The sequence below is a fragment of the Sphaerodactylus townsendi genome, linkage group LG04 (assembly GCF_021028975.2).
Source record: "Sphaerodactylus townsendi isolate TG3544 linkage group LG04, MPM_Stown_v2.3, whole genome shotgun sequence".
Lineage (NCBI taxonomy): Eukaryota > Metazoa > Chordata > Lepidosauria > Squamata > Sphaerodactylidae > Sphaerodactylus > Sphaerodactylus townsendi.
In genome coordinates this window covers 123,494,408-123,558,101 of record NC_059428.1, presented here as the reverse complement: position 1 = coordinate 123,558,101, position 63,694 = coordinate 123,494,408, and the positions used below count along the sequence as shown (strand labels likewise).

Here is a 63,694-nt window from a genome sequence, read left to right as displayed (position 1 = left end):
CAGCCTCATGTGTTGCATTACCACTCCTAGGTGTGCCACTGGAAGTGACATCACCATGTCACATGATGCTCCAGGATTTCCTTGGAACTTTATGGTAAAAACCATAGATATTGCAGAAACTTCAAAAGCATTGCATGAAGGGCCAGTACCAGGCTTTTTTGCGCCCTAAGCAAAGCTAACTACTTGTGCCCCCCACTGCTAACTTATTTGCAAAAACAGATGTCTTGTCAAAAAAATGAAAAACTCAAAACTTGAAATTACTATTTTTTAAAATTGCAATAATAAGTAATACAGCACTCTTTGATTTTCTTTCTCAAATACAAAATAGTTTCAGGGCACAAATCACTAATCATTTTGAATAATCCTGTGAAATGTGATGTTAAAATTTAAGTTGAATGTTTCAATTCCAGGCATATCAAAATCTCATTTTGCGTGCCATTTCCTTTGCAGATTTTGGCACCAGTTCCTTTAGGTCAAGTGCTGATGCTTGGGCATGTTCAACTGATATAGTTGCCAAACCAACTATATCAGTCTCTTTTGCAGCACTGTTGAGCATATGTATGTTTTTATAACTCTGAACTTTGAGAAGTCGTATTCATCATTTGCCATTGACACTGGAAATGTGAACAGTAGAGCAGCTGAAACATTAGTCACATTACCCAGGAGTTTTTGCAGTATGAAGTCCTCTTTGTGGTAGCATAAACTTTGGAAGTCTTCGAGCTGCTTTTATGCGTTCACAGCACAGATCTTCAGCATGAGTATCTTTGTTTTCATTGTCCATTAATGATTTTTCCAAATTTCTACAAGTCTTAAGTACATCTCTCTTTTTTTGTTTTGACACCATATATATCATACAGGAATCCAAACAGGAAATTATATTGTTGTAGCTGTTTGGATGTTCAGATTGAATGGCCATTTCTTAAGACAGGATAATAGAAATCTACTTTGAATTTCTGCTTTGGATCTTGCAATACCACTTCTTGGGCCTCATATTCAAACTGCTGTTTCTTTCTTCTTTTTCTAACATGTTCTGCCTCAAAGCTTGGTAGTATTTCTGGCTCCTTTGCCATCTCAGTAGCATCTTTCAAAACTTGTTGAAACTCCTGATCATGCCTGCAGAACACAAGGTAATTCTTGGTCATTTGCAATTGACTTGTAGTTAAATGTAATTCAGCCTCCTTATTTTGTAGTAGCTTGGTTGTAAGATTAATTTCCTAAAGGAAGTTGTACCATGTAACAAGGGATACCACAAACTTGAACTTACAAATTACATCAGCAAGGGCCTTCAGTTCAATTTGAGAAGTACTTCCAGAGAATCCTATCAGCCTTTTGTCATCAAAGATCTCTATTCCAGCATCATGTATACTACTATCAAAATTTAAATCATGTTTTACTGTATGTTTTAATCTTGTTGTAAACCGCCCTGAGCCCTCAAGGGGAGGGCGGTATATAAAACTAATAATAAATAAATAATAAATAAATAAATAAATAAATAAATAAATAATGATATCTTAGCGGTTTCACAGCATAGATCTCCCTCTCCTGTCTTGTTTGATGCAATGGCTTAGCAACCTAATACACGGCAAGTTAGAATTTGCCAATGCTAAGAATATGCTTTGCAGGGCACGAAAAAGACACCAGGACTTTCTTTTGTATACCATTTTTTTTGCCCTTCATTTTACTCCCATCATTATAACCTTGACCCTGCATATTCTCAAGTGGGAATCTCATTTGCTCAAGCTGTCCAAGAAGAGATTCTATCAAGAAGAGACCTGTATTTTCCTTTAGTCTCCTTGGGAACTCTTCTTTCGTCAGAACCTCCAGCTCAGACATATCATTGGATGGTTTGATTACATCGACATAACATCCAATCATTGTCCTTTGTTCAGTGTGACTAACATCAGATGCATAGTCCAGAAAAACTGAGTAGCATTTGGCAGAGTTGCACGTGCTAAAATGTTCCGCTTTCTAGCACCTGCTAGAAGTTGTATACGCTCGTTTTGGATATCTTTTCCTAAGTGGTGAGCCATTGTTTCTTCATCTTTAATTCTGTGCAAATGTTCATTCATGGTAGGATCAAAAATGGGCAAAATACTCTGCAAACTTTAAAGAATCTCCTGTGTTAGCACTGTACAACTTTTTACTTGTACCGGGGAATGCCAAGTTCTGCATGCCAGGTCTCTAACCAAAGCCAGCAAGACTTTGTTCCAAGATTTGTTGCCAATATTGTTCTTCTTGCCAGATTTTCTGATGGTAAATATCATCAATTGTTTTGCTTTTAGACAACAGCAGAATTTCCTTGCTTTCCTCCCCTTTCCAGAAGCCCTGAACGTGTCTTTCTGCCCATTTCTTTCCAGACACAGCAGAGCAGCAGTAAAGACTTCAATATTTTCCACTCTGGCTGTCCTGTTGGTGTTACAAGAGTAGAGTTTGCTGTACAAAATGATTTCTTTTCTGAGCTCTGGCAACTGTTTCCCATCTTTTTTTCTTTTGTTTTCCTGCACCCTTGCTTTCTTCCTTAAGAAGTTTCTTTTTGCAGCATTGGAAGCTATTTTCCCGCCTTTTTTTGACCGGCACAACAGAGTGACTTCTTCTCCCGCCTTTTTTTGACTGGCACAACAGAGTGACTTCTTCTCTTTCCCTGCTCCCCTCCATGGTTGTGAGAGAATGGGAGAGAGAGAGAAAATGTTGAACTTGACAAGGAGATCCTTTTCTGTACAGTTGCTTCTTTTGTTTGCTTGCCTCTTTTGGTCAACTTATTGGAGAGCTTTAAAAAAAAGTTAATTTCAGTGAGGCATGTTCCTCCCAATTCTTCTGGAATAAAGTTGAATTGAGTCTTTCAGGATAAATTTGGGTCTATTTTGAGATCCAGCAATGGCAGGCTACATTATCTCAAAGAAGGATGATATAATTCATAAGGTGTGTGTAAGGAATTCCAAAGAGCAGAAATAAAAGGCTTTTGATTATAAGTCTGTTTATGTATGACGTATTACAGTGAGGGTCCCTGTTCTCTCCAGATCCCATCCCCAAATCTCCAGGATTTCCCAAGCCAGATCTCGCAAACCTACCCTCCAAAAGCCTTTTCAACCTGGGGCACCTCCTCAACCCCCTGCTCCTCCAGCGCCCCTACCCTATCCAGTACAACAACCAGGTTACATGCGGCAGCAACCCCAACACGCACCTAGAGCGATTGAAAGAGGGTTCTACAGACCCCCCATCCCAGCTCGTTTTGATGGTACCGCGTCCAAACTTCCTTACTTTATTCTGCAACTCGATGCTCATATGCAAGAATTTCATGATCTATATCAGCTTCTCCCCAGGTACGTGGAAGAGGTGAGCCTGAAACTCCATTGTTATGCATGCAACAAAATCTGTCAATTTGCCTGATGCCACTGCTCCACTTTTCTCCTTCCCACACCCATGGTATTCAGTTTCTGAATGTACTTTATTGTACTCAGTTGTGGGAACGGGGGTAACAGGACGCTGAAGCTTTATAGCACTGCCTGGCCAGCTGCCCTCACTAAGCCTCTGAGTGAACAGGTATCTGACGTTTCATCAGCCATCTTGAAAACATAAGGGCTTGTTTCCCACCATTCCGTTAAATGAATTTTGAAGCCTTCATCCAGCCTAAGGCAGGATTCTGCACACTTACTTATTCCACCTTGGAAAGCAATATTAATAGAACTGAATACTAGTTAATAACCATCAATACATTACAAGATCTTTGATCATGTGCCTGATCGCTCTTTTGCAGTTGGAAATATGAAATTCCATTAATTTTCTATGTACTTACATGGGATCCTAGTAGCAACGGGAGGGGGATTTGGAGGGTAGGTTTGCGAGATCTGGCTTGGGAAATCCTGGAGATTTGGGGATGGGATCTGGAGAGAACAGGGACCCTCACTGTAATACGTCATACAGCTACTCTCCAAAGCAGCCACTTTCTTCAGGTGAAGTGATGTCTGTAGTCCGGAGGCGACCTGTAATTCCGGGGGTCCCCAAGTCCCACCTGGAAAGCTGGCATTCCTAGATCCCACGAATCCTTAGCCAGCACACAGAGGACATCAAAGTTGTGCATTTGGCACAAATCTGAAACGGATCCCTCCCTCCCTAGCAAGCAGCCTGCCTGGGGGTGGCCCTCACCTGCCGGATCCTAAGGAGAGAGAAGTCCTGTCTCCCAGTAAGCTGTGTAATAACTCTGCATAGGATCGCTCTCTCCTCCTTGCTAGCTGTGCTTAATTCCCGAATTTAGTGTTGCTATTTAAAGGGGGGGGGGGAGAGAAAGAGAATGAGCAGAGTATGGATTTGGTCTTTCATCGCCAGAGCCTCTCTAGGCCAGCTGTCAGCCCAAGCGCAGGGGGCCCCCGTGCATTTGCAGGGGGCGCGCGTAAAGGCGCGCCGGGAGCAACGTGAGCCGGCGCTTTCGGCTGGCCAGGGGCGGGCCGCTCGGCTGCCCCCGCCCCACCTTGGGTGGGGCCGGGGCGGAGGCGGTGAAATAGGCCGGCCAGCGCCTGGAAGGGCGTCCCGGGCCAGGTAGAGCTGAGCTGGAGCTTCCTGCGCGGCAGTGGCAGGGCTGTGAGCCTATCTCCGTAGGGCGCGCATGGCCACCCGGGTGCTGAGCGTGGGCGCCCGCCTGGCGCCCGAGGAGCCCGTCTTCGCGCAGCTCAAGCCCGTGTTGGGCGCCCGAGAGGCCGCACTCTTCCCCGGCGCGCCGCCCCAGGAGCTTAAGCCGCAGCCGCCGGGGAGTGGCGCCGAGGAGATGGTGCAGGTGAGCCCTCGGGGAGGTGCGGAGCGCCGCAGGGTGGGTCTTGGGGCTCGCTTGGGTGGGACCGGGCCAGAAGATCCGGGCAAGGGGGCTTCTTGCTCCGTCCCTCTCGGTGTGCTCCAGAATCCCCGGGGGAGCGGGGCTCGCCTAGGGCGCAGGGCGCACGGTTGCGCGTATCCTCCAGGTTCCTCCTGCGCAGGTCTGGGGCTCCCTTCCTCACGTGCACTTGGACCCGCGGGTTTTGGAAGGAGCCCGGGCCTTGCGCCCGCCCTTTGGCACTCTGGGACTTTCCAGTTGCGCCAGGCCATTCCTCCCCGGACCCGCGGCAAAGCCCCACGCCGGAGTGCTTTCGCTTCCCAGCTCCCCCTTGTAGCCGGTCCAGATCCACGGGACCGGTCGGATCGCTCAGAAGTCTCCGGATCTGGGCGGGGGGGGGGGGGGGAGAGGGACCAGCGACCAGTCCCCGTTCCTTTCCCCAGATCAGTGCGTCCCAATACCAGCTTGCGCTTGGAGGGGGTGGGTGGGGGGAGAGCTTTCCAGCAGCAAGTGGGTGAAAGGGTGGGGCAGGGGTGGGGGAGGGAGAAGCGTCCTGCTGCTCCCTGGGTGCGTTGTAAGCCCCAGCTGCTGCCTTGGCCACTTGCTCAGCGGCAGAATTAGAGCCTGTGCCTGGCCTTTTCGCCCACGCACCGTCATTTTAGATGGGTTGAAGGGGGTGTGGGGGGGGGGGAGGAGGAGGAGAACGAACGGGGCTTTTTCTGCCCGTCCCAGAAAAAGGGATCCACATGCAAACAGCTGGAAGGACTAAAATCGGAAAAGCGCAAACAGCACGGAGGTTTTTGCTTATTTGCGGGGGGGAGGAGACAGCGCCAACGTTTTGCATTTGCAACTCGGTTCCAGATCTGGGGTTGTTGTGTGGTTGGCTTACATAGCTAACAGCTTTTTCAAGCTATATATAACTTTAGGCGGCACGATATTGTCTGTGCATGGACTTAAGTGGGTGATTCTCACCCCCCCCCCTCCCCGCAGTGGATCGGAGCAAAACAAGCTGACCCCCCCCCCCCGTCAGAACTGTTGTAATTGGTTTGCACCAAGCGTCTGGTTTGGAAAGCCACAAATCTTGCAGAGCAAAAGGGGGGGGGATCACCTAGCCAGGAGATTCAGTGTTACTCTTCCCCCCCTCCAGGTTTCAGTGATACTCTTCCCCAACCCCTCCCCTCCCACAAGTATAAATGTTTCTGTCATCAAAGCAGAAACATTGGGGTTGTAAACAAGAGCTGGCAAAGTCGCCTGGCATGTTGGGGCAGATCGGTGCCAAGAGGGCTACTTTGTCCCCCTCCTTTCCCTTTCTGGTTGGCGATTGTGGCTTCAAAGCAGCTCTGAAAATAAACTATTTACCGAAGGTTTCGGCTTGACAGCAGATCCCTTTTGGCTTGACAGGGCTGGCTGGCATGAATGGGCTCCTTACAGGGCAGAAAGGGGGAATGTCCCGCTCGCTGCCCGCTGGAGAGTGCATGAGAAATGCTTTGCTGATGACTGTGCATGTAATGGATTGGGCTGCATCCACCCACTGATTCCTCCCCTTTCCTCCCCCCACCCCCACCAGCATAGGTAACTAAAGATCTCTCCTAGGACAGGAATATATACAAAGGAACGTGTTTATGGGCGCTATAGGATTAGGGAAGGAAAGCCCTTCAAAAGTGGGGTGGTGTCTTGCAAATCCGCTCCAGGCAGACACAGAACAGTTCCTGTGTAGCTTTCAGGTGCATCCCATTGAAGGTCTGCTTTACTGAGTTGTTTGGAGAAGGCAGTTCGCCAAGGAGCAGCTCCCCATGCTGTTCTTAACATTTGTTTATTTCTTGTCTGCTCTTCTTGGTCAGTAATGGTTGTTTTTGAACTCTCTGGGACTCATTCATGGATTGAGAATTGCCACTTTCTTGGACGCTCCAGACCATCCAGCAAAGATAACTGTGTTTAATTAAGTTAATTTGGTGGTCAGCTGGTAAACCAGTGTCTGGTTTAGCAGACTACAGAAGGATAGAACAGTTGGTTGCTTCTCTATATAGAAAAACATGCATGGCTGGTGTCTTAGTCCCTGATACCTAGCTTTTGGTGTTAATGTTGTTTGGTTTTGTATGGAGGAACCATTAATCGTCATAAATGTGAACCGGTTCTCATCCCTTGGGAATAAGGCCTATTGATTTTTGGATTGGACATGAGCTTTAATAGTGCGCTGGAACTGGGTTTGGAAATAGTGAGATTCATAATTAATCTGTTTGGGAGGATTCGGGATTCCCTGCTCTGCTTTCTAGCTCTCATGCTAGAAGGAAGAGAACATCCCAAGGGGAAAGGTAAAGTGCTGCCTCATTAGACGCACACGCAGAATGTTGCGGAAGATGTGCGTGTGAACGCAATCAGTTACGCATGCCTTCCATTGCAGGTGCTGGAGAATTCCCCCCAGGTGGAATCTCTTCCCTCTTGAAATTTCTCAAGCTCTTGACAACTATATTGTTTGATGTACTAATTTTTAATTAAGCAAGGAGCGCAAGGTTTGTGGGCGTGGAAGATCTTGTTTTACTCTTGTGTTGCTAAACTTTTAATTGCAGCAATAATGACTTGATTTGGTAGATTGGATCTAAGCGCTTTTATGCATAGCTGTGTTATCACAGTTGGTAGGCACAGATAATTAAATATTTTAGTTTGGCCTTAGGATGCATATGCCAAAACTTTGTGCCTTGTTTATACTGATTTTGTAATAGAGGACTTTTTTATATATATAATTTAAATCTGTTACTCTAAATAAGGTTGTAGAAAAGACAACAGGTATTATTTCCAATGAAGATTTTTGATATTCCTACTGATTTCAAGGAGTGTTAAGCTGAAACGTAATTCTCGCTCACTGAAATCAGTACCGTAGAAAGAAAAAATTGTATCAGTGTTCCATGTGATTTTTAGTAGGTTTTTTTTTAACAAAATACTTTTTAAAAAAGTAAACATATTTAAGGTCAGGGCTGAGTCCCAAGATCTGTTTTCAATTGCAAGAAAAAATGGACTGATTCAGAGAGCATTTCTCCTGCCATAGAATAAATAGTTCCCAAACATCAAAGATTAGGAAGACAGGCTTCCAGAAATATCTCTCTTGCTCTCATTTTAGAAGGGGATCATTCATTGGAATACTGGGTTTACACTGTGCATAATGTTGGCGTTTAGAGCAGGTTTTTAAATCCTTGACTGATTTTTTTAACTGTGTTCTTCTCCAGACCCGATGTGAAATGGAGAAATACCTGACGCCCCATCTCCCACCGATGCATACCATCCCAGAGCATAAAAAGTACCGACGAGACAGTGCCTCCGTGGTCGACCAGTTCTTCACTGACAGTGACGGTTTGCCTTACAGCATCAACATGAACGTCTTCCTTCCAGACATCACACACCTGAGGACGGGCCTGTACAAATCGCAGAGGCCGCCCGTCGCCCATATCAAGACTGAGCCCGTCAACGCCTTCAGCCACCAGAGTGAAAGCGTTCCTTCTGCCCCCAACCCTACTCAGGCGCTGCCAGAGTTCACAAGCATCTTCAGCCCCCACCAGACGCACGACGTGAACAATATCTTCATCAAACAGGAGATGCCCACTCCGGATCTTCATCTTTCTGTCTCCGCACCTCAGCAGGGCCAACTCTACCAGCTCCTTAGTTCTCCGGATTTAGATATGCCCAACCCTACTACTCAAGCGGCGGTGATGGACTCCCTCAACAACGTTTCTATGTCATCCACCATGGCAGGCCTTAACACTATGTCGTCTGGGATGCCCCAGACGACAATGAAGCCCTTCCAAGGGATTCCTCAGTGCACATACACGATGCCAAATCAATTCCTTCAGCAGCAAGCCCCATACTTCCCACCTTCTCCCCCAAGCTCAGAGCCTGGCAGTCCAGACAGACAGGCCGAAATGCTGCAGAATCTGAACCCCCCTCCATCCTACGCTGCTACTATTGCCTCGAAGTTGGTGATTCACAACCCCAGTTTGCCTGCAAACCTCCCGATGAGTACGTCTGCCATGCCGCCTGTTAGATACAACAGGAGGAGTAATCCCGACTTGGAGAAGAGACGCATTCACTACTGTGATTATCCTGGTGAGTAAGTCATAAAAATACTCCATACTGTTGCTCGGCCACAAATACTGTGTCCCTCCTTCAGACAGATTAAATATCAGCTATTGTTAGTGATTTTTGGCAAAACTTTAAAAAAAAAATTGGAGTCCCATTTGAATTTGGCATTTCTCCAAAGAAAGCCAGGGTGAGTAATAATCACTCACAAGCAGTTAAACAGAATAATACAGTGTCCAGTACAATCCTGAATAGGCTTATCTGAAGTCAGTCATTTTGTTCAATGTAGCGTACTCCCTGGGAAGTGTTTTTAGGATTGCAACCTCAATTATCAACATCAGGTTAGATCTGACTGTTTGGCAGATTCCACATGGGCTAAAAACAGTGTGGAAACAGTGTGAAAATGGCGTAAAATGGTTTAAAACGGTGTTAAAGGGTTTGCACCGTTTTCACACTGCTGTTTTTGGCCCTTTTGGATCCACCTTCCACTGGGTAGAAACCACCATAGAAAAAGCCCCATTTCTAGCCAATACATATCAAATATTGATATAAAGGAAGCATATGGAGAAATATGGTCCAGTAGATATGTGGGTTGGGATTTGTATGTAAGGTCTTTAGGAACCAGCACCTTGAACTGAATTTATTTGACAACTGAGCAGCAACCAAGGAAGTGCTTGTAGCAAGATGTTGTATGTTTGCTGTGGCAGGCTCATGACATCAAATGGGCTGCACTATTTATAGTTGGAGCTTCTAAATTGTCTTCAAGGGGCAGTCCTGTGTATAGCATATTACAGTAGTCTAGCAAGTAACATTCCAAGCATGTCTCCCTTAGAAGACTGCTCTGCTGCAGAATACTTTTTTAAAAACAAAAAATTGGTGAAGATAGTATTAACACAGTGCCCAAAGGCTCTGAGTCAGTATGGATAAATGCTCTTGGTAGAGGAACTCTGGCCTGGCTTAGGAGAAGCAGTGACTCGCGTATAAAACTGTTCCACTGTAGATTTTGGTTGGGACATTCCTGAGTTGGAGGAATCTCCAACCATATAAAATTCACTTAGTCTATCTAGTGTATCACAGTTCTACCATATGATCTGCTGTTTATGTAAACAAGACTTTCATGCAGTTTGGCCCGAAGCTTAACACCCAATAGACAAACTGTATGGTGGTCGGTAGCATCTGTACAGAGAAGCATTATGTCTGCTTCACTGTACTATGCACCAGATTTATCTATCTGAACATGGTTCTGATCTTCCATAAGCGAAATAAGGCTTTTGACAACCCTGCCCTTTCCTGCTAATGACAGTTAAAGTGGCTTTGCGCATCACAAGTCTTAATTTGGACCCTTGAAGCAGGAGTTGTCTATTCTTTCTGAGGGAAAGACGCCTTTCGCTTGATGAGGGGCGTTAGCAGGATGCAGACTTACAGCGCGAGGAGAAGCTTAGGAGCCACAGCCATCTTTATGATGTCATGCCTTAGTGTGAAATTTAGGAGGAGGGCTTAACTAGATGCCTTCTAGTATGGCTTCTGGTCCCAACATTTATTTCTGTATACCTTGCCTTTCTCCACAGTGGGAATCCAAAGCACTTTGTAGCATGGTTCTCCTCTTCTCCACTTTATCCTCACAATAACCTGTGGAGCAGGTTAGGGTGAAGGGTATGAACAGCCCAAGGTCACACCATAAGCTTTTGTAGCAGAGGTGGGATTTGAACCTGGATCTCTGAGATCCTAGTCAGACATTAACCACCATACTATATTCTGCACATTAAGCCTGTATTGAATTTCCTGAAACCCCATAATTGCCACATGGAAGCTGATATATTTACAGTGCTATACCAAACAGAATTATTATTTTGATTTATGTCCTACCTTTACAACAGTCTAACCCTTCACTGAAACCAATGGGCTTACAAGAGTATAAATCTGCTTAAGATCACGCTGTTAGGGAGCTAGTGAGTAAAATCATTTCTTAAGCACTCGAATAATTCCTTGAGGAAATATTTCTCTCCTGACATGTAACACTGTGCTACTTGGCCTATAAATTGCTGCTGCGAATCTTGTTGGGACGCTCAGCGTAACACAGGTGTGCTTCAGTTTGTGGAAAAATCGCCCAAACGTGAAATGCTGAAACAGAAGGAGGGAATGCATACAATTGTGGAGCAATAATAACAATGTTTCCTAATTTTAACATTTGTTTTTTAGCTCTTGAATGGATGTTCTATATGTGTATGGAAGTGCTATATATGGACATATGCTATATATCAGTACTAGGAGCGGCTCCTTTGCTGTTAACTGAGAATGGAATTCTAATTTGACGTACCAGAGTTTTGAGTAACTTTCTTAAAATAAAGCAATGTCCTCCCTTACAGTTTTCAGCAAACATTTTAGTGGATTGTGTACAATCATACGTGAATGCTCTCAGCTGATATGCCTGTTCTCTATTTATGTCTTAGGTTGCACTAAAGTATATACGAAGTCTTCCCACTTAAAAGCACACCTGCGGACTCACACTGGTATGTGTTTACCATGTTTTAATTTTGCAAGTTGCACATCCTATAAATATAAGCTGGCCTTCTTTTCTTTTGCTGCTTTGCTTGGAAAGGTTTCTCTTTCCAAGTTTTCACTCAAGCTGAGAGGTATAAATCAGCCAAACTGAGCAGTTAATAAAATGAAAACCGACACTTTTGAACTTCTTAAAATAAAGAGGTTTAATTTGAGGAGTAAATAAATACCCTCTTTGAAGCAGTTGGCTCCCTCCCACTTAAAAAAAAACACACTTTATAACAGAATTGTGCTGTTTGATGAAGGGTAAATCTCCTTGGTTGGTTGGTTGTTTTCATGTAAATAAAATGAAGCGTGCATAGGAATTTGGCTTAGCTAAATTTAAGACTTGGCCATCTTTTCCCTGTTTTCTTATTTTAAAAAAACACAAGTTTTTCAGCAGTTAAGTTTTTTCCAGAATAGTTCCCACATTGCTGTTCCTTCGGTATTGAACATTAGCCTGACATTAGATAGAGGTGTAGCCCTTTCAGCAAAGTCATATTATTTTATGATGAATTATACTTTTAAAAAGTTACGTGATTGCATGAGGGTGCGATCGTCTGCATGCCTCTGTAAATGTTCTTGTGAAATTAATAGCCCTCTTAAGTACGTGTAGAGGGTGAGTCAAGTCTTCCATGACATCCACTGTTGCTTTCGCTTATGCCTGGGGAGTAGTTTGCAAAGGAGTAGCCATTTTGGTCTGTTGCAGCAAAACAAAGCAACGCCCCTGCCACCCGCACCTTAAAGACTAACAACGTTTATTTCAGTACCAGCTTTCATGGGCCACAGCCATATCTAATAATTTGGGCTGTGACCCGCAAAGGCTCATATTTAAATCAATGTTGTTGGTCCTTCAGGTGCCAAAGGTGAATGGACTCTCTTCTGTTTGAAGCTTTAGAGTAGCTTGGATGGCTAACTGCAACTTTTGTGGAGCACTGTTGGTCATATCTCAGTGGTGAAAAATGACTTCAGATGCTTGGTTAAATAGTTCACTTTGGACATGTACATTGATTGTTCATCCTTGAACTCAAGAATGTTTTAAAAGCCTCGCTGCTGCAGAAGAGTGACTGCAGAGCTTCAAAATCTTTCTGTTAGAACAAGGACTTAGGATACATTGAGTAAATTCCTAAATGCGCTGCATATACGTGCAGTCATTCCACCGTCTGACCTCTTCTGATACTTTCTGAAGACACCGCTGCTTGCTTTTGGGGGGTAATTTTTATACATATTGGAATTATGCTGGGAGGCCAAAATAGCTTTTTAAAAATATGGATTTAATTGAGGAAAGATCTGAGATGCATTTCATCTGTGGAACAAGGAGTGGTATTCAGCACTTGCTCATTGTTGGAAGGACTGAATATCTCCAGGCGAAAATGTAACTATGGAAATGCTGCTTTGATAAATGAAGCCATTATCTATAAAAGGGACGATAAAAAACATTTCTGGAAAGCAATTGTTGTGCTCTTACTGTGTGCGTTTGAAAGCACAAAACATCTGCCCAGACAGCAGCTTGCCTGCTGCATCTCTGAATGATTCTCTGCTCTTTTGTTTTGTTTTGTTTATGTATTCTGTGCGGTACCTGGGTAATTCTGCTTCATCTCTGCATTAGCGACATTTGACTCATTTAGTGGTTCCTGACAGAGAGGTAACCTAGCCTTATAAGAAGATGCCCATTACATGCCTGAGTTACTACTCAGGGATTGCTTCTTTCCAATCAGGGGGGGAAAGCCCAGAGTAGTTACTCATGTAGAAACAATGAGGCAGACTCATCCGAAGGCAACAACAGGATTACTCTTAGCCACTGGAAAAGCAACATGATTTTTGGCATCAAAGGAAAAGGTGCTTCCAGTTGCAATTCAGACCAAAAATTGTGCCTTGGCTTTCTGAATTTAAGAAACCCTATGCACAGAAGAATGTCTGTTTCCTAGTCTAGTTATCATAATGTTGTAAGACATAAACTACTCGGTAGACCAGTAAGACGGTCTCTGACATTTTGTACGTCAATTGTATAGGTCCTGGGTACTCAAGTTAAGACTTGAGGAATCAATATTTTATCTTATTGTTTCTCTTTCACATGTCATTAACATTTAAATATCCTATGCAGACACGTAAACCGGTCTGAAGGGACAGTGCACCTACTTTTAGTATGTTGTCTCTCATGCGTCTTCCCTAGTAAGGTGATTTAAAAACAGTGCAGTGGGCATATCGAAAGTTAGTCTGGTTCACAGAAACAAAGTTCCACTTGAGATAAAATGTAGTCATCTTAAGTATATTCAGTTCTCCATGTCAAATGTTTTACCTCATAGCGGCTGTCACTTGTCTTGAGGAACTGTTGACATTTATGTAGGATATGCTGTGCTGTGGCAAGTCCCTGTTTACGAGGGCTTGGAGTTTTATACTGAACCTGAGGCAACTTTGTGTTTCAATCTTTTTATTTTATTTATTTGATTTAATAGTTTTGTTCGGAATTACAACAAGCGCTGGTGTATCAGTTCTTGGCTCCAAAGGGTGGTGGTGTGTAAATAATCGATCTGTCAATCCCCTTCTAATGATATGCTCATTCTAACCGTCGGCTGTCATTAGGGTTTTTTAAATCTAACCTTTTTATCTTGCAATTTTCTGCTGTATTAAATTGTTCTACCTGCAGTTTTTTAAAAAATATAATGCTGTTCTAAATTGAGCGTGTTCCGCTTCTGTTGGTTTTTATTTTCTTGGGTTCCCTCCCCCCTCCATTTCCTTGTACTTTATAATGATTGCCCTTAGCCACTTCACAGATATTTATATGGAAGGGTGGTAGAAATATCTGAGATATGTAATGTACGTTTGGGTGTTTTTCTGTTCAGTTCTGTGTCCTGCTTACGGAACAGTAGGATGCAAGTCAAGCACATATAGGCTTTCAATTCAGTATAAGCATGAGCGACAAACTTTAGAAGGCTACGGGAGGGTCTGCTGAAAAGCAGATTGAATTGTGAGGCTTTGTTTAACACAGTCTGCATGATGTTCTTTCATTCGGTGTACCTGTTTGACTTGTGAAACTTACCAAAAAAATCTATATAGGAAAACTAGCTTGGAAGCGTTAATAAATGCAGGTCGGGGAAATGCAAGTTGTTAAAAGTTTTGTGTGATACTCTCTCCAGTCCCCCCCAGGGGTTTAGTAGGCCTGTCGATCTGGCTCGACCTGTTCTGTAGTATCTGTGCAGGACCACTGGTTGTTTTCTCTCCTGCCTAACAATCCATCTTAAACCAGCTGAAATAATTTCTCTTATCCACCCTTCTCAGCGATCTGTCACTTTCAAATAAAAAAGAGCCTGCAGCATCAATCTGTCTGCTTTTTTCGAAGTCAAAACAGACCCTTCGACTTCTCCTCCCTTTGTATTTAGAAACCTGTGTGCCTTTCATGGTATTTATTTAGCAGCCTGTCTCCACCTGAATGGCTTTCAGTGAGTTTTAATGACATTCTTTTCCAAGCAAACTTTTTAAAGGCACCAGCGGTGGTGAGAGATGGAATGTAGGCATCGGCTTGTTTCTACATTTGGACACAGGGATGGGAATTTATCCACTGCAAGGAATAAAGATGTAGGCAAGGGACCAAAAACACTTTACAGCTTGCGTTGGAGGGGATGGTGAGAAGGGTTTGGGCAGAAGGTACCCTTAAGGTGCAAATAGCTCTTGGTACTCATACATTTTTATCCTGCCCTTGCTTCAAGGAGGGTCCGGTGTGATTTCTTCTGCCGTTTTCTCCTCACAACAAGGCTTTGAGATGGGTTAGACCAGGGGTATCCAACTTTGGCGCTTCAGATGTTCATGGACTGCAATTCCCATCAGCCCCTGCTGGGAATTGTAGTCCATGAACATCTGAAGCACCAGAGTTGGACACCCTTGGGTTAGTCTGAGAGAGCAAACCTGCCCCATGAGTTTTGTGCTGGAATGGAAACAAGAATGTAGGTCTCCTAGAATCTAGTCTGATACACAAACCCTGCTGGTTCTCTGCTGCTAAGGTGCCAGCTCTTCAGTTTGGTTTCCATAGTCGTGCCATTTACAACAGGTTGATCTGTGGTTTGATTCCCTCATGCCGTGATAAGCTTCTCTTGTGGATTTTCTGCAGATCAAGACAGAGGAGCCAGACTGGATTTTTTGCCCCCTTGGTCAGTTGGCCACCTTGAGTTGAGGAGGGTGACTAAAGGAGGAGGAGAGTGAGTCTGGTCAATGCCATAAATACTTTCTACATGGCCAGATACTTCTCACGATGAAGTTTCCATATAGGACAGAGTTTTCGTTTTATAACTGGCATTACGCAATCTCCCCAATAGTGACTGAAATTCCTATTCTGGGACACTGTGCCATTAACCCCCAGCAACTGGCACGATTGGACGAATGCCTGACTTGAACTGGCTTGTCAGAAACCAATAAAAGGAAGTTAATTGTGTTCTTTTATAAATAGTTAACTTTTCTGTCATGGGGTGTATGCTTAGAAGTTTGAATACAACTGGAACGTTCCAAATAAAGTCAAGGCTGCTCCCATAGTTGTTTTACAGGGTTTAGGCCAGTGTTTAATTTTTGAAAAGAAAATGTCTGTCACGCTGACCCAAATCCTGTCATACCAAGCCAAAGCTTGCCGACTAAACTGTCACCCAGTGCACCCCTCCCTGTTTGCAGTGGTTCCAGAGAAGCAACAGATTTTTAAATTGATTCTCTTGTGGGAAAAGAGTATGCCAACAGTCTATTTTGCACAGAGGATCGCTATTTTGTGCAGGCCCAAAAGCCTTTCCCCATTCCAGTGGCGCTGAGGAAAATGGCAAGGACGTCTGCACATATCCAGAGCTTTTTCTTTTTATGTTTTGTGAAGAACAGTTGGTTTTTATACCCACTTTCCCCTCTACCGTTAAGGTGTCTCAAAGTGACTTACAAGCGTGCCGCCCAAACACGCCCTGTTTCCTATATCAGAATCCACCACTCTTCACCACTATACCACAATGTCTGCAGCGGTCGGGTTTCATCCTAAGGAAATGAACAAAAACCATGCAACCAGACACAAAATGTACAATCCCAGCAAAAACAGATATGCAGTTCCTGAATAACATTTGCATGCTTCAAAAATTAAAGTCCTTCAAAAGCGGGACTGATGTGCAAAATAAAGCCTGTAGTTTAGGCTTTCTGACAAGAACCCCATATACCAGCCAGGGATACCCATTTCTCGTCCCCCTTGTCATAGACACTATCTTCAGATGCCATTACTGCGCCCCACAGAGTATTTGTTAGTGTTTCAAGAAGGAAAGAAATTCTACAATTGTGGGGGGAGCTTTCCTGTGAAAGTGGTTTGAAGTTGTGACTGTGTGGTGTGTGAAGAAAATGCACAGGTGTATTGTAGTGGTACATGCTATGTGTGCAAATTACAATCGTGAGTGGGTTTGCTTTCAGTTAGGTCTTGGCTCTATGGCCTGGTCTCATAGCTTTCCAAAATAACATTTGGTGCAGAGAATCCAAGTACAAGTTTAGGTTTTATAGTTTCCTTTTAATGGGGAGTTAAATTCTCAACTGCCTCCCACGTACCATTGTCTGTTCTCTTGTAGGAATCTCTGGACCAGTCTGTGGGTTTTCTGAGCAGTCACACCTCTTTGCCGTTGATAGGCCTGCAGTCAATTCTAGAAAGTATTTCACCTATCTATCGATATACTTAAATTTGCTGTTGGGAAGTGGAAGCCCTTTCCAAAAGAGGTGGTATCCCCTTGACAAGATGCTCACATTCTTGGCTTCTAATTGGTTTTATTCAGGATGGGGAGCAATCTGGAATTCATTCATTGCCTTTCCCTGCCCCAGTTAATGTTTTTAGATGCTTTTATACCCAACCCCAAGAGCCAGTGTTGGCTGGGAAGATTTGGACAACCCATAAAATCATTTCTACTTTATTAATGCATATTTATTCTGCCATTCCCTGGTCTCCATTGCCCCAGGCTAGCCTGATCTTGTCAGGTCTCAGGAGCTAAGCAGAGTCAGGTCTGGTTTGTATTTGGATGAGCAACCTCCTTGGAATGTCAAGATGTAACATGGAGGCAGGCAATAGCAAACCACTTCTTGAAGGTCTCTTGCCTTAATTCCTACAAGGTCGCCATAAATCAGCTGTGACTTGTCAGCACGCAGAAAATCCCTACTTTATCAATGCATTTTTACTAATTCTGCCTTTCCTGTAGAGAACTTGAGGATGGGCAGTATACCTGGTTTTCCCATGTTCTCATTTTACGTTCTCACTGTGAGGTAGGTTAGGAGGAGGGTTCCTGACCGGCCAAGGTCTCACAGACAACATCCCCACTTTCTGTCCTGTAAGGAGACTCAAAGGGGCTGACAATCTCCTTTCTCTTCTCCCCCCCTGCCCAACAAACACCCTGTGTGGTAGGTGGGATTGAGAGAGCTCAGAAGAACTGTGACTAGCCCAAGGTCACCCAGCTGACATGTGTTGGAGTGCACAAGCTAATCTAGTTCACCAGATAAGCCTCCACAGCTCAAGTGGCAGAGAGGGGAATCAAACCTGGTTCTCCAGATTAGAATGCACCTGCTCATAACCACTATACCACACTGGCATAATCCAGCAGATGAACACTACAGCACACAGATAGGTCTGTGTTAAAAAGTAAATTTCTAAATACTATCGAATATCAGCATGTTGGTATTCAAGTCTCTCCTTTTCTTCTTTGATTGTCTTTACCCATCCTTGGTTCAGTATTTCAGCCAAGCCCCAGCCCTTAAAATCTCACTTCGTTTAACTTTCCAGTCTAACTTTTGCTTCCCTACACTCTTCTTCCTGCGTTTCTGCACCACAGCTGGTGTCATTCTGTCTGTCGTCCTCTGTCTGTTGTTTTATATGGTCCAGTGTAAAAGCCAGGAGAGAGCTATTATGTCCTCCCAGTAAAGGGTTTCCCCCGCCATTTCACCACTTCCACATTCTAAAGATTGATTTTGACCAAAGATGCTCAAGTCAGGTGTACAACAGTCTTCATAGGTTCTTGCTTTACCAGGTTCATGGGGATCTGGTCTGAGGTTATGAAAGCAAGTCTTGTCGATAAGTAATACAACTGTTTTGTCTCAGAAGCAGCACCATCTTTCTCTAAGTGTGAAAACAGTTCACTGAAGAAGCTAATCTCATTTTACGATTCTTTAGCCAAGTTCACAGGGATTGGAACAGCCTCTGACCTCTAGGACAGGACAGTTCGCATACTTTAAGGGTGTCATAGCGTGCATGTAGACTTCCCATTCACAAAGCTGAGGTGAGGAATAGCCAATTTTAAATCTAGGGTAACCTAAATAATCTTTCAGAAGAATAATTATGGGAAATGTTCATCAGCCCTGATCTAGCTAGCCCAATCTCATTACATCTCAGAAGCTAATCAAGGTCAGCCCTGGTTAGGACTTGGATGGGAGAACACCAGGGGAGCCTAGGATTGTTAACACAGAGGCAGGCAATGGAAATCACCTCTGAACATCTCTCACCTTGGAAACCCTATAGGGTCACCATAAGTCAGCTGCAACTTCATTGCAAGAAAAAATGTTTGAACAGTATTAACTGTGAACACAGAGGGGTGTGTATGGTGGAGAAATAATATTCCTTCACTACCACATGAACAGGGGCCTCTGTCTGCCAGACTATGTAGAGACTTGTTTGCTGTGAGGTTTGCTCTTCATTCGCAGATCTGCGCTCGGGCATCTCAGATAAAAATAGAACGTCTTGTCCCCTGTGTTACGTAAATGGGAAAATTTAGGCCTTTCTGCTGGTTGGATCGTTGGCTATATTATTGTTGTTCAGGTGGGTTTCCATTAAGTTGTTATACCTCAAGGGTCTTTCCTTCAGATTAAAACATTCTTTCCTTGATGTGTGAGAATGGGAAGTTCACACATACATGATCACACAGAATTATAGGAATCAAAAATTGATCAAACACTAAAATGGTCTCGCTGGCAGATAACTCAGTAGACCTGAACGCAAAATGTTGAAAAGCTTCTAGGCAGCAGCACCACGTGTTTTGGCAGGAAAATGGGGAACACAACCCTTGTGCAGCAGTGTGGTGTCCTGGTTAGGAGCAGTGGCTCCTCATCGGGTGAACTAGGTTTGTTTCCCCACTCCCTCACATGAAACCTACTGAATGACCTTGGACTAGTCATTCTCTCTGAATTCTCCCAGCCCTGCCTACCTCACAAGGTGTCTGTTGGGAGAAGAAGGCAGAGAAGTTTGTAAGCTGCTTTGAGATTCGTTATGGTTGAGAAAAGTGGAGTATAAATCCAAACTCTTCTTCTTCAGTTTGAATGAGACTTGCCCCCCCCCCAAGTTTTCCCTGTGAATGACCACACGTGGTGGTAAATTAGATTAAAGATGACCAATTTGGCAGATGTGGTCCATAATTTTAAAAAAATGTGGACTCATCAGCTTTAATCAGTGTGAGTGGCACAGTTCCACTCTTAAGGAAAATGCAACACAAGAGTTTTCCCTCTGTAATGAGTTATCTATTGTTTATTTTATGTGCAACCTCATAAAAATGATGTGCTCAGGAGAGTTTGCATGTCGCATTTCTGAAACTCAGAAGCTGTTACCATTTGCTGCATCCTCCTTAATATGGATTTAAGTTCCTCACAAAGGGGGTTGGAGGATCAGTTGATACTATCAACATGCCCCACAGGTTCCTGATCTGCTGTCTGGGGAACAAAGCAGACCCCAAGAATTCAGCATTAGACCTGTGCCTGTGTGTTCTTCCATCCCATTTGTATTCAGTTACTTGTCTTAGAAACCGGTTTTGTTGTTTTTGGAGTGGGAGGGCTACGGAAGGCTTATCCAGAGCTGTTCATGTATATCATTTTCTCGTATTTGCCAACATTAATTCAGTGTTGCCAGCTTCAGCCAGGGCCCCCTTAACCCAACAACATTTTGTTTTTAATTAAATGCCTAATATGTCTCCTGAAAAGCTGTCACTTGCTCTCGGAGAGGGATTAAGTAAGCTTCAGTTTCAGGATATTTGATGCCTGATAAGGAAGGCTCTTCGGAGCTGTAAACACAGCTCCTTCCAGAGGCCTTACAAAACAACAAACGTAGCCTTTGATTCACGGGAATTGCCAGCAATTAACACTTTCCATTATTTGCTTAGAGGATTCTTCGCCGTGTCTAGTTTTGAAGGTTGGGTGGTTGTTGTTTTTTTGGACAATTGGGATCTTGTCTTGCTGGCAGAGTTATATTCTGCATCAAAGTGTCCGGGACTGTTTACTTGATAATGGGCACCCTCCCCTTGAAGAGAGACTGGAAGTGTTCAGCTAGCTGAAGCATATACTAGTTCTTTTCTTATTCAAAATTGAAGGCACCCATCTCTCTTACATCTGGAAGAATCCCCCGCTACGCCTCTGATATGGGTGTGCCTTCTTACGGGCAACCGTATGAACTCATACAGAGATGCAACAGAATGTCTCCTCCCAGGAGCAGCTGTTTGTACCTTTCTGCTGTGCTAGCCTCCACATTAGCCACCAGATACCCCTCAGAAGGACCAGAGCAGCAAAACTTTGGCCAGATTCAGTAGCTGCCCTTCTCTGTGGTTGAGTGCTTTCGAATCACAGGAGTCTGTCTTGTATTTATTTCTCACAGTGTGTAGTTTGGTAAATGCTTGTTTAGATAATACTGGAGCCTTTAGAATTTCCGGGGCAGTTTTCCTATTCCTTTGGTGATTTTCAGAGTTGTTAAGCATACTGTATTTTGGGGACCTGTTTGTACAGTAATTTCACACTGCTCCCTCTTTCCTCACTGGACAAATATGTATTTTATTTTCTGCATTCAGTATTTAGTGTTCCAGGACCAGTGGTTGCATTTCATAGCTGTTTTGCACATTTCTGCAGGGTCAAATGCTTCATTTGTTGTTGAGCCTCCCAAAGCCTCTTCTAATGTCTCACCCCTTTCTGCTTGCCTCCTGCTGACATCTCAGAGAGAGTAGGGGTCTGCTTGTGGGCCCGGCTGCACAGCTTAGAGAAGCACTGTATTAAATATATTTGTCGTTCTCCAATCAAAAGTCTTCAAAAATCAGTTGTTTTTGTGGAAAGGGATCTTGATTTTTTTTTCTGGCCTTGAGCAAAGCAGGTCTTTAGTTTTTACTGTGTTTATAAATGAGACTCTCCAAGCTTAACTACACAAACAAGGTTTTGTTTAGGGTGGGGGGCGAGCTCTGAGCCTCGAAGTGCTATCTTCGAAGCTTAAATTGTAAGCAACCGAGCAACACAGCTGAGAAGTTGTATAACCTATGCCATACGCAAGGAAACCCTCTCCCGCTATCCAGGACATATAAATATACACGCCAGATGGTGTGGATTTATTGCAGATCCTCTTTTTTAAAAAATTTGAAAGTCCCTTTTGTTTGCATGTCTGGAGGAGAGGTTTGCCTCTGCTCTTAATGTGATGCTGGGAAGAGTTGGCACGCCATTTGGTAATCTGGGGCTTTTACTGCTTGATGGAATAGGGGGAGCAGTGTAGAATCCTCAAGGAATATTTGATTGGGGAAGCATATTCTGCGATAAACAGGAAGAAGGCATAGAAGTTGGGTCACCAAAGTGGCTAAGAGCTGAAAAACAAGAGTTGTATAAAAATGCACTGTGTGCTTTTTTAAAAGTGTGTTAAAAACCTGAACAAGGTAGTTGGAAAGGCAAGGAGGGATAAGCCGAGTTCTCCAGCAAGGTTGTACTTTTCAGCATGGCTTGAATCCACCAGCATTTCAGTGATTTGGCCACAGAACATATGCCCTCAACTCCGTCAGTCCTCCCTGACCCTCTTGCAAGCAAAAATCTCCGCATGTTGCTCCTGGGGAAGGGATTGCCAACCTCGCAATGGGCCCTGGAGATCCTCCAGAATTGCAACTGATCTGACTTGTTCCCCTGAGATCAGTTCCTGCTTAGTTCCCTCCCCAAACTCCACCCTTTCCCGACTCCTCTCCTGAATCTCCAGAAATTTCCCATGGTGAGTTGGCAACTCTAAAGAGGACCCTAGAACAACATGGGGAGGAGCTTTAAGGGCTGTAGCAGAAGGAGGAAAGGTTAGGAAGTCCCTCTCTGGACTGAAATCTGCCCATCCACATGCTTCAGTGGATCCACACCCATAATTACTGGGATTTCCTTAATAGGTCAGCCGGATGATTTCATTTGTTCAGAAGATTTATCTTCTGTCCTTCTGCCCAGTCAGAGCCACCGAGGCAGCCAGCACTTAAAGCAAGGCTTCTGAAAGAAATATTTAAAAATTAAAACCAAAGCTAAAATACATATGCAAAGATACTTAAAACATAGGCAGGGAGGAGAGATTGTAGAAGGAATATCAGATGGAACTACAGAAGACAGCGATGTGAGGGGACTTGTCCATCTTAGGACTTGTGTGGAGGACTGTTCTGGCCCATGCTATTTGTCTGTTTGTCATGACTTGAGGAATAAATGGTTTTTTTGCTTCTCTTGAGCCACCATTTTCAAGCTGGGTTTCGGGGCTTGTCAACAAGAAGATGGTTAATGAGCAAGCAACCGTTTCTAATACAGACAGTCATTTTCTGTAGTGTACAGATGTCCTAGTTATGTTGTAGAGAAGTGTCCAACTCTGGTGCTTCAGATGTTCATGTATTGGCCATGACAGCAGGGGCTGATGGGAATTGTAGTCCATGAACATCTGAAGTGCCCGAATTGGACACCCCTGTTCTAGAGCATCTTCTCATTGGATCAGTTATAGGAAGGATACATAGGCCTAGTCAGTAGCCCTCTTCTCCCATCTGAGTAATTTGGAATAAACTTCAGGGCATGTGTAAGTCAGTGCACAAAATGATCCCTGAAATAATTTCAAAAACAGTTCCTCACATCTTGGAGCTCCCAATGTTTGCGAGCCATTCTAGATGCTTGGCCACAGTAAGGAAACGGTGCACACTGTCTGTTGCAGGAAGCTATTATTTTGGATGGTTTCATAAGCATGGCCTGGGCACAGCGCACACCATAATAATGTCTGTTTGAGCAAAAGTATGGGTTGTTTTCGTTTCTGTTTTTTTTTGCTGTATAGCACACCCAAAAATAGATCCAGCTCCGTGGGTTTACAGTCCTTAATTTAGACTGAAGTAAAACGAAAAGCTAAAAAGAAAGGGGGGCCTGAAAGCAATTAGACGCAGAGCAGCTGAAATAAGTCTTAAGACATTTTAAAAAGAGAGAGATAATCAAGTGAATATTGTGTGGTAAAGATAAGGAGCAGTAAGAGAGAAAACGTTTGAAGTAGGGGAAGAGAAGCAGGTTTTGAGAGGCAGTAAAGACGGTAAAGCCTGAAGAGAATAGTGTTCTTACAACTTTAAAAATGGAGGACGATGATGACCATTTGTCCACAGAATAAATGTCCTTTTCACCTGAATACCCTAAAACTTACCGTTTGACTGGTCTGTTTGCACAAGTGCTTGTGTACACACACAATTTTATTGTTTAATGGACCCGAATATTGCCTTCTCATTCAACTCAGAAAACATAACCCCACCCTGTGAATTAAAACGTTCTCCTTTTTTAAGACGGGGGTGGGGTCTAACAGAATAACAACGCTGAATAACTGAGGTGTATGCAAGTTTGCTGGACAGGTGAAGGCCAGGGTTGCCAATATCCAGGTGCAGGCGCAGAGGTCTGCTGCAACTACAGTTGATCTCCAGGCTACAGACATGGCAGTGTCATAGGGCAAACTCTATGGTATACCATAGAACCTGGGCGAAATCCTTCCCCAGAGTCCCCCCTCTTAAGGCACTGCCCCCCCCCAATCTCCAGGAATTTCTCTGGATGAAATTGGGAACCCTAAGAGAGCCAGATAATTTGCTGCTGTTGCAAATCTATGGGTGGGGCAGGGTGTTTGGGATTCTCATATTTTATTCTTCCCATCCAAGGTACAAGGTAGAGGAACCAGAGATTTTTTAAGACTCGGCGTGGATACAGAAATCTAGTTGCTGTGCGGTCCAAGTGTACTTCCAAGGGCTGAACTTCATACCTCACTATGTAAAACCTATTTTTGAAAGCAGAGGGGAAACAACAGTTCTGAATATTTATATATAGTCCTTGTCCTGAGCACCCATAGTGCACCACACATGTTTTTCCTGTCATCCTGACAGCATCCCTGTCAGGTTCTCTGCCCATATTAGAGATGTCAGAATGGTGCTGAAGCCGCAGTTACAGTGATTTGTCCAAGGCCACCCAGTGACCTCTTGGCTGAGGTGAGATTTCAGTTAGGTGCTTCACAGCTCCACCTCGGTGGCTAGCAGTATTGATTAAATATTTGGTCTTCGTTCTGCAAAATCTGCCTTTTCTCTTTCGGATACGTCCATTTGTAGCTCCCTCCTCAGAAATTGCTTAGATACTGTTAAGTGGACCCATTCCTTGTTACCTTTGCCATTCCACCTCCTTGCAGAATCAGACAGAAAACTCCTCAGAAAAGAGAGCCAGATACCAGCTTATATTATTCTTCGAAACACTGTGGCACTGATAGCAACATTTATGGAACCTACAATTACATGGTAGTTTCTGTAAAATCCTGAAAACTAGACTTCATTTCTGAAAAAAAAAATCAAACTTCTAGTCCTCATGTTTTTGAAAAATAAATATGTTATAAGGTTTTCATGAATGGGGGAAGGAATCTGAAGAGGCGGGGTGCTATGTGGTTTCCGGACTGTATGGCCGTGTTCTAGCAGCATTCTCTCCTGACGTTTCACCTGCAACTGTGGCTGGCATCTTCAGAGGATCTGATAGTAGGAAAGCAACTTGCTTTCCTACTATCAGATCCTCTGAAGATGCCAGCCACAGTTGCAGGTGAAACGTCAGGAGAGAATGCTGCTAGAGCACGGCCATACAGCCCGGAAACCACACAGCACGCCAGTGATTCCGGCCGTGAAAGCCTTCAACAATAAATGTGAAGAGGGTTTCTTGAAGGGAGAAAATCCCTTTCCCTATTTCCGTGTATATAGTTCATCTTCTTTCAAAGTCCCCTCCCTGTGTCATATGTTTGAGTTGCAGCTCCTTTTGTTTGACAAAAAATGCAAAGAAAACGATGCGCTCTGTTTACTCACTTCTACCTGTTCCCCCCCCCCCAAAATAAACTCTAGGGTTCAAAAGCAGACAGATGGTTTCGAACGCCAACTCCAAAGCCGAGGATTTTCCTTGCCTTTTCTTTTTTTCCTGAGGGTAGGATTCTATCACCCATGACAACGTTCATTGTTGATAAAACAACATCCAAAGCAGAAATTATGATATCGTTTACAGGGCAAAGTATGTAACGTATTTTTAGTCTATCTCAGCATGATTCAAGAGCTGAAACCGAGGACAGGCGGTACCATGGCACCAAGGAGATATTTATGGACTAATGTTGATATGGTATAATGTTGGAATACCTGGATATGGGGCGCCCTACTCAGTAGCATTTGTCTTAACACAGGTTCCTTTGATGTCTCCTTATCTGTATCATCTGTATCTGCTCGATAAATAGGTTTCCCCCCCAGCCCCGTTCCCCAAGTTTCCTTTTCTTATCTTGCACAGCGCTGTCTTGTTCTAAAGCAATTCCAAGTTAAATGTTGGTGTTCAACTAACAATTTTGCATAAACGTATTCCACGTGCTGTCCAAACTCTCTTCTTTTCTTTTCCTTGCTTTGAAAAAATAAATCTGCTAGCGAGAAGCAACACAGATGAGCCGTTTTCAAAGAATTCAAAATTACATTTTGTGATCTCTTGAAGCCTAACAAAATATTTGAAACCTGTGAGACTGGAAGAAGATGATGCAGAAATCCAATTAGAGTTATGAATCCCCCCTCCACCCTCCTGTTGAAACATAACTTAAAAGGAAAACGATTCTGTTTTCCCAGAAGTGCTGTGTATAATATTTCTGGCTTTGGAAGAAAGAGCCAGAGTGTTCTTCCTTGGCCAAAGTTTGGTACCAGCTTCCTCCATGCTGTTTTAGCTGAACAGTGTTGACATTTTAACAAATCCTGTGGAAGCTGTTCTAAAGTGGAGGAGGTGTGCTGGTTTCTTTTTTCCTTTTTTTTTTTTTAGAAAAACCTTTTACAGTGAAATATCTGTTTTAATACAGAAACCATGTTCCAGAAGCAAGAGTTTCAGCCCCAGTCGTATTTGACCGATGGCATTCTTGGGTTTCACGGTCTCTCCATGTTCATTCTAAATTTCTGGAGGAGAATCAACTATTTTTCCAAGACTTTGCCGCTTCTGTATTTTGTACAATCCTTAAGTAACACAGGAGTCACTTAGCTGTGAAGCCCATGCGAGAAGCGAAGAAAGAGCTCAGTGTCCCCTTGCTTTTTAAGCAAATAAATCTTGTTAACCTCGGATTCCTGTGCTTCTTAAAACTCAGCATAGCAAAGAAATAGAGTAAGTTTTAAAATAACTTGAAACAGTTCCCACTTTGGAACTTGGGCCAATTTTTTCTCCTTTCATCTAAATGACAGAAAAGTATGTAGAAATGTATGAGAGATATGACCAAAGTATGGTCTTTTAGAGCAGTTCTAAACAGAGTTGACAGCCTTCTAAGCCCACTGGAAGGGTATAATTCTGCTTAGATCTTGTTCAGTCTTTACTTTTCCTCTGGTCATTTGACTCTACAGTCATCCTCAGTAGTCCTTTCCTTTCCAAGAAGACCTTCTAAGTTGACTTGTTAAGCTGTTCTTTTCCCCTGAGCACTACTGCTTTTCAGTACTGAACGGAAAAGTAATAATAAAGGAATATGTCAAGGCGAAGAAACCACAGTTACAGATCTGAATATTCAGCTGCAATTCAGGAAAGGTGTGTGTGCACACACACACACACACACACACACACACACACACACTTTTGTTCTCTCAAATTCGTCCCAAGGCATTTGTGTGTCTTAAGAAGCATTACCTATTTGGATGTCTAAGGAAGCATTACCTATTTTGGAAGTGCTTCAGTTTTATGATTTGTATATGTGCGGTAGCATAATTGTAGGAAACAACTTTCTGGCGGTGGTCTATATAGTTTAGCATCCTGATTTACACAGTGGCCAACCAGTTATCTAGGTCAGGGTATAGAGTGCAAGGCCTTCCTTGGTTTACCCTCTGGTTCTGCCTCTGAAAGTGAACATTTTTTTAGTTGCCATTGCTAGTGGTCCCTGACCAACCCAAACTCCATTAATCTAATTCCTTTTAATGCTCTATGTTCATAACCATCACTACATCCTCCGGCAGCAGAGTCCACCTTTTAATCACTTGTTGATTAAAATTATCTGTGATTTCAGCAATTCTCTGTGAATTTGATCTATGTAGATGAGATGGCTTCTTTTAGGGGTTTCTTTTTCTTTGCCTTCAGAACCCTCTTAAAAACCTACTTCTTCCTGAAGTGAAATCTTACACAGTCTCACAAAAGTCCCATTAAAACAACTTTCTGAAAAAACATGTACAAAATTAGCTTGTATATGTGTACACATCTATCACCAGTTGACTTTGTTTCCTTCTTTCTTTGTCTTTCAGTACACTGGAACTAACTATAAGCTTTGCAGAGCAAGGAATTTGTTTGACTTCTGTTACTCAGCAAAGCACCATGTATACTACTCTTCCTCTGTTCTTTTGAATGCAGGCTTTTATCTTGCCCAGCCATAGAAATGGTAATACAGTGTGGTTACCCTGACTGGCCTGATCTTGTCAGATTTTGGAAGCTAAGCAGGATCAACTGTAGCTAGTATTTGGAAGGGAGACATCCGAGGAATACTAGGGGTGTGATGTGGAGGCAGGCAATGGCAAACCGCCTCTGAATGTCTCCTGCCTTGAAAACATCCTCTTGAGGTCACCATGTCAGTTATGACTTTTGATGGCAGAACCCCCCCCCCCCGGTGATGGCAGAACCCCCCCCCCGATGGCAGTTTGGGGTTTTGATGGCAGAACCCCCCCCCCCTCGAGTGGCAGTTTGGGATACTCGTAGCTCATTGTGGGTTAAGAGTAACTACAGGACTGGAAAGAGAAGACACACTAAGGGAAGGGTGTGTCAGGCAAAAAGAAGAGGTTTGATTTATACCCTGCTTCTCTCCACCATAATAAGTCTCAGAGGGGCTTACAAACTCCTTCCCTTCCTCTCCTCACAACAGGCACCTCCTGTAGAAGTAGCAGGTCTCCTGAGAGAGTTCTCTGAGAAAAAAACTTGACTAATGGCCCCAAGATCACCCCAAAGCAGTGGGCTTCCATTGCATATGAGTAGGGAAATAAACCTGGTTCACCAGCTAGGAGTCCACCTGCTCTTAACCACTACACCATACTAGCTCATTAGCAAGTGGCTAATATGGATAAAGAATTGAGATTGTGGTAAAAGAACATTCCCTTAGAAAATATTTCCCCTTCCACTACTGCAGCCTGATGGCAAAGTGGTCATTGTTCATATAGTATATTTATATCACAATACCTTCCAAAGAAGGGCAGGGTACTTTGTTCTTTACCCACCTGCATTTTATCCTCGCAAGAACTCTGTGAGGTAGGTTAGGCTGAGAGAAAGTGACTGATCCAGGCCTACTCAAAACTCTTCATGGAACTTGGATCTCCCAAATTGTAGTCCAGTGCTACAACAGACTGGCGGTAAACCAGTTTCAAGATAATAGCAACTTTAGATTATAAATGTGAGCCCTTTACAATTGAATTCTTTATGAGAACCCTTTGTACTTGAAAAACTATTATGTTGAGGAGAAATTAGGTAGGACCCCTTTTTCTTGACAGATGGTGTCCATGAATAAGGGAATTAAGTGGTACAGGTTGCCCTATGTCTGCAGTTGGAGTCTAGGTCTTACATGGTGGTCATCTATTAAAAAAGCTTTTGACAGCGGCAGTGAAAAAGTTGTATTTTCATGACAGAAATGCTGAATTCCTTGATAACAGATGGAAACTCTGCCATCTCAGATATAACATTCTCAAGTCTAATTGCACAAGCTTCTTGTGAGTAATGACAGCAAATATTTCTCCCCATCCCAGCCTTTCTATGAATACTCTTCTCCTTATTTCAACAAACATAGTTATGAATTTTATAGGTGTTCTTAAAAATATCCCACTTAGGGCTCCAAATTAAATGACCGTATATTTAGCAATCGATGACAACATGTTCCAAACCAACTGTTAAAAGCTGTGCAATTAAAAACTATATTGGGCGTGTACATAAATCTGCGGTGAAAAAATTCAGAGGTGTTAAGTATCATATGTGCCAATTGAAGTTGTTGGGATTTTCAGGTACTTGTCACCTGTGAATATTTGGCTAGTTGTACCACTGGATGTAGGGCACCAATTTGAAAGCTTGGGGGCCTTATTTTTCCTGATACCTTGAAATGGCTAGTAAATTACACATCAACCGTACCTCCCAAAACCCTTTAATCTGTTATTGTATCATAAACATACTTCAGGCTTTTGGCACAGAATTTCTCTTCCTGAGATACCAAAGCCAAGTTGCCAGATCTTTTGTGTGTATCTCTCTGTGTTTGTGTAGGGAAAAGCTTTTAAAAGATCAAAACCAAATAAGGAAGGGCTGTCCAATTCACATAGGACGTGATTTCTGTGTAGCTCATATAGAACTTCTTCTTGGCTCCTGGGTATGTAGATATTTTCCTTCCAACCTGCCTGTAAGCCACAAGACTGAGATTTACTTGCAACCAATTTTAGCTGGATCAGGACCTTTGTGTTTGCTTCCTCTGTTCTGGCAAGTTGTGCCTCCTGCAGATATCTCCTGTTTTTCTGAATAGCCCTCCTCCCTCCTTGTTTGGTTTGTGTCCCTAGAACTTCTCACCCCAATCCTGGAAGAATGTCCCTAGAGTTTGAGTTTTCAAATGCTTGCTTTAAAAAATAATAATAAAGTAGCAGTTTTTGATGGTCATTGCAACATTGCTGTGAAGAAGGGTGAAGGCTGAGTTTTTCATATAAAAGCGGCTGAAATACGAGCAGTTTCTACAACATCCAGCACCATGTTAAGAGGAAAGCACATCCTGTGTTTGTATTGTCAGGCAAATTTAGGGATGAGGTGACTCTTGCAGGAAGGGAGCGGAACACAGGGGGTAAAAAATCAAATGAGATGCCTATTCTTTTATGGAGTGAGTAGGATAATTCTTAAAACCAGATTTTACTCACTCAGAATATTGTAAATTGTTATTTAAAAAAATGAACAGTCTAATACACCATAAGGTAGTTCTTCTGTATACTGGCTGCATGCACAACATATTTTCCAAAGACATGTTTAAGTGTGACTTAACTTTGTCTACACTTAATATACTATAAAATGTACAAAGATTATGAACAAATTCACTGTTACAGGATAAACTTGATAAGTAAATGTGCTGTTAGTTTTGTGACCGTTCTCTGTCCAAATAATACAGTTTTGTTTACTATTGAAATTGTGGGTCCCCCCACCCCATTTTCAACTTCCATGTTTTCCTACCTTTCAGGAGGGGTGTGCTGAAGTAGGCAGGGCTGCATCAGTTTACAGTGCTCTCTCGGTGGTTCTGGTCATCTTCACAGCTGTGCTTATAGAAAACTACTTTCGGATTTCCTAATAAGACACACAGTGCCATTTTACATGCCACCATACATAATTGTATATCATTTTACAGCTGGAAAATATGCGTGAACTTGCTAAGAAAGTATTGCATTCCCCCCCTCCAAATTCTAGTTTTCCAAGAAATAAAAAACAAAACCCTTCCCCTCCCATGTCTTCCAAAATTTTCAGAAATGTTCACACTTCTACTCTCTCTGATGCTCCCCTTCCAACTATGCTTTGAATGTGGAAGCAAGAACCCAAAAAAGGTTTTGGGGAGCCGTAGGAGAGTTTTGGTAAGCAGGGGATAGTTCCCTGTAAATGCACTGATTGTGTTACCTTGATAAACGTATATTTGGCAGTATTCTGCCAGGCCTGTGATTGAGGACAGCAGTGGTATTCCACCTTATTCCCACCCCTTCCTATTTTCTTTTCTCTTCCCTTCCCTTCGCCATCCTTCCTTCCTTTCTTTGAGTCCAGCGTGAATGGAGTTCGTGGAAATGTTTTTTGTTGTTCCTCTCCTTAAATGATTGTGGTGCTGGATTGTTGATTTTATGACTTTTATGTGATTTTATTGTACTTGTTACGTTTTTATGTTGTACGATACCCTAAGCCCACATGGGGAAGGGCTTCTCCTAAGTTGAGTTGTTGTTGTTGTTGTTGTTGATGATGATGATGATGATGATGATGATGATGATGATGATGATAATAATAATAATAATAATAGGGTCACTTCTCTAGATTTACCACAATAGTTAGGGACAGGCAGGGCCTTAATTTGTTTAGTCTTTTTGTCTACTGTCTGTGTACTGTGTCTGCTGTCTGTAGAAAATATAATTTGTATGAATCTACACATATATCCATATTACCTAGGGGCTACCTGTCAACCACTTTGTATTCTATCAGGTTCCCCATACTGGAGTCTAAAAAACCAGTGGATTCTGGGTTCTCTCAGGTCCCATCCAGAAGAACAGTGTTTTCAAATAAAAATTTGCCAGCCCTAGAGGCATACCAGATGTATATATCTCTGGATACCATTTTCTAAATGCCAGATGCTTGGAACAATCTAGGAATGACTGTTCCTTTCACGCCTGGCTCGTAACTCCCCCAGTAACATGGCATCTGGAAAGCCAGTGTGGGAAACAGGATTCTGGACTAGGCGGATGTTTGGTCTGATGTAGCTGGTTAGCTTGTTGTGTTACGATCCTCTGCCTGGGTAAATGAAGTCCTAAATATACCTAATTGAAGTGGAAAAAAAACACACTGGAAAAATCTCTCCCCTTTAGAAGGCAGCTACAGCAGAATGATGTTCGGTTGTGCTGTATGACTAGGCTTGTCAACTCTGGTTTCGGAATCTTTTTTGGCGGGGAGAAATGTGTGTGCTCCCAATTAATTGGGTTGGGATCTTACTTAGTGTACTTGGATGGCAAGAGTGACTGATGACTCTATTTCTATGCCCTTTTGAATGTTTCTAGGAGAGAAGCCATACAAATGCTCCTGGGATGGATGCGACTGGAGATTTGCTCGCTCTGACGAGTTGACCCGCCACTACAGGAAGCACACCGGAGCCAAGCCATTCCAGTGTGCATTATTCTGTCGCGGCAATCGGCTCAGCCCCCCGGCCCTGCACCACTTGGCCCTGCACATGAAGAGACATCAGAACTAGGCCGGGACTTCTCTGTCACGAAGGCTGTTGAGTGGTATCTATGCAACGTCCTAGTGACTCGACTTTGAGCGTATATTTTCTAAAGTTAGAAATTTAGAGTTAAGTATTTGCGTATGGACTCTTCTGCATTTTAAAACAGGAAAGAAAAAAAACACCAGAAACTGGAAATGTATATTTTGTATATTTATGAGGAAACAGGGAAGACACTGTGTTGCCATTCTTGGAAAGTGTCCTGCCATTTTAAGGCTGTGCAGACTGGCTTTTCACAAGGTTTTCATCTCAGGGCCACCTACCATGATCCATATTTTGCAGACATGGCCCAGTTAGTGCCACATATGTACACACAAACAAAAAACGCTGTTGGAATTGGTTGAAAAGCTGCAGTTCACATGAATGTCCAAGGCAGGATTCTGTCGTTTTATAGTTTCAGTCTTATTCAGGGTCAGATCCCAGTAAGTTTCTCCAGATGTTTCAGGAACTTCTACATATTCCCATCAAGCCTTCACCAGCATGGCCAATTGGCCATGCTGACAGAGGCTGATGGGAATTGTAGTTCCTGAACATCTGGAGAGCCGCAGGTTCCCTACCCCTGAGCTAGCTATTCAGGCTTTCGGATAACATATTCTGACAAGTTGTTTCCTCTTGTCCGTGGACACGAAAATGACTGTAGGCATAGCTGCACCACAGACTTAAAACTGATTCAGTGTTCGAATCACTTTTCCCAGAAACCATGGGCACTCTGGGAGAGACGGATGTTCTCTGCCCCACCAGTCTCCAGTTCTGTGATTCCTTGGTGCAGGGGAAACACAGCAGTAAAACTGATACAAGCTGAACCAAGACTTGCCCTAGCTCATGTCTGCAAAATGTGATTTGGGAAGTGCCCCTAACTTTAAGTATTATGTCTCAGATGCTCTGGTATCTATATTTTAAGTGTCCTGACCAAAACACTGTTTTTCTTATCTAAGCAGTGTTTAGGAAATATAACTTAATTTGATTTTACAGCCAAACAAAAATTTTAAGGACAAGCCACGATTTATTTTTCTGTAAGAATTTTACTGGATGTTTTTAATACTTGTGTTATATTTTATATTTTTTTCCCTTTCTGTGGAGATGAGCTATATAGAGAGAAATTCATAAATAGCCATAGAACAAAACGTTCTGTATGTTGCATGTTTGTTATGACAAAGATTTTGTAAATATGCAAATCAGCTTTTAATGTTTATTACAAATGAGTTTTTTTTGTTTTTTAAAGAAGAAAGTTGGCTGCAGAAGTCACAGTCATTTTACTTTTGATAGTTTAACATGGCACATCTCTAATTCATTCATTTTAAATACCTCTCAAAATGGTACCATCTTGGCTGTCTTCAGTAAGTTAGCCATTCAAACACTTTTTTCGTTTCTTATTCACACAGATGTGATGCACTGATTATTCCAAACAGGATCAATTTTTTTTTACTTAGATATTTAAAAAGACAAAACATTTGCAACATATAAACTGTAAAGTAGCTACTGGAAGTTTAAATAACAAGGGTGGGTATGATACACAAACCATCAAACCTCTTAATATAAGCTAAACTGAATATTGCTTTAAAAGGAAGGATGTGATTTTTGAATATTAAACCTCTAACCTGGCTGAACACAACTGAACAAATTCCATGTGAATATTGGCTTTTATCCAACTGTGATTATGCCCCAGCCCAAGCCACATGTATATGACCCATGCAAATAAGCTACAGTTGCACCAAACAGCTGTTTTGGGGGAGTAACAGCTGCTGGTGCAGTTCTGCAGGTTTTTTGGGAGTACTGCATGCATAATTGCAAGATGAAGTTAGGGAGCTGAGCACCCAGCACCTGTCTGTGTGTTTGTGATTTTGTGATTTCCCACCATCCAGCGATGCAGAAGCCTGTTTCTATGAACCCATGACTGTATGCAGCATTTCAGGCAAAAGACTTTCCTTAATTAAGTTGTAAACATTTTTTAAAGGTTATTGGGCAAATGCATTGTCGCTCCAATGGCGTAGGTCCTCTGTTGAAGAGGTTCTGAACAGCACACCCTGGCTTAGTTCAGTCATCACACAAAACCATGGTTTGTTTCCACTGTGGTTCACTTGTGCAAATCTTGATTTGCCTCAACAAGTTCTGGGTTAATTGACTTCTCTCTACAGTTTGGACAGATGGTAGTTAAGACTGAGTACATTTAATAAACCAGGTTCTCATATGTCTGATCTTTGATGGATCTCATTCAACCACAGTTAGTGGAAAGATGTTGGCATTCAGTCACACTGGTCCCATTCAATTTGATTACACCTGGATTTGGTGCAGTTTCTGAGCTGAGCCAAGTTCTTGCCCGTTCTTGTCAAGCCTTCATCTTCCCCCCTCTTCCAGTTCTCTTCTCTTGAAACTGGTAGGAAGGCAGCACCATTTTGAACTGCTTCTGCCTGTGTATATCTTTATATTACAGCGGAAATATCCATCTTTGTGACCCTGTGTAGTCGTGGCCAAGAAGGAAAAAGAAAGAATGAACCTCAAACTTGTGCCAAATGTTTAGGAACTGAATACCAATGCCCATTCTTTTATGAAGGTAACATAGTTCTATTTTATTCCCAAATTAGAAAAATGGTCTCAAGTTCTAGATACTTAAACTGTACATCAAATAGCACAGTTCTGGACAGTATTTTAAGATATCAGAAATTCCTGTAGGTTACAGTCAAGTTCAGATGTAGAAGTGGAACAGCTGCTGGGAAAAAGTATGAAGTACTCCAAGGGGTGTTTACTCTCTTATTTTAGGAATAAGCTACATGGCAAAGTAGTGGGGGAAATCAAAGATGTTTCCTTAAGCACATATGTAAAGATTCTGGACTTTCCCGCTGCCTTTGCCTGGATTATACTCATATTCTTTATTTAGGGCCTGGTTTACACAAGTCTTTGTGTGAATTCCTAGTCTGACATCCCACACTCTTGTGTGTCCACCAGATTTTCTTGAGCTTCTCAGATCTCTTGTGGAAATTCCAGGAAACCTGAAATGCTCTTTCAAATGTATTTCAGGTTTCCTTTTTTCCAACGGCACATATAATCTGATTTTTCTTTAAATACATCCATTCTGATGAGGTTTTAGGCAACCCAACACGCCCATTGAAAGCCAGAGCCCTGGAAGAGCACAAGCTTAAAATAGGAGAAAGGGCCGAGCTTTACTGATGGAAACACATTATTGAAATGTACTGGGTATTTCTGTATTCAGTTCCATACATCTTTCAACAAGGAAGCAGTTTGAGGTTCATTGCTAAGCTTTATCATGAATATATAGCATTACTAAGATCATCTGAGCATTGCAAGCTTGGGTTTAGTAACAGGCACAGTTCAAGCCAATGATTCTTAAATCGGCTGGCATTTTTTGCTTCCTTGTTACCCAGTGCAAGCACCCAGAGTTTGTTACGTAAACTGAATTGGGATAACAGTTTCAAGAATTGGACAATTCCCCACCTAACCCAAATTACCCTTTGCTGCCAGGTGGGAATTTGGTGTATGTTTGTCTCCAAAAAAAAAAAAAATGGATGAAGAGATTAAAACTAGGAGCTTCATTTGTAGAAGTTGTTCAGATTATCTCCGCTAGTGATCTCCAACATGGTGCTTGTGGGGCCCTGTGATGCCCCCGAAGAGATTTCCTTGTGCTCATTTTCTTCTTTCCCAAAGCAAATGATCAGTTTTGGCTTTCTTTCATTTTGGAGCAGGAGATGCTTCAAGAAAGGGAGGAGGAGGAGGAGGGCATGCTCATTCAGAAGCAGCTGATGAAACTAGGTTTGGTATTTCACAACTGGGCCCAGTACCCCATGACAGCCATTTTGTGGAAGTGCCCTATACTCAAAAATTCCAAAAGTGCTCAAAAAGACTGAGTCCCAAAGATCTGTCAAAACTAATTAACAGTGCAATCCAGAGGGGGAGTAGTTGCGCCAGGGGCCTAAGAGGCCAGCAATCCAACATTGATGCTCCCCCTGCAGAAGAGGTCTATGGGCTACACCACTGTTTTTGCTGGAGTCAGTTGGCTCTGGCAAATGGGGGTGTTCCAAGGCTGAAAGGGCTCAAGACGTTAACTAATGCTGGCCCCGCTCTGGGAATGCTCCTTTTAGTTCTGGTTCAGGGCCCTGTGCCATGGAGTGCTGCCATTATGGCTGCCCTGGTGCTCGGACATCACACTGCCACGTGGCTCCCCAACACCAGTGTAAGTGCCCTGACTCCAGCATCAGTGGCCCTTTCACTGGCACAAGTGGCATTCATGTCAGCTTCATGCTGCTTCCTGAACGGGTTTGCCACCCCCCTTGGAATGTGCTGTAAGCCATGCAGGTTAAGGCTACGATCCAGGAAAGTGCACAGCACACAGTGCCTGTGCAGCAGGGTTGCTCATTCCCTGGTTGATAAGGCGTTTTAGAAATTGATGGCAGAACAATAAGGTTGGGCCGTTTCACTTGTTACTTGGCCCCAAGGATCTACCTACCTAGGCCGAGGAGGGAATGGTCTCACTCCATGGTGAGCGGACTGGTTCCTAGTGCTACCCAAAAATGCAAAAGGCCTGGTGTGCACTCAAAAGCCCCCACAAGTGCTTATAGGGTCTCTCTGTGCTGCAAGCCATTGGCTTGGATCCAACAATATGCAAGCGGAAACACAAATTGACTTGACACAGTTGCCCTTGTGCTTCTCTTCCTCCATATCTCAGTGTCTAGATAGAAATTGGTTGACAACTTTTTTTGTGCCAGTGGAAACACAAGTGAGGATATTGCAGGTTGGACTTTGTGGCAGCCATTTGTGCTTTGTCCTTGTGTTCTACTTGTACGAGAGCCCAAAAGCAAAATTTGTGCAGGCTCCAACCCATTGAGACGTAGTGCCACACTGTCAAACCAAAGGGTAGCGCTACAGTAACTAAATGACATGCCAAAAAAAAAAATGTGTCTCAAAGCAAAACTTTGTTCAGATATTGTTTGTGTCTTTTATTTATTTTTTTGTGGTATATGATAGACATTTTTTAGAAAAACAATTTTTTTCCATAAACTTGATAAATTAAAGTTGTTATAGCTTTTTAAAAAAAGTTAAAAAAGCATTGCTCTTAACTGTAAATAGTTGATGGGGAGGAAAAAAGATGTATATAATTTTTTTTGTAAGGCTTCAAATGTTTAGTTATTTTTTTTGGGGGGGGAGACCCCCAAAGCATATATTGGTTGCTGTTTTGCTGCTTCCCCTCATTTCTTCTTTTTTCTTCCTTGGTCCTTATTTTTTTATGGTGATATATCCTATGCAAATGATCAAGCAGACAGCTGTATCTTTGTTGAAAGAGAATGAAATGGTTTATATATAAATATATATATAAAAAGACTTTCTTTTGGAAAATAAATCAAAAGTGCCTAAAACGTGTGTTCTCTGTGTTGAAATGTGTGTGACTTCTAGCAAGCGTGGCGCAGGAAGTGATGCGACACTGTTGCGGTGCCTCATGACACCAGTCACGTTACAGGAAGAGAAAGAGCTCTGCCTGTGGTGAAAACCCCCACCCAGTGGTCTCCCTTCACTATCCTGCTGGAGAGGCAGGAGGCAGTGGCACCACCCATGGTGTTGAAACATAACACACAAAGAGCAGGTCCATCCCCAAAATAACAACCACCAAAATGGTGGTTCTAAAGATGCTTGGGACCTAACAGTTGGGTTGAAAACAACTGCCCTACTACACACTAGTTTCAGACAGCTAAACTACACATTTTGACATTACCAGAGTTCAAAAATATCCATGATGAAGAATAGTTGGTCTTTTTTCCCATTTTTCTTAATGTCCTTTTTGTTATTCATATCCCACTTTCTCCACAATGGAGTTCCAGAGCAGTTTACATCCTACTCCTCTTTCCCATGGTGGAAACACAGTCTCTCAATATAGTGGGGAATATTCGCTTAGAGCAGACTGCTTGGTAATGTTGCAAGAGGCTGGGTAAGGAATCTTTAATGCCAATGTATATGAAGATCAGCTCTTAGAGGAAAATCCACAGAGGAATATAATGCCAATTAGGCAATCTTTATTGCAGGGATAAGGGGTTTACAGCATTTGATTCAATTCAATAAACATGCACACAGAGTTCCTAAGATATAGATAGGTTGGAAAATAGATTTGGAATATAAGGGGGAATGAGATATATGGGTAATACGACCTGATCACTGCATGAAGCAGGGTTCAGAGCCAAATGGCCTGTCATGCCCCCACAGAAGCCTTTGTTATTTTTTTAAATTAAGTTTAAGTTTCCCTTTAGCTAGCATGGGTTTAGTTCTCTGTATAGTCTTCAAAGGGAGAAATTTTAGTTAGCCCCTGTCCCTTTAAGAAGTTTCCCAAGAGGCAGTCTTCCTTTATTACCCAGTAATCCCCTTGTTCAGTCAGTTCAATGTGCCTAGGGAGTTGAAAGGCTGTAATATATGTTACATCCAATGGTGTATAGATAGCATAAATTTAAGATTAACAGAGATAGAATACAGATAAACGACTCAAGGAACCTAAAAAAAGCAAAGACGAGTGGACTTTCTTGAAAGAGCCAAGAAAGAATGAAGTCTGGGGCAGAACATGGCCAGCATTTGGTTCCAGATGGCAGTGTGTTGGGCACATTAACAAAGACAGAAAGGTGTCAATGGCACTGGGCAATTGGTTCTTTAGAGGGTAGGATATTTATAGGGTGAAGGACTACCTCTGGAGGTGACTGGATGGATTGTTTGAGAATAGAGTGCATTGTAAGGTGGTCAGAAGAAGTTAGTTACAGGAAGGAGTATCTGGGTTAAGATAATCAGAAGAGGCAATGACATCAGGAGTCTTGTGGCTGGAAATGAGTATCCATTCAGCAGGGCTACTGCATCATGTAGAGCACATATTCTTCCTTGGCTGTTCAGCAAAAAATGTGCTGATATGGCAAACAGGCTGAGAGCATGAGAGGCAGAAAACAATTCTTGTAGGTAGACCTGACTATTGGACTCCCCACCCCTGCAACGCCAGCATCACTCTTTAGGCTGGCATGCAGGCAGGGTTACCTGTGAGTAAACACCCCCCCCCCGCCATGCCAGGGCCATATGGTAACATCACCCTGCAAGTTTCCCCGGCAAGGGTGGGATTCGATCCCTGGGTCTCCCAGTACTACAGGGTAACTGCTACACAACAGTGGCCGTCACTTGTTAACGTGTTTGTAGTGATGTAAAGTGTGTGCCTCTCCTCAGGAAAGGAGGTTGACATTAATTGACCCAAGTTGTCCTACCATAAAGTCTGATAATACATGGTGGACATTATGCCCAGTAAATCACCTGAAGCATTGCAGTTTTGGAAAACAAACAGTGCAAAAGTTAATGATAATGACAAAGCATGTTCAGGACTTTCCATTTTATAATGCACCACTCTGTTCCCCTGACTCTCAACACGTCTTCTTCTATACGTATGAACCCATTTCTTGTGCAACAGGCTTCCATTAGTTCTGTATAGGATGTTGCAGCAAAAAGGGAGAAATATGCACATTCCAAGCATGGATCCCAGTTTGCAACATGTTTTCTTCATTTGTCTCCTTGAGGGTATACCCTGGCAAGGGGATCTCCATGTTCCCTGAGGCTCTGTGGGGTCACTAAACATCACCCACTTTTTTTTACTAGTATTCCCTCCAACAGTTGCTTTTAAAAATGTGATTGCAAAAGGCATAAGGCATTTTGTCATTTTCAGGAATGCCCAAAAAGGCCTTTTTTCGATAATACATTCCTTTGCTGGCAATAAAGCACATCTTGTAAACTTCTGTTATAGCTGGCAATTTTCAGCTAGGTTTTGTCATCTTCGATCAAGAGGTTTCCAAATGTTTTCAGTAAGCGTCCTTAGCCCAGCAGGAAAACAACCACAGGAGCCATCTAAACTTTCACTAGAACAGCATCAAAGTTCAGATTTTCTAAAAAAAAAAATGTTCAAACGAATAATGCCATCAACTTCACCATTTCTGAATATTCTGTAACTTTCAGAATCCAGACTTTGTTTATAAGAACTAGCCTGCTGGATCAGACCTGAGTCCATCTAGTCCAGCATTCTGCTACTCGCAGTGGCCCAGTTTCTTGGTATCTTATTAATATTGTCATATTAGCAAACCCATTATGTAAATTTTTGTGTACCCCCAAATGCTCTGGGACATGTACCCCAGGTTGGGAACCGCTGCTCTAGGCTGATCTTGCATCCACCAGGGGTTGGACTAAATCGCCTGTTTGGCTCCTTCCAGCTCTACGATTCTATAAGTGAACTTTGTCACACAATCTCAAACTAGAATAAATGTTATTCTTTAAGGTACAATGTCCCTTCTGTTTTTATTTTGCTACGCTAGACTAGCATGGCTACCTCACTGGTATTCGTCAGAGCCAGTTTTCCTAGCTACAGACAGTGGTGGGATTCAGCAGGTTCGCACCACTTCGGCAGAACCGGTTGTTAAAACAAGGCTTGTAAACAACCAGTTGTTAACTTATTTGAATCCCATCACTGGTTACAGATGCTTTACTTTATTCAATTTGGTGAAATGGAACAGAAGGAAGGGTTGCAATTTTGGAAGATCGTTGAAGAGGAAATAGAATCCGTTCCCTAAACACAGCTCAGAGCAAACAAAATACATTTTTACATAGGGCTTTAAATCAACATAAGCTTTGCCCTACAAGCATATGGGGAATCCAGGCTTGGTGTCAATACGGCATTAGTTCAGCATGCTGAACTCCATTTTAGATCTGTTTTTGTGGAGTCGCTGCAGAATGAGAATGAACATGGGATGAATTTTAAGTGTTTTTCATAGAGGGTTTCATCAAGTTCTGACTCATGAGGGTAAAAATATAAGGACTACTATTATTGTAGTCTTTCTAATATGCTTGGCCTCCTAGAAGCCTTCAACGTCATCCGGTTGAATTTCTTGTTCCTGACTAACTACACATAATTGGGAAAAATCCTCTACCACTCCTGTCCCAAGAATAAACAAGGGTATGATCCAAACATAATTAAATCCCAGGGAATGGCTAAATTAAAGAGATGCTAAGCACTCATCGATACCAAAGAAGAGAAAAAGAGCTTAGATTTATACCGCACTATTCTCAAAGCAGCTTACAAATTCCTTCCCTTCCTATCCCCACAACAGACACCTTGTGAGGTAGCTGTGGCTGAGAGTTCTGAGAGAACTGTGTCTGGCCTAAGATCGTCCAGCAGGCTTCATGTGTAGGAGTGTGGAAACAAACCTGGTTCTCCAGAGTAGAGTCCACTGCTTTTAACCATCACATGCTGGCTCTCAGTAGTAGGGTTGACCCCTAATAAAATATTCAGGAATAATAACATGGAAGGAACTGAATTTGTTGATACAGTTGTTAGTTTTACAGTCATGGCAGGTATTTTCACCCTCAGCTCCCTTCTGCTAATGAAGATGGGACACAGATGATCTACTTGTTTTTTTAAAGAATTTCACACAAATGCTAAATAACCCTGGGGTGGGGGTAGAACTTACTTCATCTTTGAAATATTAACAGCCTCAATCAAATGAAATGTGAGCCGTTTGAGAGTACATACCATGCCTCCGGACATTTCAGCTAATTTTGGGGATATAAAAGGGCTTTTCAGTTCTCTCAAACAAGCAAATCCATACAAAAAAAGGAGAGAAACCTGATTATTAAGTAGCGTTAGCAAGTATCATCTGCAAATAAATTAGTCACAGTGCTTGCAAATGTCTAACTTGAAAATTATTGTTTAGGGATCTGCCCTAACAACTGTTAGGTTCCTAACCTCTTCATTGCTATAAGGCACTTAAGGGTAACCTTACAACTGTCATTCGAGCAAGCAATACGCTCAGATTTTTTGAACATTTCCAAGTAAATCCAGAGTTCCCTTCCTTGGTCGCAACACTGTCAGAGGATCAACTGGAGGTGTAAAATCCAGCCCAGCGTTTGCCCCACAAAGTCTGAGGAGCAGTGCTATCTTGACGTACGCCTCCTATGGCAACACCAAATGACCCCATAACTGGATTTGGGAGCACTTGTGGTTGCCATAAGAGAGAAGAGCCAGAAAAGTTCTACTCCCAAAGTGGAAGCTGTTGTACCAGAGAAATATTTGGTTGAGGAAAAAGAGTTTCTAGTTTATTCTAAAAAAGAATGTGTTGGAAAAAGCTGAAATATAGGCAATGAAATATAAACTTGCCAGACTCCTTGTATATAACTTATAGGGCAATCTTGAGGTACAGATCAAGGAGTTTAGAAAGGCACAACTCTGCTAAGGACTGCAGGGTAAAATTGTTAGTTTTGTAAAATTTACTGTTTTGTGTATTTGTGAAACACAAATGAAGTGATGTCACGTGTCTTTCTGAAATCCCAGAAGTCATGTCACCTTGCTGGCAAGGCCAAGAGCAATGTGATGTTACTTCCGGTTTCCCCTGAATGTGATGTCATACTCCACATGATACTGGCACCCCTCCATTTCTCTGCCCCTCCCATGTCCTGCTCTAGTAAAAACCCAATCACAGGGTTAACACAGCTAGAAATTCTTCTATGCTTTCCGAATCCAGGTGAAAGGAATCCACTGTCGACATTTTCTACCCATGCATAATTGTATAGACTTCAATCATATCCCCTCTCAGACATCGTCATCGTCGTCGTCGTCGTCGTTGTCTTCTTCTTGTTCTTCTTCTTCTTCTTCTTCTTCTTCTTCTTCTTCTTCTTCTTCTTCTTCTTCTTCAACTGGAATTCCTATATTGTGCCAGCTCCAGGTTGAGGAAAACATGGAGATTCAGGGGGTGGGGCCTGAGAAGGATAGACTTCAGTGCGGTACAATGTCATAGAGTCTACCTTCTAAAGTAGCCATTTTCTTCAGGTGAATGGATCTCCAGCCACCACCTGTAGGCTGGTAACTCTAATTGCGGTCCACATCAGAAGGGAAGGGAGGGGAGCAGCAACATATCCTTGAAAAAACGACCACCTCCACTTTCTTAAATTAGAATAAGTTTTGTTATTTTTCACCATGGCCTTCAGTGAACTGAAAGTCTGCAAAGGGCTGAAACAAGTGTTTTTCCTGTTCTGTTTTGTACATTTGTTTATTTGCTCCTTAATTTGGTTTATACATTTCTAAACATAGACCAGTTTCTTCCACTTGCTGAAGAAGATGAAGAAATCTGAAGTAGGCAAGAGGATTTGAGAGTTTCATGTGTCAGCCAAAAAAAATGTAATTGCCTAATCCTATAGATGATCTTTCATAGCTGTAAGCATTTTCAAGGAGCAAAGGGCAGCTAACACAAGATTTTAAAAACTTTCCTTAAAAAGCACTAAAGAAGAAAATGTTTCACAAATGTTTCTTTTCAGTTGTCTCACATTTCAAGCATTTTCCTGGGAAAAATGGCACACAATGGTTTCTCTCCTACCCTGAATGTAAGCTGAGGGCACTTCTGAAAATGGGCCCTCATAAATGTTCTTCAAAGGCCCCTTCCGTACATGCAGAATAATGCACTTTCAAAACACTTTGCAGATGGATCTTACTGTGCAGAATAGCAAAATCCATTTTCAAGCAATTGTGAAAGTGGATTGAAAGTGCATTATTCTGCATGTGTGGAAGGGGCCTAAGATGCATCCGTAAGCTCAGCCAAATACTGTGAAAATGTTTTAACTGACTTAAAAGTGAGAATACCATCTTGCAAACTTTGAATTCTGAGGCAACCATATCCTGGCATGCTTTATTATAATTGGCCCTTTGTGAATTTTATTACAGTTCCACACAGTCCCCTTCGGGGGAAGGGCGGTTTATCAAATCGAATATATATATATATATATATTAATTACATAGATTGTGGCAAAACGAGGGACAGTAACTACAACAGTTCTAGCACATTGACAAATGCTTTCCCCACATATGTTTCAACTAATTAATAATAAATTAAACATTTTGTAATGTTTAAACTATCTCCTGTTGTGATTTTAAATTATTCAATGCTGCTTTATTGTATTATGTATTATCTATAGATTGTGAGTATTATACAGTGACTGTATGTGCTATATGTTGGTTACTTGTAAGCTCCCTCAAGGCTAACCTTTGGCTGGGGTAGAGCAGGATATAAATTTGAATACAAGTAAAGTTAAGTAAAAGTGGGCTAGCTAGACCTGGAGCTTAGAGATGGGGCCAGAAAACATAGGGATCAGGGCTGCCAAGTTTCCCATTATGACAGGAAGTCTCCCTCTGGAAACTATCCTTGCCTGCTGCCATGGGAAAATATTTTCCTCTCACAGATCCCTGGCCCCTATAAAGACATCTTCTTGAAGCTTCCTTGCTGGCTTGGGAAAGGAAGAGACCTGTATTGTGGTCATCAGGTTTGAATTTGCATTTTGGACAGCAAAGCAGACGGCCTCAATGAACGATTAGGGCCTAGCCAGTGATGGTGAACCTATGACACTCCAGATGTTCATGGACTACAATTCCCATCAGCCCCTGGCAGGGGCTGATGGGAATTGTAGTTCATGAATATCTGAAGAGCCATAGGTTTGCCACCACGGGCCTAGGCTGCAACTCAGGAGCCTTCCAAGGTAGTTCCGCTGAGTGTTGTAGGGAAGCTGAACAGGAAATGCGCCAGGAGAGGCTGTGGCTCAGTGTTGGAGCATCTGTTTGGCATGCAGAAGGTCCCAGGTTCAGTCCCTGGCGTCTCCAGTTAAAAGGAGCTGGTAAGGAGAAATGTGAAAGACCTCCACTTGAGATCCTACAGAACCACCATCAGTTTGAGCCCAGAATACTGACCTTAATGGACCAATGGTCTGATTCAGCATAATAAAGATTCACAACAATAAGTTGAGCATTTCTACTTTGCGAGAACACGAATTACATGCAAATAGATATCCAACCTAGAATCCAAACCAAGTCCATACTGGTACATAAATAACAGAGATATAAATAACGCTGGTATTTCATGATAGGACCCCAAAATTCTGTGCCCGTTTCATGGTTCGTCCAGTCTTTCACTTCTTCAGATTACAATTTATATCAGTGGTGGCGAACCTTTGGCACTCCAGATGTTATGAACTACAATTCCCATCAGCCCCTTCCAGCATGGCCAATTGGCCATGCTGGAAAGGAAAACTGGGAATGGGAAGTATGGTCCATGAACATCTGGAGTGGGTTGCTCACTTTCCTGGATTGACCTATCCTACTTACGAGTGCACACAATTCTCCTTCCAAAATTTACAAGGAATACCTATCATTTTCATCCCAATTCTCTCATCAATATAGGAAGGTACACAGCTAGATGCAAAGCAAATGGCCTATTATACTTGTGATTGTATTAGGTTGCTTTCACTGTAACTGATCTTTATTGGGTTTTCTGATTCAGTGCAAAGCATCTTCATGTGGGATCGCAACCTTAAGAGAAAGAGGTTTAAATCTGCCAACCACCAGAGAGAGCTTAGAGTTCTCCAGAATGATGAATGCTCTCCAGAACATGGAGATCAGTTTGCCAGGAGGAAATGCAGCCCCATAGGGTGACCTCAGTGGCATTACTTCCCTGCTGAGCTTTGTCCCAAGGTTCTGCCCCTAAACCTCCAGCAATTTTCCTGTCCAGAGCTGGTAGTCTTAAAGGGTGCACCTGAAAAAGATAGATGACCATGTAAGCACCAAAATATAACTGAGTCAAACTATCTACAGTGCGTTCCTCAACAAAGTTACATCATTCCAGTGAAGCCAATGATCTGGGTGTAGTTCCTTGGACTGATAATTCAGTATCGTGGTGTAGCAGTTAAGAGCAGATGGAATCTAATCTGGAGAACTGGGTTTTGATTCTCCACTCCTCCACATGAGTGGCAGACTCCTTTCTGGTGAACTGGATTTGTTTCCTCACTCCTACACATGAGCCTGCTGGGTGATCTTGAGCCAGTCACAGTTCTCTCAAGACTCTGAGCCCACCTGCCTCACAAGGTGTCTGTTGTGGAGAGAAGAAGGGAAAATGAGTTTGTAAGCCGCTTTACAGGAGAGAAAGACAAGGTATAAATCCTCCTCTTCTCCTTCTGCTGCTGCTGACCAGCACTCGTTTTCAGATTGAGAAAGGTCTTTCTTAACTCCTGCTAAGCCAGATTCTTTTACCAGAGAATAAATCTGGGGCCTTCTGCGGGCCAAACAGGTGTTCTGCCCACAAGCCCTTTCCCCAACACTTCCCCTGAACAAGTTTAAAATAAATGCAACTTTGATAAAAATAAACACACAGAGAAATGCATAGATGTACATTTAAGAGGGTGTCAGAAATTGGACTCCCGCCAAGAACGGCAAAGGAGCCCTTTTAATTATCTGGCTGACACTCACGGCAACTCGAAGAACAGGTTGGAATGGGTGGAGGGCGTTCGATCATGTAGCCGCCATGTAAAAAACACAGGAAGAATTTCCTTTTTTAAAAAAGAGACAGAAAAGGAGCAGCCTCTTTGAAGCCCATGGTTTTATGAGTCGTTCGTCCTTGGGAGCTCAACAGTAAAGATGACTCGAGCCGCTTCGGGCTTTGCAAAATTACTACCAACGAAAGCTAGAGTCGCTTTATTGTGAAGTTGGGGTAGCCATTAAAACTTCAAAGGCAATGTGTGACTTGAGATTTACCTGTCACGACGAAGAGTATTTATTATAGGAAGATCTGGGTCCTTTTAAAAGTTAACTGGGTAATATTAATGTGAAGTCTTGGTTATTATGGGGGGAGGGGGGCCTCACCAGCCTGGCAGAATGACAACTCCGCTCACATCATTGGAAATCCACCCTTTGGAAGTCAGGTCAGAGAACAAACTATAAACCATGAAGAAAACCACTGGCAGTGGACGCAACACCAAGGAAAAGCTAAGGACAGATAGATAGATAGATAGATAGATAGATAGATAGATAGATAGATAGATAGATAGATAGATAGATAGATAGATAGATAGATAGATAGATAGATAGATAGATAGATAGATAGATAGATAGATAGATAGATAGATAGATAGATAGATAGATAGATAGATAGATAGATAGATAGGATAAAATAAATTAGATAAATGAATAGGATAAAATAATTGGATAAATAGGGTTGAATAAATTGGAGAAAAGGTTAATTTGAATTTCTCAAATCACCCCTTGTGTTTTAACATACCCAAAGTCATATTAGCTAAAATGAAAGTAGCTTTTTTCAGAATTCTGTATTCAGAAAAGTGTAATAAGGTTCTTTAAGATGGGGGAAACTTGCATGAGCAGAGTAGGACAGAAGAAGAATTTGGATTGATATCCCACTTTTCTCAACCGTAAGGGGTCTCAAAGCGGTTTACAAACTCCTTCCCTTCCTCTGCCCACAACAGATACCTTGTGAGGTAGGTGTGGCTAAGAGAGCTCTGAGAGAACCGTGACTAGCCCAAGGTCACCCAGAAGTCTTTATGTGTGGGAGCTGGGAAACATCCAGTTCACCAGATAGGAGTCCACCACTCATGTGGAAGAGAGGGGAATCAAGCCCAATTCTCCAGATTAGAGTCCACTGCTCCTACTTACTACAACATGCTGGCCAGACACTAGCCACTTCAGATTATTTTCAATAAGAACATGTCCTATTCTAGAGCACTTCTCACTGTTTCATGCCTCTGAAGATGCCAGCCATAAATGTGGGCAAAACAATCAGAACTAAAACTACAAGACTATGGCCACATATCCTGAAAAACCCACAACAGCCAGTTGATTCCAGCTGTGAAAGCCTTCAAAAGTACATTACTTTTGGGAAAAACTCAAAATATAAATGGTTCATCAAACACACATTTGCAACTTACCACTAAAGCCAGTGTTCTTGCCAGAGGATTAAGAGGTAGCCAGTGTAAAGCTACATCTTAAAAAGAGATCAAGGGGAGAAGATAAGGGATTCGATAGGCTAACATCTGTCCCCACCTGGTGGAAAACATTCTTAAAACTGGACATTAAGTAAATGTAGAACAATCTTGGCAGATGAAAAAACAACAGTGTGGCTTTTGCAAAGCAAACCTCTGTAAACCTTTTAGAATTCTTTAAGTCTCCTTCAGAATATAGATAGGAGTGGTCTTGCAGACTTGATATACTTGGAAGAGAAAGAGGGAGAATAACTATTTCTCCCTGTGTCAATGTACTAGAACATGGAGGGTCACCCAGTTAGTTGACCAGCAGTAAATTCAGGACTGACAAAAGGAAACTTCTTCTCACAGCTAGGCATCATTAAGTCATGGAATTCACTGCTACAAGTGATAATAGCCACTGGATCAGATGACTTTAAGAGAAAGTTACACAAACTCATAGATAATAATTCTACTAGCCATGATCACTAATCGAACTATCATTTCCAAAGGTACTAGTTGTGAAGTGGTGGAGACAGATCAGGTTTAATATTGCTGACATGGGAGGGGTGACACATCCTGGTCATCACTTCTGGGGGAAATTTGTAAGTGGCATAAAGTAGCTCTACCATAGAATTTCCAGTGATTCCTAGTCTTCTATGTTACTTCTGAGTTTTCCCAGAAGTGATGTAATGGAGAACATTATGCCAATATTTTAAAAATTCCCAGCAACGCTTAGAGAGCCAGTGTGGTGTAGTGGTTAAGAGCGGGTGGATTCTAATCTGGAGAACCAGGTTTGATTCCCCACTCCTCCACCTGAGTGACAGAGGCTTATCTGGTAAACCAGTTCTTTGGAACTCTCTCAGCCCCACCTACCTCACAAGGTGTTTGTTGTGGGGAGAGGAAGGAAAAGGAGCTTGTAAGTCACCTTGAGTCTCCTTACAGGAGAGCAAGGTGGGATATAAATCCAAACTCTTCTTCTTCTAAAAGGATAGTGGGCGACAACAACTGTTGATGTAAGGCCTCTTGCCACATTGGGAGGTTCTGCAGTCCTAGGATTACAGTATTTGTGAGAGATTTGGGACGACATGGTGGGGGCACACATCCTACCTATCATTTCTGAGGAAAATTTGTAAGTGACATCGGGTAGCTCTACCATATTATTATTATTATTATTATTATTATTATTATTATTATTATTATTATTATTATTATTATTATTATTATTATTATTATTATTATTATTATTCTTATTATTCTTATTATTCTTATTATTTATTGGGTTTATAGACCGCCCTCCCCCGAAGGGCTCAGGGCGGTGAACAACATGTAGAAAGAGCACAATCAAATTAACATACCATATAAATATAAGTAGAATTACCATAAAATTATCAGTGATTCCTAGACGTTCTCTATGTTACTTCTGGGTTTTGCCAAGAAATGATGTAATGGGGCACATTAAAAAAAATTCCCTCAAACACTTGGAAGGTTAGTGGCGACAACCGCTGTTGATGAAAGGCCTCTTGCCACATTGAGAAGTCCGGCAGCCCTAGTTGAAGGGCTGTGGGCTTCATATTTTTATTGTGGACTTCTTGGAAGCATTTCCCTGACCACTGTTGCAAACAGGATGCTCTTAGGATACCTTGCAGGAAAACTTGTTCTTCTTGTCATCAAGCCTGTGCCATTTTGCAAATCTATGCCTGATCAGGAAAACAGATGACTTACCCCAGTCATCTGTATTCACCATCTGTCTTAGACAATTCTAACGTAATAATGCATAGGAACAAACTTGTGAATATTGACACAGGCCCTTTCCGCACGGGCGGAATATGGCGGCCTGGGGACGGCAAAAACGCTGTCCCCAGGCCGCCATTCGCACTGGGGGCGCAGCTGCTTCGCAGCCGCACCGCCCTCGCGCCGCGTGACCAGCGCCAAGCCAGCGTTTCCAAACCACGCTTCCCCAGCGAGGTTTTTTGGAAATGCCGGCTGGAAGCTGCTCCCGTGCGAACGGCAGCAGCTTCCAGGCGCTTTCCCCCCCCACTCCCTCCCTTCACTTACCTGCTCTCCGGCCCTCCGGCGCATCGCCGGGGCCTGGGGACATGCCCCCTGCTCTGCGATGCGGAAGCAGGCGCGCAGGGCAGGGGAGGCGTGTCCCCAGGCCCCGGCAACACGCCGGAGGGCCGGAGAGCAGGTAAGTCGACCAGGCGACGGCGCCCAGCGGCGCCGTCTTCCCGGTTCTTTCTGGGACAGTCCCGGCGTCGTCGGGTCGGCATCAGCAACGCCGACCCAAGCCCTTCTGCCTCCGTGCGGAAAGGGCCACAGCTATAAGGTATACCAAGTCAACTCTACAATTGAAACATCAGATATCACTGTGCTTCTGACAAAGCTAAAAAGACCTCCAAATACAAAAACTTTGCACTAAATTAGATAAAATAGTTGTTCTGTCCTCCACTCAAGACAGAAGAATAAATGAGAAATAGTTATTCCTATCTCCCATTTTTGCACAAAGGCTTTGCGCTTCAGATCACATAACCTTTACAAGAAGTTCCTTGAATACTACTGTTGACCCAATAAACATGTGTGCATGGGTGGTGGTGGAATATCAGTATTGTCTGGGAAACTAATCTCCATCCTATCTGTTTGTTATATATCATATGTCAAGAAAATATTATAATGATCATGAATATATAAAGCTGTCAGACCACTGGTCTATCAAGTTTAATATTATCTATTTTGGTCATTCCCAACATGGTGACCATGAATGCCATGACACTCATCAATGGATTTCCTGGTACCCATTTGCTTCTTTAACAAAGCATTTCCCAAAACAAAGAGCCAGTCCTGGTTTTTCTCCACTTCAGTAGAGCAGGAGCTCTTCCAAAGAATCCAAGAGATCACCTTTGTGTCACCGTGTGTCCACATTTAGCTGCCTTCATCATAGGACAGTGTTTGGCTTTCCACCTCTCAACATTTTGTGATTGGTCCCAGCATTCCATGGCAGCTATTTTGTGATTTGTCCTCATGGCTGCCATTTTACAACTGCTCTGTGGCAGCCATTTTGTGATTGCACCCATTCCCTATCCTCAAATACCAAAAGTGCCTACAAGCCCAGCAACATTGGAGGGTAGGGAAACCAGTTCTGGGGTAGGAAATTCCTGGAGATTTGAGGGTAGATCCTGGAAGAGCAAGGTTTGGGAAGGGGAGGGACTCCAGCTGGGTATAATGCCATAAAGTCCACCCACCAAAGCAGCCATTTTCTAAAGGGGATGCACCAATAAACCTTCCATGTATGGTCTGACATAAACCAAAGTCAAGACTTTACAGCAAACAGATTAAAAATGCCACAGAGCTAGTTGGCATCTGGATAAATGCCTGACCTCATCAAAACGTCAAGGCTTCTGGTAAATATTCTCTCCCCCAAATCTCTTTTAAAGAGTGAAATACTTTCGATAGGTCCCACCTCAAGAGGGACAATATCTCAAACATCCCAGTCTGTGGTCTGCTGTAGCACCTCTAGATTGTCTCAAAAATAGGCCTGATTGGTGTAGCCTGGAGATCAGCTGTAATTCCAGGAGATCTCCAGGTCTAACTTGGAGGTTGGCAACCCTGTTTGATTGGGAGATGCTTCATAGGGGATTCAGGCAGAGTTGTTTCACATCACTTACTAACTCTTCCTTTAACTCAAGGAGCCAGGGACTGAACCTGAGGCTCCCTGCATTTTACCTCAGGACATGCAACCAATGCACATTTCTCCCAGTTTAAAATAATTTACAAGATCATCCCAGCTTACAAAAAGAATGGGGCTTCCTTAAACAAGGCGCACAGAAAAACAAAGTTGTTGAACCGCTCCGTAGAGATCCAGAGAAAGAAAGCAGCAACTGCGCTTGAGGCCAAAACGTCCTCTGAGGCACAGTATTCTTATCTCAGCCAGGTCTGATAAAGAATAACTAATCTCAATCGGAGCATTTCTCCATACCTAGCAACCCATTCAACAGTTTCTTATTATGCCTATAAATCACCAGCCGATAAGCCTTAGCTGCTCACAAGGGCTGACTGAAGAAAAGAATCAATAGAAGTTACTATTATGAGCTCAATTTACAATGGAAATCAGGGAGGCCTGCATGGAAATAAATCAAACAGTAAGAATGAATAGGCTGTAATTTTTCTGATTAACAAACGTTTTGCTTGTCATACGGTCTTAAGAGCTGTTCTTAGCTTTTTAAAGGACTAAAATAGGTTTCTGAAAGTATATATTTACACTGGAGGGTTAAACACACACACATACACACCTGCAGCAATTACCATTGGAAGGTATACAGGCACACAAAATGGGATATTGTCTAGAAATGTCTTTTGTGTCGAGCCTTTGTCTACAAAAAAGCCAGTATAAATCTGGCAGAAACTTCAAAACACAGTTTTAGAAACTGAATGCTTTGCACGGCAAACTGTCTTCTGCAGAAATCCAAAAACATACAAGCAACCATTTTGCTCCTTAAAACAGGTATGATTGTACCTACCACCCACCCCCAACACCCCTTTATGGTATGCCTTGTGTCTAGGGTTGTCACCTCCAGGTTGGTAAATTTCTGAAGAGGTTGGTAAATTCCTGGAGATTTGGGACATCTCCAGGCCTCGCTTGAAAGCTGACAACCCAAAGTTGGAGCTACAGCAGTCATTCAGCCAAAACAAGCCATAATGTTTTTTCTTGGGTTGTGAAATAGGTGCCATTACCTGAAGTAACAGAAACGTGTAGCCCCTCTTCCTCTCAACCACATTTTTTGGCCAAATTTGATCTGCGGTAATGCATGATGGTTACTGCAGCAGTCCCCAATTACATGCAGTGATTACTCCTAGTAATTGCCCCAGGTCCAAAATTGTTCTCTGCTCTAACATTACATTGGTAATTAGATATGAAATTGACAAAACTGATCCAACCAACCATGCTAGTTTGTATCTCTGCCTCAACATTACATCGCTAGTTTGATAGGACAAATATTTTTTTTTGAAAAAATCCTTTTGAAAGTAAAGAGAGAACAAAACAGCTGAAGGGGAGATTGCACAACTACATGGGGTGTGGATAAAGCAGAAAACAGCAGCTATAATAATAATTTTAAAAACTACTGGAACAGGTGCCATTTCCTGAAGGAACACAAACTTGTTGTTCACCCCCCACAGAAAGAACCACATCTTTTGGGCAAATGTGAGCTGCAGTAACACTTGATGATTACTGCAGCAGTCCCATGTCAATTTCCTCCTGCAAAAGCAATTTCCCACATCAATTTCACTCACTCCTAACTGCAGACACAGTGTATTTTCACATTAACATCATCTCACTAATTCAAAATGAAATGGACAAAGCTGATAAAGTCGACCTGATTCAATGTTCCATCGCTAACATGACATGACAAAAATATATTTTTTAAAAAGTACTTATTGAAAATTCAGGACAACGGGGAGGAGAAAATGACTGCAGGGGAGGTTGTATGACTACATAGAGGCATATATAAGGGTCAAGTTTTGGTGGGGCGGTGAAATAAAGACCATTTTAACATCATTGCACACTCAATAGAAGCTGACTTGGAAACGGAGTGGTAAAAGTGCTTCGGGAAAACAACAGAGAAAAATGAAGGAAAAGCGTTTCCAGAACTGAATGGAGGAAAAAAAAATGGGAGGAATTCAAGGGGGAAAAGGGAAGATATGCTGTAAACAACTCATGCAGAAAAGGTTGTGGTTAGAATAGGACTGCAAGTTTATCAATCTGCAAAGTTTGTTGGGGATCAAAAGCAACCATCCTAAAGAGTTACTGAGATGTTCTTTATTCTTCAGGGAGGTTAAAAAAACTTATTAACAGAACTATTCAGCCAAGCTATTCTTCAGTGCTTGAATGAATGACTAAATCACAAGTGCATGCTGAGAGCAGTGCTATTATATCTTGAAATGCTGCTATTGCTGTAGAATTAAAGGTGAATGACAACATGTTGACACATTGATGTTAGCACAGTTCCACTACCAGTGAAATGTTTCCTCCATCTTATCCTTAAAGGATAATAAACCAGCTGCATAGATTTCTCAGAACATGAAAACTTGGTTTCTTCTTCCAAATATGACAGTACTTCTGTGAAAGAAAGATCTTGGTCTTCATGTTGTTCTTTTCAGTTTACAGGCATCTAGCACATTCTATATTCCAAGGAACATTCAGAATCTGTTGTTTCCCTCAATCTTGACCTCTAAAGAAATAAAAATAGCTGACCTTCAAGGGTTTGAAAACTTTTGCATTTCAGATGTCATCCACCTGCTGTATTGTCCTTCATTTCTTCCTGTTCCCAAAATTGGAAAAAGGAATTCTATTCTGCAGAGTTAGAAAGAAGGGGGAAAAAACTTACAGAAAGCATGGATAAGGTGCCCCAATGTGGGGAAAATCTTCCCCAAGCAGTTGGTTATAGTTGTGTGGATATTGAGCCTAATGCTCATCACTCACTGCAAGACAGAAGGTAATAGATACACAGTGGGATCTATGTGATACAACTTAGAGGATGAGTTAAATTGGTGGTTCTCAACTAGGCTTCCCAATTGCAGTGAATTCCTCACCTGCAGGGGAGCTGCAGGAGATTCCTCACCTGCAGCACCAATCTCCCATGCTCAAGGATGTAGGTAAGGGGGGGGGGGTTTCCTCGGGTTCAACCCCCCATTACATGTCTGAATCTCTGCCCCCATTTGTGTTTTTTGTATTTTAAGTCTTTTTTTGTTTTTGGCCTGTAGGGGGCACAGTTTTTAGGCTAGCAGCACCAAAATTTCAGGGATTTGTTGGGAGCCTCTCCTGATGATACCAGCCAGGTTTGGTGAGGTTTGGTTCAGGGGTCCAACATTATGAACTCCCAAAGGGGGTGCCCTCATCCCCCATTGTTTCCAATGGGAGCTAATAGAAGATGGGGGCTACACCTTTGAGGGTCCCTGAACCAAACTTCACCAAACATGGGTGGTATCATCAGGAGAGTCTCCTAAAGATACCCTGAAAGTTTGGTGCTGCTAGCTTAACAATTGCACCCCTGACAGCAGGCACATCCCAAATTTCCTCAGATTCTCCTTTTAAATTCAACCCCTTTGGCATGAATTTAAAGGGAGAATCTGCAGTCCCCAGTTTAAACATTGAAAGTGATGCTGTTTCAGGGTGGGGGATAATCCATCCTGAAACAGCAACACTTTCAACGTTGTTTTAACTGGGGACCCCAGATTCTCCCTTTAAGGTGGATTTAAAAGGAGAATCTGGGCTCTCTAGTTTAAACATAAATGAAAGTGATGCTGTTTGGGGGTGGATTCCAGCATCACAGCGGCCACTCATTGGGGGGGCACAAAGATTTTGCACCAGGCTCCATTTCCCCTAGTTACGCCTCTGCCCAGAGAGGAGGGCAGAAGGGACTGCCTGCTGCCTGCTGCCAGCTGGAAGCCCAGCCTGTGGGGGGGGGGGGGAGTCTGCCATCCCTGGCCTCGGAGAGCTGCTTTTATAAGCACTGAGGCCGGAGGTAGGGTTGGGGAGGTGTGGCCATGCCCCCAGGGGTGGGTGGGGGCGTGGCCCCCTGAAACCCCCCCCCCATAAAAATCTATACCTAAGTCACTGCATGTTTGAGAAATTGAAGAGCAGGAGTACAGAATGGCATCTATCATGGCACTTTCAAAATTACCCTTAATCTTTATACTCTTTACCATAGATATGAAGGGCAATCCCTAGAATATCACCTGGATTTGACATCACATAACCCAAGTTCCACTCTCAAACTCCAGACACCACTACCAAAACCTCCCAACATTTGCCTGGGCTATGTTTGGGACTCTACCTTCAGTACAAAGATTTGGGACTATGGTTGTGAGCCCCAGGCTGGGAACTACCTGGAGATTTTGGAGGTGGAGCTGGAGGAGGGCGGGGTCTGGGGAGGGGGTGGTCTTTAATGGGGTATAATGCCACAGAATCTAACTTCCAAAGTGGACATCTTCTCCAGGTGAACTGATTTCTGTTGTCTGAGATTAGATGCAATAGCAGGAGACCTCCAGTCACCACCCAAAGGTTGGCAACACTGTCTGAGATCCTGTCATAGGTTGTGTGACTTTTTCTGTTGTGAGCCTCTAAGGATGGCCATTTTGGGGCAGCCCTCTGGAAGAACCTGCAGCATAGACAGCTGGAATTCCTTGCCTCCTGCCTCTTTTTGCATGGATGCTGAAAATAGCCACAAGACGGTGAAGTGACATCCCTTCACGAATCTTTTGCTTTCTCCTTGATGTGCTTAGAAATGTCATAGCTGTTAACTATTAGCAAGAGCATTAACAATGATCTATGGAATGGTGCTAACTGGAAAAAAATCCCTTTCTTTCGCATAAAACTAAAGTTAAAAAATTACACACGGCTGTCAAAGCGAAAGCTTTCTTTTCAATTATCTTCAGTAAGATGGCTGTATTCAGGCCAAGGGAGTTCACCAACAGCTAGAAGCACGTGTTTGAGACTGTAAATATTGTGCTTACTTACTCATGATTAATACTATACCTTAGGAAAGGCTTCTACAAGCTCACCTGTTCAAACGCACCTTTGTGTCCTGATACATTCAGCCCTTGTCAGCCTTGGAATAAATATTGAGAAGTACACATTTGCAAGCCGCATTTAGAGGCCATTTCTATGTACTGTCACTAAGGCAAAGGGCCCTCACATTTCCACGAGGACTTCATGTATTTATGTGACACAAAAGGGGATCAAGAAAGAATGCGGCTACCTTTATTCATGTGCCTGTACATGTAACATTGAGATTCCTCTTGTCTGGATTGGGGCTCAGGCAGGAAGTGCTATATTTCCTCAGGAATGACTAAACTGTGGTCTGACACACCAATTTATCTAGTCTGTCGGCCCCATAGGTCCCAGTCACGTGTTCACCTGGGGGGGGGGGGGTAGGTAAAGCAACAATAACAAGCAAACAATTTCCTTCAGAAAGAAAGAAAAAAGAAAGAAGTGTTGGGTCTCTATTGGCCCAATCCAGATGGATTTGTCCTGTGGAAGTGAAGCTGGGCATTTACCATGGTGGAGGGACAAGCACACTGGCAAGCAGCTGTGCCCCATTAAGATGCCCAGTTGCAGTGTGAGTGCTGTGTAAGCACTCATGTGCACCACCAGTCATCGGTGCAATGGGGGCAGTGGTGGGATTCAGCAGGTTCCCACCACTTGGGCAGAGCCAGGTATTAAAATGGTGTTTGTAAACAATCAGTTGTTAAATTATTTTAATCCCACCACCGAAACTGGTTGTTAAATTATTTGAATTCCACCACTGAGTGGGGGCATGGTGGGGACATCCCCAGGGGCGGAGCTTCCAGGAGTGGATGTTCCCAGCTTCCACCCTTGATTTTGCAGGGAAGTGTGTGATGACCTGGGCCTTGGATTTATGGCTGGAGGCATGGAGATTTTTTTTTTGGGGGGGGGGGGTTCTTACTCCCCAAGCTGCCAAAAACTATCTGGAGGAGGCAAGGCAGCACCATAGCGGCACAGTCCCTGGCCACCTGGGGCTCTGGTTTGGACCGTATAGATGTTTCATATACATTTTATTGTTATTTTGCATACTCTGGAAAAGCAAAGAACTGCAAGTTTTTGCTCATGTGGGGATTATTTATTGCCAACATTTTTATCACTCTATGGAACTCAGGAGGAGGTACCCAGTCCTCTCTCCTCCTCCATTTTAACATCACAAGAGCCCTGTGAAATAGACGATGACGTTCAGAGAGTGTGACTGCGGGCCGAACTGCTGGCCCAGTGAGTTTCTTAATTTGACACGAATGGCCCAATCTGAAACACACTCTTCTTCCTAAGTGTTTTCAACTGGCTTTATGTAGCTCAAACCTAACAAGGACAGCAGTTTTATTTAAAATTGCAACAATGTGTTCTGTTTCCTAATTTTACGGCTGGATTTGGGTACAGTTTCTAGGTGTTGCTCAACATGTACATTGGCCACATAGCTAAAATAACTCCATTGGCTTAACAGACAGCTGGCATCCTGCCATTATCAAACTTTGGGACCATTCTCCATTCCTCTGGGGCCATGTCAGAGCTTAATGAGATGTGAACTATTGAATGGGACATGAGAATCAGAATTTGGCCTGTGAGAATGTTGGTGTGCCTTTTAACAAAAAAGTGAGGGAGAGGAGGGTTTTATCTGGTCAAATAGTACTGGGCAAAGAATTGGCCCTCAGTGCCAAACAAAATGTTCTGATGGGCTGCTGTTTGGCATTTCTGCAAGGAAGCTTGCTATCCCTGTCCTTGGACATGTTCCAGAATCCTTTGCAACACACAAAGTTTCCTCAGCCAATATGAAAAGGTTCCTTAGTACATAAAACTTGGTGGAAAGAGTTTCTTGAGAGCTAAACCAGGTGTGATGGGATGTGAGGGGCTCCTCTTGTGGCCACAGATGCCATTTTAGAAGCAGATGTCATTTTTAAAAAATTGCCACAAAGCCCAATCTGGATCTGCTGCTTGGCATGGTGGCCTCAGGAGTTAGGGTTGCCAGTTCTGTGTTGAGAAGTAACTGGAGATTTTGGTGGAGGAGCCTGAGGGGGGGTGGGTTTTGGTGAGAGCAGGGACTTCATTGGGGTTTAGTGCTGTAGAATCCACCTTCCAAAGCAGCCATTTTCTCTAGGTGAAATGATCTCTGTCACCTGGATATCAGTTTTCATCCCAGGAAATTTCCAGCCACCAACTGGAGATTGATAACTCTGCAGGAGCTATTGTCCTCCTTCTCTCCCGAGAAGCATATCTGATACAAATCAGGGTCTCACAGAAGTTTAAAAAAACTATGCCTGCTTCTAAAATGGCATCAGTGGCTATCACATGGGCCTTAACTGCCAACACATTTAGCTTGGCTCCAGCAGCACATGAGCTAGATGTAAAAACCATTTCCTTGTCTCTCTCTCCCCCCACTTCTCTAGTCTTTCATAAAAAAAAACCCTGAAACAAACACCGCTTGTTTTAAACATTCCTAGGAAAGTGTGTGCATTCTGCTAGCCAGCAGGTAATTTCAGACACTGATTAGAGTACAAACAAGAAAATGGTGATTCTTTGGCAATAATCTCCCTAATGCTTGCCTAGACCTTTGGCTTCCTCTCCACTCTGTTTACCAACATTGGGCCACAGTCAACAGAAACATGACCTTTCATTAACTCATCTTAGAGGGGGCTGCCATAAAAACAGCTAATGGGCGCCTACCAGAGTGGAAAGAGAAAAGCCTTCTAAAAGATATTGACACAAAGTCAGAGCTTCTGGAAATCCAGATATCAATTTGGAGGCATTGGTGTAGGGTGGTGGCAGACATTTGAAGAACCTTTAAAACCATGATGGGGGTAGGGAGGCTGTTATGGTACATGGGAAATTGTATCTTTTGTACAGGAGTCTGATGAAAGGAAAATGCAGAAACAAAGACCTGGGACTGGAGGCGAAGCATTAATTTCATTCACCAGTCCTCTGGAGACATCAGCTGCAGATTTGTAACATGATCTCATGAGTGTAATGATATATTTAGTAGTAGAAGACCCATTAACTATTGATGAATTGTATACAGTTTGTGTTTTCAGCACAGAACTAGAGACGTGAGGAGAGGCGTCAGGTTTTTAGAGGGGTAGGCTGTTTGGAAAGTCCTTACCATGAGGTATTATTCAGTACAAGCACAAAGACCTTTATTAGGCATATTTATGCTACATAAAATTACAACAAGAAAAGGGAGGTATTATTCTTTAAACTGTTGTGAGCTGAGATAGTGTATTATCTAGCAAGGGTTCTTCTGTGTACATGATGGCTTAATAATTGTCTCTTTATTTTGCTCTTTCTGAGGGGCTTTTCACAGTTCTCAGCTGGCTTCACAGAGTTCTCCACCCCCCAAGGGTTTGGTAAGGTGTTCACTTCCCTCACTGTAGTTGGTAGTTTTGATCCCTTTGGAATATTTGTGAACACTCAGGACCATCATTGACAGGTTAAGGTGAGCACCATTTTTAAATGGTATTTTTCAGATTCGGGTTTAATAGTTCCAGAAATTTTTGAACCACCCCCTCAAAAGGCTGATTCCCAATACTGACTTATTCAGGTTGTTTGAAAATTTCCAGAATTATTTGGCCTGAACTTGAAAAATTTCTGCTGCCTCTGAGCTCCATGTGGCGGTGAAAATTTTTTCACCACAATTCAGGATCCGCTTTTCAGATTCTTTTTAACTGTTATCTTTTTTTGGGTAACCCCCCAACCCCCCCCCCCTAAGGTATTTTTAGGGAAGTTTTCTGTTCAACTTTAGCCAAATGCCCACACCTACTAACAGGTGACTGCTGTTTGTAATAACATCAAATGGTTTGGAAAAATTTTTATCCTGATCAACTTAAAAAAACCCCAATCTCTCAAATGATATTCTATTTTAGATTTTTGTCTGGTCAGCACTGTTATACCCAGAACTGAGCAATAACAAACCACACTGTTGATAGATCAACTAATGCCCAGTATTTTTTTATTGTACTTAAGGGTGGTTAAGTGTCCAGTAATCCTTATAATAATCCCGTACAGTAGGTCAGTATTATTCCTTTTCTAATGCTTATGGGGTGGGGCTGAAAGTGACAGACAGCAGTTTGTTTAATGTCATTAAGTGACCTATCTGCCCCTCCCACAGATTAACTGGAGGAATTAGACTTTGCAAAATCATGGCGCCGTGGGATTACAGTTCAACTCCATCACTGACTTCCTTAGTGCATCCCAAAAATGGCAAATATGGTAATCAAGACTGACAAGAATTGGATTCCTGGTTACCAGAGTGCTTCTTCAGTAAACCTGCCTCTGTACATCTCAGCAGAGAAGCTAGAATCTATTACTCCAGAGGAAGTCGGCTTGCCAGCTCTGGATTGGGAAATACCTGGTTTTTGGAGATTTTTGGAGGGGAGCCTGGGGAGGATGGGGTTTGGGGAGGGAAGGACTTCAGTAGCAAAGTTTTGCTATACATTCCACCCTCAAGCACCCATTTTTCCCAGGGGAATTGATCTCCAGGTGCCATCTGGAGGTCAACAACCATAAGAGGAGGGCCTTAAGATCTTGCCTCATTTTTCAGAGACTGCACACCTTGCGTTGCTGAGAGATCACATGTTTTCCATGCAGGACGTTTCAAGTATAACTTGGCAGTTCCAAAAGACTAGCAGGTGATGGGAAGGACAATGACTTGCCTGAGACATGGAGAACCAGACAATTCTGAACTTGAGATATCAGTGGTTTGACTTACTACAAAACAATTTCATGTGCCTCTGCTTCACTGACAGATGTGAGCACCATGAAGACTTTCATCTTGTATCACCCTAATATTATTAATCCGTTTTATCAGCCTCATTATTAATAGTAAGCAAAGTCGCCCGTTTTGCTCACAAGGAAACCTGACGATAGCTGCTCTTCTGCATTTTTTAAAAGCACAGTGTGAGACTAACCATTATTTGATCAGGCTCTAATTCATGGTCTACATTTTAACAACAAAGATTGCACAAAGCCTCTAATCATAAAATAAGGCATCGAAGACAATGGCATGAATTCAGTCTGTTGTGGCTTCAAGTAATTAAAACCTGCTGGGTGCGCTTCGACCCAAATCTTCCTAAGCAGCATTATTAATAACAGTTCTACGTCTCAACAGTTCTTCTGGTTTAAATGAGGGTGAGTATTTAATCTCATGATGGCCTTCATTATATCTCTTCATAGACTGCTTATTTCCATGATCTGTTTAATTCAGTGAGCAGGCTTAACAATTTTTGTATTGAAGACGGGATCTTGATCCACCTTTCTCCCTGTCCAAGTGGAAGGTTCTTTTCAAACATCAGAAGAAAATCTTCAGGCTTGTTGTCAAATACCCCATGTCTACCAGTGGCAGGGCAGGAAGCAGGGCTGCTGGAAGCAAGTTGGGAAACTCCTGGAATGGATCCTCCGAAGGCCAGGGATCTTGGTGATATACCCTTCAAAGCATACATTTTACCCAGGGGAACTGATCTCTGTAGTATGGAAATGAACTGGAATTCCAGGGGATCTATAGGTCCCACCTGGAGGGTAGCATCCCTAAGTGACGCCGGTGGGAGGAGGGAATGGATTTTCCACACAACACAAATAAAACATCTTGAGGCTGGAATATGAAACGTTTCCTGCAGGAATTCCACAAAACTTTTGGCAAGGCTTTGGATATCGAGTCTCCGTAGCTTTAAAGATATGATAGCATTGTTGGTTTTTTAAGGGAAGCACTATTGTTGCCAGAAACACTTAAGTTTTCTGCACTATTTGGACAAAAAAACCCAAAATGGTTCTTTTCAAAACATTTGCACAACGTTTTAAACATTCTGTGTGGAAAAAGCCAATGACCGAAAAGAGAATTATAGAGGAGAACAAACAGGTTTTGTTTTGATACATGAGTAAGGAAAACCATGACATAATGTACCGCTGAATTGAAAAAAGAGGCAGGTTAATATTCTAATTATTTTAGTCATTGGTTACTTCAGTTATTTATTTATTTGTGTTATTTATAATCTGCCTTTCTTGATGGGACTCAAGATGGATAGCAGAGTCAGTCAATACAATTGACAAGATGGAACATTGAATAAATAATCCAATAGAAGTTGAGTCGTAAAACCAATCAGAAGTCTAAAGGTAGACTACACAGAAGTCTGAAGGTGAATTACACAGAAGTCTAAAGGCAGATTACCCTAAGTGACTCAATACAATTGACAAGATATTCAATAAATAAGCCAATAGAATCTGAGTTGTAGAACCAACCAGAGGTCTAAAAACAGATTACACAAAAGTCTAAAGATGGATTACACAAAGTGAGTCAATACAATCCACAAGATGGGACATTCAATAAAAAAATGCAGTAGAATTTGAGCTGTTGAACCAACCGGAAGTCTAAAAACCAGAACTGAAGAAGCGCATAAGTGTTAACATGACAGATTAAACAATGTATAATTACATAATAGGATGCAACTAACAGCAAACTATACACAGTAGCATTGACTAAATCCCCTAATAATTAAGAAGTTCCCACTGGTTCTCCTTATCCACATGCTGTTTACACCCTCAAAGAACTCTAGTAAATTTGTAAGACAGGACTTGCCTCTGCAAAAGCCATGCTGACTCTTCCTCAGCAGGTCTCACTTTTCTACATGTTTTATAATTTTATCTTTAATGATAGATTCTACTAATTTACCAGGAACAGATGTCAAACTGACTGGCCTGTAATTTCCAGGGTTCCCCCTTTCTTAAAGATTGGTGTGAC

General features: G+C 42.7%; 1 protein-coding gene across 1 annotated transcript; it reads left to right on the top strand.

Annotated features, from left to right (window-relative positions):
• The first annotated feature begins 4,495 nt into the window (after window positions 1-4,495).
• On the top strand, window positions 4,496-37,984 carry KLF5 (Kruppel like factor 5). The gene is made up of 5 exons (XM_048494479.1): window positions 4,496-4,768; window positions 8,023-8,896; window positions 11,320-11,379; window positions 32,398-33,017; window positions 33,183-37,984. Exons 1-4 carry the CDS (start codon window positions 4,601-4,603, stop codon window positions 32,586-32,588), a joined length of 1,293 nt encoding a protein of 430 aa, XP_048350436.1. The 5' UTR covers window positions 4,496-4,600; the 3' UTR covers window positions 32,589-33,017; window positions 33,183-37,984.
• Window positions 37,985-63,694: the final 25,710 nt, after the last annotated feature.

Excerpts from the sequence above, each read along its gene's own strand:
- KLF5 (XM_048494479.1), top strand. The coding sequence starts at position 4,601 with ATGGCCACCCGGGTGCTGAGCGTGGGCGCCCGCCTGGCGCCCGAGGAG. Across the intron at positions 4,769-8,022 it reads GCGCCGAGGAGATGGTGCAG|ACCCGATGTGAAATGGAGAA; the intron begins GTGAGCCCTCGG and ends GTTCTTCTCCAG. Across the intron at positions 8,897-11,319 it reads TCACTACTGTGATTATCCTG|GTTGCACTAAAGTATATACG; the intron begins GTGAGTAAGTCA and ends TTTATGTCTTAG.